Source organism: Dermacentor variabilis, chromosome 3 (assembly GCF_050947875.1).
Source record: "Dermacentor variabilis isolate Ectoservices chromosome 3, ASM5094787v1, whole genome shotgun sequence".
In the NCBI taxonomy this organism is placed as follows: Eukaryota; Metazoa; Arthropoda; class Arachnida; order Ixodida; family Ixodidae; genus Dermacentor; species Dermacentor variabilis.
Window position 1 is genome coordinate 145,827,408 of NC_134570.1, and position 66,298 is coordinate 145,893,705.

Here is a 66,298-nt window from a genome sequence, read left to right on the forward strand (position 1 = left end):
TATTCTAATGGAGATTATTTTGGTAAATATTTTATATAATACTGGGAGCAAGATTATGGTGCTATAATTTTTCAATTCTTTAACGCCTCCTTTTTTGTGGATTAGTATAATGTCTGCTAGAGGCTTGCAGACATTATACTAATCCACAAAAAAGGAGGCGTTAAAGAATTGAAAAATTATAGCACCATAATCTTGCTCCCAGTATTATATAAAATATTTACCAAAATAATCTCCATTAGAATAAGGACAACACTGGATTTTGTCAACCAAGGGAACAGGCTGGCTTCAGGAAGAAATACTTTACAATGGATCACATCCATGTCATCAATCAGGTTATCGCGAAATCTGCAGAGTACAATAAGCCTCTCTATGTGGCTTATATAGATTACGATAAGGCATTTGATTCAGTAGAGATACCAGCAATCGTAGAGCCTCTAACCAAGCCTCTAAGCCTACAGCTAGAATAGAACTGGCAGAACTTTCTAAGTTAATCAACAAGCGTAAGACAGCGGACATCAGGAACTATAATATGGATAGAATTGAACAGGCTCTCAGGAACGGAGGAAGCCTAAAAACAGTGAAGAAGAAACTAGGAATAGGCAAGAATCAGATGTGTGCGTTAAGAGACAAAGCCGGCAATATCGTTACTAATATGGATGAGATAGTTCAAGTGGCTGAGGAGTTCTATAGAGATTTATATAGTACCAGTGGCACCCACGACGATAGTGGAAGAGAGAATAGCCTAGAGGAATTCGAAATCCCACAGGTAACGCCTGAAGAAGTAAAGAAAGCCTTAGGAGCTATGCAAAGGGGGAAGGCAGCTGGGGAGGATCAGGTAACAGCAGATTTGTTGAAGGATGGTGGTCAGATTGTTCTAGAGAAACTGGCCACCCTGTATACGCAATGCCTCATAACCTCGAGCGTACCGGAATCTTGGAAGAACGCTAACATAATCCTAATCCATAAGAAAGGGGACGCCAAAGACTTGAAAAATTATAGACCGATCAGCTTACTGTCCGTTGCCTACAAAGTATTTACTAAGGTAATCGCAAATAGAATCAGGAACACCTTAGACTTCTGTCAACCAAAGGACCAGGCAGGATTCCGTAAAGGCTACTCAACAATAGACAATATTCACACTATCAATCAAGTGATAGAGAAATGCGCAGAATATAACCAACCGTTATATATAGCTTTCATTGATTACGAGAAAGCGTTTGATTCAGTCGAAACCTCAGCAGTCATGGAGGCATTACGGAATCAGGGTGTAGATGAGCCATATGTAAAGATACTGGAAGATATCTATAGCGGCTCCACAGCCACCGTAGTCCTCCACAAAGAAAGCAACAAAATCCCTATAAAGAAAGGCGTCAGACAGGGAGATACGATATCTCCAATGCTATTCACAGCATGTTTACAGGAGGTATTCAGAGGCCTGGAGTGGGAAGAATTGGGGATAAAAGTTGATGGAGAATACCTTAGCAACTTGCGATTCGCTGATGATATTGCCTTGCTTAGTAACTCAGGAGACCAATTGCAATGCATGCTCACTGACCTGGAGAGGCAAAGCAGAAGGGTGGGTCTGAAAATTAATCTGCAGAAAACTAAAGTAATGTTTAACAGGCTCGGAAGAGAACAGCAGTTTACGATAGGTAGCGAAGCACTGGAAGGGGTAAGGGACTACATCTACTTAGGGCAGGTAGTGACCACGGATCCGGATCATGAGACTGAAATAACCAGAAGAATAAGAATGGGCTGGGGTGCGTTTGGCAGGCATTCTCAAATCATGAACAGCAGGATGCCACTATCCCTCAAAAGGAAAGTGTATAACAGCTGTGTGTTACCAGTACTCACATATGGGGCAGAAACCTGGAGACTTACGAAAAGGGTTCTGCTGAAATTGAGGACGACGCAACGAGCTATGGAAAGAAGAATGATAGGTGTGACATTAAGGGATAAGAAAAGAGCAGATTGGGTGAGGCAACAAACGCGGGTAAACGACATCTTAGTTGAAATCAAGAAAAAGAAATGGGCATGGGCCGGACATGTAATGAGGAGGGAAGATAACCGATGGTCACTAAGGGTTACGGACTGGATTCCAAGGGAAGGGATGCGTAGCAGGGGGCGGCAGAAAGTTAGGTGGGCGGATGACATTAAGACGTTTGCAGGGACAACATGGCCACAATTAGTACATGACCGGGGTAGTTGGAGAAGTATGGGAGAGGCCTTTGCCCTGCAGTGGGCGTAACTAGGCTGATGATGATGATGATGATGATGATGATAAAGTCTGCATTCTTCCAGTTTTCTGGGACCCCTGCAGTCCATAGACACTTCGTATAAAGAGCCGCCAGTTTTCCAAACATTATGTCTCCTCCATCTTTGATTAAATCGACTGCTATTCCACCTTCTCCTCCCTCTCTTCATCGTTTCATGTCTTGCAGGGCCCTTCTGACCGCATCGCTAGTTATAGGAGAATTTCTGTATCCTGTTCATTACTGTTTCTAAGTGAGGTATCGTGACTCCTCTGGGTACTGCATACAGGCAGCTTAGAATTTTCCGCTGCTTTTACTATATCTTCGAGACTGCTGATGATATTATCCTTCTTATCTTTTAATGCATACATCATGGTTTGTCCTACGCCAGGTTTCTTTTTTACTGATTTCAGGCTGCATTCATTTTTTACGGCGTCTTAAGTATTTCTCATGTTATAGTTTCGAATATCAGTTATTTTCGCCTTGTTGATCACTTTTGACAGTTCCGCGAATTGCGTAACGCTGTGCGGCCGCCAGTCCCATATGACCGCGTAGAGCGCAGGACTCTGCGATTCTAGACGTACTGCTCTCACTGCGAAAGGTTAGAAAAACACCCACATAAGCACAGCAGAGAAGTGGCTACGTGAGGCGGTTCGACCGATAACTGTAGAAGCGTCATTCAAAACAATCGTTCTCTACCTTCGGCGGCGTTTTTTCTCTACTTCCTTTTTAAATAAAAAGATGTTGATCCATAAATATTCTCATAAACGGTTAACTTTTTTATTATTCGCTTTTGCTTGCAGTTTGGTTGCTGCCTTGGCTCTCTCCCTTAGTAGATCGCTTAATTTCTCAACTCCTTGCGATTTTTGTCTCCAGCGGCCAATTTTGCACGAAAAGTGCCATACAGTTAGGGAAAAACAGACGAGGTAACGGGCGACAGTCATCTTGCTTTTGGGTTTAAGGGTTATTGTAGTGTCCCATGATGGACGCTCTTTCACATTATTTTATTTCCCACCTTATCTCACCCATATCACGTGTATATGGTTCCGGGAAGAACAGCCGAGGTAACGGGCGACAGTCATCTTGCTTATGGGTTTAAGGGTTATTGTAGGGTCCCATGATGGACGCTCTTTCACATTATTTTATTTCCCACCTTATCTCACCCATATCACGTGTATATGGTTCCGGACATCTGCCAGCGTCGCGGCGAGCCGTAACTCAAGGAAATAATCAAGCAGAGGGATAAGTTAAACGCAATCGGCGTTTTCTCCGGCCGCAACTCGTTCCATGAGAGTACAAACCAGCTGAGTAACAGCGGCATCCCTCTCCTGGTCCCAGGATCAGCCTAAACAAAGAAGGTCGAACTAACAAAAGCAACAGCTATGCGCGTGACGGTTGAATAGATGGTGACAACTGAACGCATCTCGCGTTAATCGCGCCGGTGCGGAATCTATGAGAAAACTGTCCTTCACATTACAAGAGATGGCGATAACTACCGCCATCTAAAAGGAGTGAAAAGGGAAGCATAATGCTGGCCGATGAACAGCTGCGAAGTCTCAACATTGATCTGGCGGCGCTTTAGGAATGTGTGAGGAGTGATGGCGTGGGTGGGGAGGGGGGGGGGGGGTATGCCACTTCATTTCGGGTGGAGGGCGGGCCCCCCCGGACCCCCCCCCCCCTCGGTACGTGCCTGCCTACAAGACTCACTGCTGGCGCCGCGAAAACAGGCGCCGCCACTCTCTCGCTTTTTTTTTTTCGTGAATTGCCATCGGGTTGCGCCGGAGGAGTTTTCGGCGCACAGGCGACAGGGAGACGTGCGGACGCATGGGATAGACACTTACAGCTTCGTTGCAAAACATCGTGATCGAGCTGGTGCCTTATCTTCCGCGCCTTGCCCGAAGTAACACGTCGCGTTTAGTGTTAGTTGGAGACGAGCTGTGTTAGCTGTTATCTTAGCGTAGATAAAGAGCACAGATTGTTCTTTTTTTGCCACAAAACCTATCACACGAAAGCGAAGCGAAATACCGACGTGAGTGAAAACGTTTAGAGGTGGGTTTATTTCGTACCAGTCGCCGTGTCTTAATCTAATAAGCAGAAGATAAAAATGATGCTTGCTTTGGTAGCTACAAATGACAAGACGAAGGCCTTAAGTATATAAAGGTCATAGAAGTGTGGCGGTAGACCAAAGGTGTCGACTATCATCAGAAATGAAGAAAACCTGAGACAAACCGGCATCTTCAAGAAAGAGTGGCGGAAGACTCTATCCTTGAATTTTAGCCTACGCACAGATGTTCTAGCACTTATGGTCTTAAACCCTCATGCTAGCGTGTGGGACGTGGCCGCCAAGGTGCCAATTTCCATGCCATCCTTTTGGAGGATTCTAGACGACGGCCTTTTACACGTAGCACCTTAAGGAGCAGAAATGCTTGGAAGGTAGGAACCTGTTGAATCGTGTAAGTTTCTATAATTGGGTCCTCACAAAAGCAAATGAGTCATCGGACTTTTTGAGCTACATCATGTGCACAGATGAAGCCAATTTTCACAGAAACGCCAAAGTAAATTTGCATAATGCGCACTGTTGCAGTGACTACAATTCACACTGGATAAAGCGCAATTTGCACCAGTACCCGTGGTCGTTCCATGTGGACTGGGGAATTTACGCGGGTGCTATAATAACTGCCATCTTATTCTATTTTATTTAGAAAATACTCCAGGCCTTGTAGTGGACCTTGCAGGAGGGGCAGAAGTACAGGAAAAATCAACAAGGAAATGCAAGAGTACCGTGAGTAGCAAAACTGAAATAAGAATTATTTACATTGGAATGATTGCAGGAAAATAAAAAATAACAATTTCAGAACCACTGTAACAAAAAAAATGTAAAAGTAAAGATTTTTCAACGGTCGCATGCTCAGCTGTCAACGCATTCAGTGCTTTCAGTGTTAATACGAAGCGATATGGGCAAGTTATTCCATTCGGTTATTGTGCGAGGAAACAAGGAATATTTAAAGGTGTTGGTCCTGGCAAAATACGGAGTTAATGACTTGGCATGGCGGTGCCTTGTTAATCGTTCTGTTAGAGTTTGAATGTATCGTTGCGGATTAATAGATAGCTGATTATTGTTAAGCAGATAGAAGAACTAAATCATTTGAAATTTCCTTAGCAATTTCAGTGTTTGTATATTATTCATTTTCATTAAGCTTGAGGGAGAGTGAGTTGGACGGTGTTGAGAAAATATAAAGCGTACAGCTTTTCCCTGAATTCTTTCTAATGCATCGATGTTACGTTTCGCGTACGGGTCCCAAACAACTGCCGCATATTCTGGTGTAGGTCTTATACTAGAGTTGTAAGCCAACAGCTTGGTTTCCGGAGGTGCCATATTTAATTTATGCCTGAGCAGACCAAGATTTCTTAAAGATGAAGCACATGTAGTAGAGATATGTTTGTTCCAGAAAAGATCATGTACTATGATAACCCTCAGGTACCTATATTCCTGGACTTCGGATAAGGGTTGAGATGCAAGATAATAAGTAAACGATAAAGCGTGCTTTTTTTAGTCATTCTTGTGGAAACTGTTTCATTAATGTTGAGCACCATATTCCATTGCTGGCACCAGAAATGAATGCTCTGAAGAGTAGAATTTAAAAGAACTTGATCTTCGGGGCATTTAATTTAATTAAATGAAACACAATCATCAGCAAACAATCGTAATTGAACGGGGGAGCGATTACTTTTACCGTATCATTACTATATATTAAGAATACCAAGGGGCCAAGCACCCTGCCCTGAGGAATGCCAGAAGTAACTGGCACTTCATCTGAAGGGCATTCGCTTATGCTGACAAATTGTGTGCGCTTAGTTAAGTATGCAGATATCCAGCTAATTAGGTATGGCGGCAGCTATATGATTTCGAGCTTCTCAATTAGTTTATGGTGACAAACAAGATCAAATGCTGTTCTATAATCCAGGAATATAAAATCAATCTGACCACGTTTATCAAGAATGCTAGCAAAGATGTGGATGACCGAAGCCAACTAAGTGACGATGGAAAACCCCTTCCTGAAGCCATGCTGTACCGGTTTGAGGAGCCTGTTGTCACTTAAGAATTCTTTTATCTGGTTAGCTATAATGTGTTCTAAAAGTTTGAAGCAAGATGAAGGGAAATCGGTCGATAGTTCGTTATTAATGTCGCGTCGCCTTTCTTAAGCACCGGTACAACCTGAGCCGATCGCCAATCTTCGGGAAGGGTGGCGGAAGATAAATATATTCTAAAAATGACCTATAAAACGTGCAATCATTTCTGCATAGCGGCGCAAAAACGCATTAGGCATGTTATCCGGTCCAGGTGATGTTTTCGTTTTTAAATATAGCAGCATAGAAACCGCACCAGTCGTCGATATAACAGCAGGGTCAATATAAAAAGGGGTATGGCTGAAGAGTACATGGTTGCAGACACTTGAAAATACGCAGTGAAAAAATTGATTAAAATGTTCCGCAATGCATCGCTTCTCAGTAACAGTTACACCGTTGTGCACAATGCAATCAATGGGTCTCTTTGTGCTAGCTAGATGGTTCCAGAATTTTTCTGGTGCACTGCGCATAAAGCTAGGCAGGGTATATTGAAAATACTGTTGCTTAGCCTTGAATACAGCCTGATCCAAGGCTTCTTGAATGTTTTGGATTTCAGTGCAAAGGGCATGCCGTTGCTTTAGCCTTTTTAGTTTTCGTTTAGGTTGCAGTACCTTTCGTGTAATCCACTGATTTCGTTTTGATTTCTCTTTAACTTTGTTTGGAATAAAATTATCGAGACAGAAACGGCTCATTTCTTTTAACCTATTCGACAGCACCACGAGCTCATTCCCATCAAATTTGTTCAGCCTGTGATCTAAGTAGTCCAAAACACTTTCATCTCTGGCACAGGAAAAGTCCTTCACAATCACTGTTTTATCAATGGCAGTATCGCAATGTTCAATGCGACATGACGAGAAGACAAGTTCATGATCCGAAATACCTTTTTTCTACAGAGGTGACAAAATTTTCAGTAGAGCGACTAATAAACATAAGACCAAGCATTGTTTCACTATCTCCTTGTAACCACGTCAGCTGTGTCACAATTTGTTGCAAGTTATTAGTTAGCATAATATCAATGAAGTAATCGACATTTTGATCGTAACTTTAGGCAGCATAATCCCAGTTAACACCAGGCAGATTGAAGTCACCAACGAGAAGTATTTTATCCTGAGAATAAGCAGACATATGCTCATAAAGGTCTTTTAGGAAGTGGGTAGGTGACTCAGGTGCGCGATAAACAGCGAAAAATAAGAAAGATTGCCCCCAACAGCGAAGGTTTAGGCTGATACTTTCGTGATTTTCAATCTGCCGAAGTAGAAAAGCTGGTATGCTATGTTTGACTAGTAGAGCTACACCGGCACCTCTGGAAGGCCTGTCCCGTGGAAATCCTTGATAAGAAGGTGGAAAAACGCATGTGCTATCAATGTAATCACGCAGCCAAGTTTCAGTAATCACAACAACAGGAACCTAAAAGGGTAGCTAGCCTCAAGCTGGGCACTTTTGTTCACTACGCTGCGCGCGTTTATGTTTAAACCCCGCACATTCTTAGGAGTCGAACTAATTCATTCAGGGGTGCATGAGCTTTGACGAGTATTTTATTTTATCCTGGAGTTAGTGTTTTCGTCCCACATAAACAATTGTCCATCCCCTCGTAGCTTATCATTGGTAAGGTTAACTTTCTCGCCCTGTTCTTTTTCGCTTTTCGCACTCTCCCACAAAAGTTTCCGCTTTCTGCGCTTGTCTTGGATCTTGTATTCTTGGATCGCACACTGAATGGACAGCAATACGTGGACGAAATCCTTGAAGGTGGGGTTGATGCGTTTTTAAGCGAAAGTCCGCTGTCACATCTTCCAGTTATGTGGCATCAGCAACAAGGAGCACCAGCACACTGCAGCAGCCGAGCACCAATGTGGCTGAATGCAAATTTTCACGCGCTGTAGATTGAAAAATACTAAGGAAGAGGCTTGGGCGAATTGGTTATCGTTCACAACGGCGGTAACAGCACTTTTACTCGCCTCTGTCCTTCCTTTCCAATCTGCGTGCGCTACCCAAACACCACCGTTATGAAGATCGGAATGCACGGGCCTGTAAACCGGCCTCCTGGGTCGCTTGACCTCTATACCCTCCATTTCATCCCTTGGCGTTATGTGAAAGACCGTCCTTACATTATCGAGACGGACGTCATATTAGCTCAAGACAACCTTGATGGATGTCTGCTGTCGAATTATAGCGTCGTTCATCAAGAAAGTCACTGAATATGTGATAAAGCAGACTCTGTACTGCGTAACTGCAGAAGGTGACCGATTCGAAAATGTCCTCAAAGCAGCAGCTGGTGTTCAGCGGCGCTTACGATTTCATGGATAATAAGGGCACAGAAAAATCTGATGTTTCTGTTTGTTTTTGTGCAGGCGTCCTGATTGCTAATTCGGCTGATTTAGGAGTGGCTAGTTAGTTTCTTGAACGTATTGGATTTGCCTTCTCTCAACACGTGTGTCGCTTCCCTGTCTCTTTATTTCGCTTTTATCTTGTGCCATGAACCTGCTTTTACAGCCCGTATACGGTCTCACGAAAACTAAAACTGTCACCTTAATTTGGCTTTGGTCAGAAGCAAATTTCTGACGCGAAATATAGCTGCGCCGCACTATGTCGATGCGGTGCGAGCAAAGCTGGGATTTTCCCCGAAACATTGCTTTTCGCGTTTGGTGCGCGGTCAGAGCTGGCGCTTCGGCCGTGTTAGCTAGGAAATTTAGCCGTAAATGTGATCAATTGGCCTTGACAGACAGATAATAAGTGCGACGTAGAAAGGAAAAAAATGGCTGCAAAGCCGCGAAACCTGCTGTTGCTATTCCTTCTGTATCATTATCAAGGTGATGCGCTGTTCTTTCGCGTTTGCGATAGGCGGTGCAGTTGCTTTCAAATAGCTTATTTGAGGGCGCTGCTGTATGATGCGGGTGGGACGGCAGTCACGTGGTCTGGTGTGTTTGTCGGTCGGAAAAAAATGCACTGAATTAGCACGCCACTGAAAGCACAGTAGTTGGACGTCATTTGGGGGTGCCTGGGAGTGCCTACAGATGCCTCACTGACACTTTCCTAATTAGGACAGTACACATAATCAATTGGAATTGTCAAATTAAATTTCAGGAACTAAAGAATTACTGGCGGCTACTCCACTGTACTGGAAACTATGTGCACTAGGTTTTCCTCGAGTAACGCAACTGCGCTTTCTTAAAGTCTTGGTCCATGATAGTTCACGTACCCTGTTTAATTTTCTCACTAACGGAAATGAGGCCAAGCTGGATTCACTCGAAATCAGAATGAACAGCAGTCATGCGCAGGAGCGCTTATACTCACAGAAAAAGTAGGAACATTATTAGTGATAGCGAAGTATGCAAAAACTACAGTAAGGAAGATTGCAACATCGAGAGACGCCAGATTCTTGGTGGCGGCAGATGACTCCGGGTGTGATATTGGCGGCCTCCTACTCTCAGGTCTCGCAATTTCTCATATAACGCCATCACTTCAGTGAGCAATTCTTCGAGGTTACACATTTTGTTGTCTAGTACAACATATATATATATGTGTGTGTGTGTGTGTGTGTGTGTGTGTGTGTTTGTGTGTGTGGTTCGTTAAGCTGGTCGCCCGCCCCCCCATTCCACCGGAAAAGTGAAAAGTGTCTGACTGAGACTCGGCGCACCCTCGCAACGAGCGCCCGGTGGAGATAGCAGCGTCGCGGTGTGGCCCGGCAGCCCTTCCTGCGCCCGGACTCGTGGACCGCGTCATTTTGACCGCGTCTGCACGCCACTTTTTGGCACGAGCAATATACCGGCCTAAGGGTAACGTGATAATTCATCAGCTTGGCCGTCCAGCATCACGTGCAACAAGTGCTGCGATCGCGACAGAAATACCCACAAATATTTAGTTATTTCAACCGTATGCCGTTTTAAGATCGTTCTCGTAACAGCGGTTACGCAAAGAGAACTAACGGGTACGCAAAGCTCAAGCGACACGGTTAATCAGTGAGGGCTGGCATTGACACAAATTTAGTAGTCAACAAAGATCAATAAATGTTTCCCGTTACTAATACTTAACAATACGACGTCGTCCGAACGAGCGATAGTCTGTGTAGCGTAAATGTTTCGATCGTTACAGGAAGCTGAGACCTAAGCTTGGGTTTTAGTTCCCACGCTAAGTGCTCAGACAGAAGATTTTCTGATTCACGCTGGCAATTAGAAGCCGGTTCTATTCGTCGAATGAAAATCGAAACAGCCAAAATAGTTCACAACATGTACACACAGCCCGGCTCAGGATTGGCTCACTTTCATTTGATTCGGCCTCGTATATTTTGCAGAACTCCTGCTTTCTATATGTGCTCTCTGTTGCGACAATAATTTCTGTGCAATTACAATACACCACCGGTTACAGCTGCTCCTCCGCAATACATTCTCACAAAGGACAGTGTCATTGAGCTTTTCTGTGGTCATTGCATGTGTATAAAAATGTAAACAACTTTCTTGAATGACCGAGAAAGAGACAGCTGCAAATGAGAGAAAGACAGGGAGGCTAGCAAAGTTTTATTCAAATATGTATCCGTAACTTGTTCATTTCATGGCCTTCATATATTTCCTAGCAGCGGCATGTACTGCTTTGCAAGTTTCAAGCTGATGTAGTTCTAAAGTTCGTCTGATATTTGCTTTACTTGCTAAATATACAGAAAACATGTAAGTATTGATATCCATTGTTCCGGGCACAATTTTTTAGATGTACGGGTATATTTTTAAATGAAACAACACATATTTTACTTGTCTTGACAGTGCGTGGCGTTCAAGTATTCGTTTGCAGCATCTTTCGCAATAGCAACGCAAATATTAATAATGTTCATTGTATTTGATCACTCAACAATTTCTATAAGGAGGAGGCCGAGCTGCAAAGTGAGCCCCCGCGAACAAAATTTCTGGCTATGCCACTGCATGCCGCATACCCTTTTTTTTTCGTTGTCTAATGAAAATGTGTAATTTCGAACTGTATATTTATCACTGCTTGTTAAACTTGTTCAAGTGCGGCTTTAGGAAGGAATATTCAACTATAGGACAATTACCTTCACTTGTTCACAGTTTTGCAGATGTTCTCTATTAGTCCGGCCGAATCGACGTTATATATGATGGGATCACGCAAAAGCTTTTTAGCATGGCTCACATGATGTTCTTTTTTATATGTTTGTCAGCCTGATGTTCTAATTAAGCAAAATAAAGCCTTTTTACTAACAGGACTGGCTGTGTATCCATCGAACGTTACTCTTGTTATTAACTTTATTCCTCTTCTGACGTCCTCCAAGGTCGCATCGTTCGAACTTTACTATTGCTCCTTTACACTAATCATATCGTGAAGAAAGTTGCGCCTTAACTACAAATTACCTTGTTTACTTGATTGTGTTAATCGAGCTAGACAGGGCTAATTGGAGATCGTTCATAGGAGCATTCCTCCTGCAGTGGCCATAGAGAGATGATTGGGATTTGTTTAATTTGCAAAAGTGGAGCACTTTCAATATGCAAGTACTACTTAAATTAATCTTTCAGATTTATGACGGATGTTATAAAATGCGGCGTCAAACAAAATGCAGACAATATTATTCTTGCGAAAATACTAATGCGTAGACAAATTATCACAATAGTATAACATTTGCGCGTAACCCCTCATCATTGAGCGTCATCTATACAGTTTGTCATTACACTAACGAACACATTGAGCGAATTAACCATGTTTTCAAAGCGTACGCATCTTTCTTTTATACAGTCGCCGTGATGCGGAACAACTTAAAACTCGCACTAACTTCACGCAAATCATTGGACTACACGTTGGTTAGCATACCAAATTTAGATTGTAAATGTGAACGATGAACTTTTGCAAGATATATCACTTTTTTGCAACTTACAGGTTTGACAGGAGGGGGCCCAGATGTGGGGGTGCTTCGCTCTTCAGAAATTCTAACTTGCGTTCTTATCTACTCACGTTTATTTGTAGCCACAATAGTTCAGCCTTGGCAGACCAGCTATGTGCGGTCCGGCAAGCCAAAGATGCCGCCCGAGTCCAAGGACTTCGAGCCGCCATCTGAAGCCACCTCAACAAAAACTGCCGGGCCATTCTTTAATAAAGCTTCTTCTTTTTGTTGTTAAACACTCCGTTAAACCAGTATACTTATACTACCTGCCATTTACCGTCCACCTTAATCCAATCCCTCTTTCCTCCACAAGGTGCACTCTGTGTTCTTGAAATTGTTTTCCCGCTTTCCTCGTGCAAAATACGTTGTTTGTGGCGACAATAACCTGCCTTACATTAACTCGAACCATATAACTGCAGCGTCAGGGCAGTCTAAAGATTTTATTTATCTCATCCTAGTGTTAGATTTTACCCAGTGTGCTAACACACCAACCCGCGGTAATAAGACAGATGACCTTGCTTTTTTTCTTCAAGCCAGAGCTAGTTCATTAAATCTCTTGTGTCGAAGATTTTAGGGACCACAGGATTGTCTTATTCAATATATCACTTGACGTTCCCTTGCGCCAACTGTTCAAAAATTACATTTGCGACTAAAGAAACACAACTACCTAGGTCATCAATTCAGAACTTGAAAAATCTTGAAATTATTTTTCTGAGTGATTTATAACTATTCCAGTTGACCGAAACTGGTTGCTCTTCAGAGAAAGAATACTGACTTTAGTTTAGCCTAACCTACTCCTCGTTCGCATTGGAAGTGATTGAAATGAACCCTGGTATTCAAACATGGTTAGAAGAATATCAAAAAGGAAAAGCCGTCTTTACCGCCCAGCCACAACATCACCTTCAATAAATAGATGGATAAAATTCTTCGCATGTTTAAATAAATATACTAAACTCCGTAACATGTTCATAAAATATTTTAATTAGGGACACGCTAAAACTTGTGCGCGTTAACCACCAAAATTTTTGGAACCTTCTAAACCCAAGAAATCGCTCTTCTAATATGTATTTAACACATCCTAATGAGCCACATATTCCTCATGAACGCTCAGATGTAATATGTGAGCACTTCACATCAGGTTTTACTCACAAGCCAAATAGTGGAGCACCTGCGGTACCGAGATCGGGATTTATGCAGATGCCCCCTGCCACTCTTACTTCCACTGCTATATTTAATCTAATTCACACTTATAATATCAAGTGCTCCCGGGTTGCTACAATTCCAAAGGCTACTACTCCTATTTGTAGTCTCATCCGATAGGTAATATTTACACAGTCTATTTCTGAGGGTTTTATTTCATATGACTGCATCACTGCGACGCTTGTACCAGTGTTCGAGATTGGAAATCAATCCGGCCCATCTAACTGTCCTCCGGTTTCATTATCTAGTATTGCATTCAAGCTTTTTGAGCACATTATATATCCACACATAGCGCAACACCTCCATGATAAACCTTTTTCATGCAAAACAACATGGCTTTTGTTCTGTGTTATCCTGCGAAACACAGCTTTTTGAATTCACTAATGACCTTCATCTAAGATTCTTTCTTGCAGTCTCACGTCATATGCATCGATTTCTCGAAAGGATTTGATCGCATGGCTTATAAATGACTTATCAATGGACTCACACCCGCCGTGGATGCTTAGTAGGTTATGATGTTGGGCTACTAAGCACGATATCGCGGGATCGAATCCCGGCCACAGTGGCATGCATTTCGATGGGGTCGAATTGCGAAAACACCCGTGTACTTAGATTTAGGTGCACGTTAATGAAACGACGGTGGTCTATATTTCCAGAACCCCGCTACGGCGGGCCTGTGGTTCTCGCACGAACAACCCCATAATTTATTTTTTAACGGACTCGTGGCCCTCAGTCTCTACCGATTAATATTATGCTAAATAAAGTGCTTCTCAACAGACCGAGTGCAGTTTACTATCATAGGAGGTCAGCATTCGTTAACAAAAAAGAAACACCTGGTATCCCTAAAGGCTCTGTGCTTGGCCCACTACTTTTCCTAATAACCATCAAGGACATACCTAACAGAAGTTCATCTACTGTTTGCATATTCCCAGATGACTCCGTACTTACCGCCGCATCAATAACCAGCAAAATGACGTACATCTTCCGAATGACTTAAGCCTAATTGAAAACAGTGGCACAAAATGCGTGATGAAGCTTAAAAATTTCAAATGTAAATTTATGCATGTTTCTCAAAAACGCTTTAACTCCATTTATATATATGGGTTGGACACGACAATGGTATCAGAGTAAGGAAATACGGGTACCTTGGCGTCTCCACACAGGCTCCACAGACGCGTCGAGGTTGCTAGGATCCATCAGAAGGAATCTATCTCTGTCATCACCTTCTGTTCGATCACTGGCCTACGAAACATATGCGCATGAAGCTCGAATGTGCTGCGTATATTTGGAACCCCCATCAAATTTACCTCATTAGCACCGCTGAAGTAGTGCAAAACCGTGCAGCCTGATTTCATCATCATCATCATCAGTCTATTCCATGTCCACTCCAAAACGAAGGGCTCTCCCTAAGATCTCCAATTACCCCTGTCCTCCCCCAAGCAATCCTAACTAGCGCTCGCAAATTTCCTAATTTCATCGCTCCACCTTGTTTTCGGCCGTCCTGGACTGCAGTTCCCTACTCTTGGCACCCATTTTGTAACCCTAATCACCGACCGGTTATCTAACCTTCGTATTACATGAGCTGCGCAGCTACATTTTTGTCTCTTAATGTCAATAAGAATATCAGCTATACCAATTGTCTCTCTCATTCAAACCGCTGTCTTTCTCTCTTAACGTTATACCTGGCATTAGTCATTCCATCGCTCTTCGCGCGTTCCTTAACCTGTTCTCAAGCTTACTTGTCAGTCTCGAAGTTACTATCCCATATCTCAGGACCGGCAAAATGCACTGATTGTACACTTTCCATTTCAATGGTAATGGAAGGTGTACTTGATCCTCCCCAGCGGCCTTCCCTCCTTGCATAGCTCCCAAGGCTTTCTTTACTTCTTCCGGCGTTGTTTGTGGGATTTCAAGTTCCTCTAGACTATTCTTTGTTCCATTATTGTCGTGGGTGCCACTGGTACTCTATAAATCTCTATAGAAGTTCTCAGCCACTTCAACTATCACAGCCATATTATGAATGATATTGTCGGCTTTGTCTAATAACGCATGCATATGATTCTTGACAATTCCTACTTTCTTCTTCACTGCTTTTAGGCTTCCTCTGTTCCTGAGAGCATGTTCAATTGTATCTATATTATACTTCCATATGTCGGCAGTCTTACGCTTGTTGATTAATTTGAAAAGCTCTGCCAATTCTATTCTTGCTATAGGGTTAAAGGCTTTCATACACTGGCGTTTCTTGATAAGATCTTTCGTCTCCTGCGTTAGCCTACTATTACCCTGTCTAACGGAGTTCCCACCGACTTCTACTGCACACTCCTTAATGATGCCCATAAGATTATAGTTCATTGTTTCAACAGTAAGGTCCTCTTTCTGAGTTAAAGCCGAATACCGGTTCTGTAGCTTCATCCGGAATTCCTCTACTTTCCCTCTTACCGCTAACTCATTGATCGGCTTGTTATGTGCAAGTTTCATCCGTTCCATCCTCAAGTCTCGGCTAATTCGAGTTCTTACCGTCCTATGGTCACTGAAGCGCACCTTGCCGAGCACGTCCACATGTCGTATGATGCCAGGGTTAGCGCAGAGTATAAAGTCCATTTCATTTCTATTCTCGTCGTTTAGGCTCCTTCACGTCCACTTTCGGCTACCCCGCTTGCTGAAGAAGGTATTCATTATCCGCATCTTATTCAGTTCTGCAAAGTCTACTAATAACTCTCCCCTACTATTCCTAGTACTTATTCCATATTCCCCTACTGACTTGTCTCCAGCCTGCTTCTTGCCTAACTTTGCATTGAAGTCGCCCATCGGTATAGCGTATTTTGTTTTGACTTTACCCATCGCCGATTCCACGTCTTCATAGAAGCTTTCGACTTCCTGGTCATCATGACTGGATATAGTGGCGTAGACCTGTACACCTTCAATTTGTACCTCTTGTTGAGTTTCACAGCAAGACCGGCCACCCTCTCGTTAATGCTATAGAATTCCTGTATGTTACCAGCTTACCAGTTCGTATTAATCAGGAATCCGACTCCTAGTTCTCGTCTCTCCGCTAAGCACCGGTAGCACAGGACGTGCCCGCTGTTTAGCACAGTATATGCTTCCTTTGTCCTCCTAACTTCACTGAGCCCTATTATATCCCATTTACTGCCCTCTAATTCCTCCCATAGCACTGCTAGACTTGCCTCACTAGACAACGTTCTAGCGTTAAACTTTGCCAGGTTCAGATTCCAATGGCGGCCTCTTCGGACGTCAAACAACTAAAAATAGAAAAGTCCTGTATATTTACCGTTTCCTAAACTTTGTGAAGGCTTTAGTATCACTGAGAAAGCATACAATCCTGTAATAATTGATGTCTCTAAACCCTTGTGCGCTGTTTACGCATGCAGTCAGCGTGTCTATATGCTGGGTGGCTGGGCACAGAAACATCGAGGCTAATCTGCTCACCCACGAAATCGCCACATTCGCAACAACAAAAAATTTCAACTTTTCTATAGCTGTCTTTTCCATAGATTGGAAACTATTGATTTGGAAAAAAATAAGACATTACACGCAATGCTTGTAGGACACCCAAACCTCGAATAAATTTCGTCAAATTAGGACTAAGTTAAGCCCTTCACTATCAAGAATAAAATCACGAGAAGTCGATCTTCTTTTTTGTCGACTATGAATTTAACACACTGTATACACAACTTATTTCTGACTGGGGATGAACCTGCTACATACTTAAAAGGAAGAGGTCCGGACACCAACCAAAATCGCTTAAAATAAATTGCTACGTGCCCCCCCCCCCCCATGGGAACCTTGTTCACAATGAAACAAATGGAAGAGCTGGCGCCCCTTTTATCTGCGGCTCGAAACATGACTAAGGCATTTGGCATACATTGTTGATAGATTGCTTTCGTTGCGATTAAGAATGTGCGCCGTGGTTTGGATAATTGAACGCGAAGGATGATTTGGTTCCTTGGCAATCGCGCTAGATTTCTCCCAGTTAATCGTATGTGACGTGGTTGCGCAGTGTTCGGCCAAGGCATTCGGTGCGACGTGTTGTTTCTGGACGTCACTCTTGGGCTGTTTAAGTCTTGTTTTGAAATTGCTGCTTCCTCCGACGTAGACAACCGACCACACGAACGGTTCGTACACGGAATGGCATGCACCGCCCCTCGGAACATGTCCTTTCCCAAAGGGTATTTCACATGTACGAGCTCGTGTCTGAGCTTCCGGGAGGTCACGTGCGCAGCCGGCACGTCATATGACCGCAGGACGCGTGCAAGAGTCTCGCTTATGCCGGGAAACTGCGGAATCGAAGCCCGTTTTTCGTGGTGTACAGGCTGGGTGGGTGCTGCGCGAGCCAGTTGGCGCCCTACCGAGTCAATGAAATACTCAGGGTGTGCGCAAGCTGCCAATTTCCGCCGCAAACGTGCATTGTCCGTCATGTGGTCTTCCGCTGTTGTGCACACGTTTTTCTCCAGACGAAGAAGACGATGATGATGAAGCAACATTTGCTGGGCCTGAAACAAATTGGTGGTGTACGCAGGCACGAAACGGGAAAAAGAACCGACAACAGACCACTTTTGTGAAGCAGAGTGCACAGATGTGTAATCCAAGACACCCGTGGTGGAGCCGAAACGTAACTATCTATTTTAGATCATTTTGGTCGCTGTCCAGATCTCTTGCTTTTAGGTATTCATCGTCCCGACCAGACAGACTTCCGTCATACTCTCGACTTCAATCTTCTACATGTAGTAGATGTTATGAAAGCTGACCTTCACCCACGTTTGTGGGGAACGTCGGTAAACAGAAATCGAGAGGAAAAAGCAATTTCTTTTAGCATATCGACAGCCTATCCATTTACGTCCAGCAGTTTCTAGGCGCAAACCCAAAATTCTACAGCAAGCCTGTTTGATATTTTTAATGAGGTTCTTATACTACACATTATCAGTCCAAATGTCACGAGGTATGACCTTTTTCTAGAGGCTGCTGCTGTGTTAGGTACACCTAATACAGCACGTGTCTCCAGGTCCTTGTATTCAAGGGCCCTGACGAGGCACTAGTATATCGTTCATTTACACATTTTGTTTCATCATCCCTGCGTAACAAAATACTTATGGTCATAGTTGAGATCTCTCGTCATTGTCATTGTTTCAATCACTTGCATATTTTGCACAATTCACAGTACACTTATTTTAGAAAACAGAAAAGTGCCACAATTTTCAAGTTTTTCCTTCCCCAAAATAGTTCTCTAATGGGAATTATGACATTGTATTTCATGCATCCGTACTCCATTCTATATTTAAATAAAGTGTTCTGCCGTAATGTTTACAAAGCCTTATCTAACCGCACTGCGGTGGCAGACACGATGTGTCATCTCGCTGGCCTTATTAGGAAATTTCCGCGTCCTGGCCTTACTGCGGTACAGTATTTTCCTGAAATGATACAGCAAGGCCAACAGGAACAGGAGATATTCATAAACTCACTTCCTTTCTTTCTCTTCTGTTCCACATTCAACTGAATGTGTGTTTTGTAAAATGTTCCAGCAGGAGAGCACTTATTGCAGCTTCAGATGTATTTTTTAATATACGATGTGCACTTAGTGCATATAGCTTGCACCGAGTAACAAGAGCTTACCTGGGACCCCAAGTAATCCAAGCTCAGGGTATTCCATGTCGGGAGCCTCGCATTGTACTCAATGACTGGAACGAGTGAAAATGTAAATACCCGAAGGTGCAACTATCAATTGTGACGTAGCAAAATTCAATTTCATATATATGTGCGTGGCTAAGGTTTCCCTTGGCTGTGCAAGACGAACACGATACTCTTTTCACCTTTCGTTCATTGAGTACAATAAATGCAGCCAAATTCGTGTGAAGTCCCATTAACTCTTTGCCTTCATATATAGAAATATTAAAGGTGGTGCAAGGGTTGCCATTAATTGCAGAATTTCCTCTCCATTTTGACGTGAAATTAGCGCGAGCTAACAACGGATGGCGCATACCATATTTAGCTGTTGTATTCCACTGGTAAAACTCTAAGAAAATGAGCGAGCAGGAAAAAAAAACACCCAGGTGCTTTTACTATAATCATTTTTAAGCAAAGATTGCTTTGCCCACAAATACTTCGCATGAGGGGGGGGGGAGTGGGGATTCTTGAGCTTAGTGCACTCTGCAAGGCTGTGTGCTACAGTGCCTTCTGATCGTCTGCAAAATAGGCATGAAGTGTCACGCTCGGTCGGGACCATCTTATGCAAGAGCACGGGATGCGCTAGATCCCCCCCGCTTGCGTGCTTGGCACAATCGTTTGCTGCTTTCGGCTGAGTTGCGGATGCGGACGGGGAAGCCTACATCTGCCGCTTCTGTACATTTGGGTGATGTCTTTGTAATTTGTCACGGGGTGCGGTAGCTCTGGCTCGTCCTCGGCCCGGATTGACAGTTCTCGGGCATAGTGGTCGGCAAGTGTGCTGCCTTCCACTTGCGATTGAGCCGGGACCAACACGAGCTCAACGACCCGCCCCGGTTATTTCCGTTTGGTGAGGATCGCTAGTGCCGCAGGAGAGATGTTCCCCTTGCGGTCGCTTGCCTAGGTGGTATTGGAGTCTGTGACCATGGTCCTCCCTCCCGGTTGTGCGAGTGCGAGGGGCACGGCCACTTCTGCTTCGACTGTATTCGTCATCCGTATCGACCAGATTATCGATGGTGCTGACAACCGCCGTTGCCCTAGTGCCGTGCTTGCGAAGCGAGGCGTCACGCTGCGAGCTGACCGTCAAAGAAAGCCCACTAATTGATGGAAGGGGTCAACGTGAACGGCTTCCGTGAGCACAGCGCCGACTTCAGAACCGCAATTTGCTTCGGGGTTTCGTCGTATGCGGGGTCAATTGCGCAACATCCGAGGCGAATTGATGCAATTTGCTGGGACGTCATGTAAGGAGATCTGCGAGCACTTCGGCTTTTACGATCAGCCGAGACAACGTCATCAAATTTCATCTTCTAGTTACCTAGGGAAATTAATTGCTAAAATCAGACATCTTTCATGCAGTGTCCGCTCTGGCATATAGTGTGATCAGCCGTGCAATGTTCTCCGTATTGGAGTTTGCATCAGCATGGGCCCATGTTTGCTGTTGCCAGAGCATGAGTGCCCGGGATTTATTGAGCAGTTGTTTGGCATAGTGAAATGAGGCAACGCCCCCTCAGCTTATGCATAGGACACGTGTCAGAAGCGATACGATACGTAGTTCAATTCAATTCTGGAAAGTTACATGTCAAAACCACGGTTTAATTATGGGGCACAACGTAGTTGGGGACGCAGGAATATGTTTGGCTACCTAGGGATCTTGAGTGCGCACCCAATGCATGGGGCACAGGCATTTCTGCATTTCGACCCCTTTGAAATGCGGCCGCCGCAGCGCCGCACATCCTTCCCGCGACCTCGTGCTTAGCAGCACCACGGCGTACACACTAGCAGCCGCGGTGAGTTCAGACACGAAGTGTGCTCCCATATTTACGGAACGTTGATAGTATAAATATTGTCAGGACGGCGGAAACTGGAAGGACGCAAACATGGGTCGAAGGGAAGAGCAACAATAACGGTCTTCTTAATGCCGAGCGTTAGTCACTTTGTCGTCACTTGGTTACTAGGTTTTCTTCATATGCCGATATGTATTCATAACGCCATCGCCTTTGATCCACTACAGACACAGCAAAATTTAAAATAGAACAATGCGTTTACCTTCAACCTGTAGAACTCCCCTTCTCACAAAGAATGAAGTGAGAGAGATAAAGAGGATGACGGCGTGGGTCCGCTTAATAAACTTAGTACGACGCCCCGGTACAGTGCAGGGAGCCTACTATAATTTAGGCACTCAGGCGCCGCTGACATGCGACTTTCTGTGTGATGCCTGAGTCAGAACCCGCCACACCAAAACCGGGCCACAAAAGATGCAACTTCTTCAACTACGAAGTGACTATAATAAAACCAATTGCTCGGGCATGTCGCTAAAAAAAAGGAATTGCTGATCACTAAATAGAAATATTCGTCCCTAAACAACAAGAAAGTCGCTAAAGCTACCAACGAGACCGCTAATATTGCAACACTGCTCGGCGCGTATAGCAAAAAAGAGCGCATCTGTCAAATGAGTCAGTTTCGCTTGATGCTTAAAGCAGCTTTCTGAAATTAGAAAAAAAAATACAATATTTGCTTCATTTGTGCTTAGGCTCCCCCGATGTCGTTTGTTGATGCCTTTGCTGCATGTTATGACATAAAACACTAGAAAAAATGGCTAAATATATAGCTACTATAACACTTTCGAGGGAAGCAGCTCCAAGCTATTATCGCGCACAACTTCGTAGTCAACCACAGCAAGGGATGTTTAGGGAATCCCTGCTGAATTAATTGCCCTGAAATTACAGCCCTCATTGCAGTGAAAGATTACTGTGTTATTTCGCACATCTGCACCAAATATGAAAGGTGATTGCATGCACAGTCACTAGCATTCATTTTTGCTGCTTCGTGTTTTACTTCCTCTCTATTTGTCTGTTTTCACGCCTATTAAATTGCTTTTCTTTATTAGGCGTCTTTGTTATTTATTTCCTTTGATTCCGCTAAAACATTAGTACATTAAATTCAAGTCATGTCAAGCATTTTCACTTATAAGGGCGTTCCACTCTTACGATTGGCCAGCGGGGTAGTGACCTTCTAGCCTTTCTTACACCACTGCGATTAATCTCTTCTTGAAGCTAACAATGCGTCCCCCTCAGACAGACCTGTGGCGACCGCAAAGAAAGACACTTTTGGCGGATCGAGTATTAGTTGGTCCACTATCACCCACATGAATTAATGGGAGCAAAAAACTCCTGGAAAAGGGTAGTCTGTGGCGTTTCCTCACCGACTTCGGCAACCGCCACGCGTCGTTTGAGGGACGCTCCAGCTAACAGCTGGGTCATCTTAGGAACCAAGACCCGCCCGTCTGAGTCAAGCGTGACAATCCCTGTCTATGAAGCTCCAATGCATTCTGTGTGCTTAGTGAATAGAGGTGCGGCAGTGATTGTGTGTGAACCCTTGACAACAACGTGGGTCTTTCGAAGACTTAGCACGCTCCGATTGGACAAGGGGGGGTGGGGGTGCACGGGGGACGGCAGATCTCTCTGTCCTAGGGATCTAGGGATGACAGAAGGGACTTAGGGAAACTTTTTCAGCTGATCTGGATGCTTCAATTTAGTCATACTAGACTAAAGAGACGTAACGTTCTCCACTCTTCATGTAGATATTCTAAATAAGTCCAGTATTCCTCGTGCTCGATGAGAACATGTTCCACCCTTCAAACACGTCCTTGGCATGGATGAGTCGGACGACCCTTTTGACATGCCCAACCCTCACTCTTCCACCACTTTCCTCATTTCGCCGGCGTACATTCGGCTTTCTGCCGGCACCTATAGACGAATTTCGTCCACGACGAACGCCCTTCTAGCGCCATCCTGACTGGGGGCCTTTCGTCTTTCACGAATGCCACCAAACGCTCCCACTAATGGCTCATTTTTGATGCCGTCACATTCGAATTGAAGTCTCCCTACTTGCTGAGAGAACCCAGGGGTTTCTCTCTCCAACAAATTTATGATTTCCTCTAGCTGGTCCAATATTTCTAAGGTAGGCATGGCGATGTGTTGCAGTTCGTTCACCTACAGCAATCAAATTCATCAGGGGTTATTGCGAGGAAGACGAGCAAAGAATTGAAAACGTTGTCTGCAATTACGATCTTTATTGACGCGAAAGCATTATGTGCCCTTTTACCCCAAAGATTCGTGGGCTTGATTGAAAGATGGCAGCAATAATTCCCCACTCTGCAAAGAGTAATAAACACGTCAGGAAGGAAGGAAGGAAATCAACTTTATTCAGGTCCTGCAGGCCACGAGAGCTTCGGGCTCTCATGGAGTGGGCGTCTCCCACGACGGAACCGGGAGGTTGAGTTTCCTGGCGGCGTCGTGGACCTGCTGGACGGCCCAGAGTTGGGGAGCGAGTTCTTCGCTCCGGATTGCCTCTTCAAACTTGCGCTTGTCCTGTTCGTAGTTTACGTCAGAAAACGCTCTGATTGACGTCACATCTCTCAGGGTGGATCCTGTAAACAAAGTAAAAGAATGGCTTTGAATAGAAAGCTTGGTACATTGAGTTCTGGGTATGAATTGATCCCGGGCCTCCGGGGCGCGAGACGAGCACGTTCACTTGACAGAACGGCGGCTGTATGCTTCTGGTTGCCTAAACATGTTCCTAGTGTTTGCGTCATTGCAATCGTCAGGTTCATGAACTGTTTGTCATAAGAGTTTTACGTCAGACTTGGTTATATTAACTTTATGCAAGCAGCACAGAACACCCTTGTGAATTTCTCGTGGGCAAGCGAGCGCATTGAGATGCTTTGGTGCGGTTTAACTGGGCATTGCGGAGGCGCAGTTAGAACGCAGGCGAGAGGTTGCACGTATAGGAAAACCGCAGAAAGAACATTTCACCAAAGAGGCTATAATTAATTCGCATTCCCAAACGTAAACAGCCGGTAATGTATATACCGAATGCCTTAATTTAAAAGAACAGTCATATGTTGTTCCTTTTTCTGCAAACTACACGTGAATCAGAAAGCACACTCACGATTAGTTCCGGCTGTTTACATCTGAAGGCTTGTGATGAACACTTATCAATGTTTTGGACAGGCAGAAGGCCAACAGACAAATTAACGTCAACTTCAGTGCGTCTTAATGGAGGACTCCGCTGTAGCTTTGTCATCCTTTCGATTATTTACCTGGGCTTGCGTCATAACTCGGTTGACGTTTATTTTTTTGAGATACCGTAGTGAATAAACTCGCACAATAAGTTCAGCGATTGCATTCGTCTGTGCTCAGCTCAGCCCATTTCAAAAGGGAGAAGCCACCTTTACGGAATATTGCTTGGGCGTTGCACGGTGACTGACACAGACACAAACGCGAAGTGAATCGCTTTAAAATATCATCAAAATGTGTTTCGCAACCCCGCGAGTGGCAGCGCACTTGTATAACAAAGTACCGCATTTCGTACATTCTTTTCACTTCGTTTTACCTAAAGCGGTGGTGGTCAGCCCTGGTCAGTGTGCAGAATCCGTACTGAGACCTATACACTCGAAAGCAGCACACCGGAGCCGCTCTGCACTCCCACGGCGCGCACTCTACTGGTTTTCCACGCGTTCGAAAGGGCGCCTCGGCAATGCTTCGACGACGTCAAGGCTAAGCGGTCGCTTTATTTATTTAATGTGATTTTCGCTCAGGCGATAGAGTCGCCAAAAGTGATTGTCGCAGAATATGGTCGAAGTTTCAACCCTTTCATCTCGCAACAGGCAGCGATAACAAATCATGCGTTTTGTCTTTCGATGTTGTAGATAAGGGAGACTATGGAGCACTTTCATATTACCTGGAAGTAAATCGGTGCAATCCTATCATTGCTTTCATGTTACGTGGCAACACGCATTTCATGGTAGACGTCGTGTTCATTTCCTTCGCGCTATGCAACTGAAGGGTCTTTAATCTCAAGTGATAACCATCTAGGTCTATCAGGTGCTCGTTCGAGAACCAGACATTGAGTTACCGAGAGAAATACATCGGCCGCTCCATAATAAAAGCCGATCATTTCGCATTGCAGAGCTTGTACCAGTTTACCGGGCAACAGTATCCCTGCGACGTGCTGGCTCGTCAGTGTCTTCTCTAACTGCGGTAAGTGCCTCGCGCAATTTTATCTCCGTTTCGCTTTCCCTAATTGCATGCCTCTCGTTCTTAAATGAATTTTCTGAAACCTCTGCAGAACGTTTCGTAGCGAGATTACTCTACACAAGCCAAAACAGAAAAAGCTTCTCGTGCAAGTCAGCCACTTATGTACTGCAGTGGCCTTCAGATTTTACCATCGCATGAAACTACGGGCAGGCCACGCTACTCTCTTCAATGTATCCACGGCTTTCGAGTCTTCTCGGCCACTTTTTCCGTGACACACGGCGAATTGCCCGAGAATAAAAGGCCTCAGGCTTCTTTCCCAAGAGTGCGGCCGCGAAGGAAGTCGAGCATACGATCCTTCCCATTTTCTACCCTATTTTCGCCTTTAACCGGCGTAAAGTAGCCAACCAGACACATTTCTGCTTGATGTACCTGCCTTCCCTTTTTAATTTCTCTTCTCCTGACCCATTGATCCTGACCCATTGCACTCACAAGCTATGCACGTAATTCACCGTAAATTCATTACATAGAGATAACTTCGGGAAAGAAAATTGTGGCTGCCTGAATGTATAATGTAGAACCCATCAAATTTAATTTGGAGCACGTGCGTTTTTCAACGTGCACTTAATCTAAGTACACAGGTCTTTTCGCATTTAGTCCCGATCAAAATTCGGCCCCCATGGCCGCAATTTGATACCGCCACCTCGCGCTGATAAGGCCAATACCATAGCGACCTCGAAACCACGGGGGAATAAAACACAATGAGGTTGTCACAAGCAACACGAATTTCTGTTAACTCGTAAAGCTTCATTTGTGAAGAAACCTTATCCAGAGTAACTTCGCTCTTCAGGGGCATATTTATCGTCCACCCGAATGTAGCAGGAAGCTATAAAGGACACCCATCCAGTCTCCTCATAAAGAAAGTTTTGAACTTTCTTTATGAGAAAGTTCAAAACACTAAACTGGAACCAACACCGCTTCATGGCGGTCGCACTACCACCTATTAAAACAAGAGAAGAGCAGATCACCGCATGAAGACGAACTTTTGACAACTGCAACAACAGGGTCGGTGCACACACACACGTATATATATATATATATATATATATATATATATATATATATATATATATATATATATATATATATATATATATATGTGTGTGTGTGTGTGTGTGTGTGTGTGTGTTTGTATGTATGTATGTATTTATGTATGTATGTATGCATTCCGGAGGCATGGGTTCGGCGCTGCGCGTGAGGAAGTTTCCTTTTAGTGCACTTTCATTGCTCTTTTCATCATTATTTTGTAATTTTCAGTTTCCACCACAGCTAATTTCCGCCGATGCTTTTCCTCGCTTCGCTTCACGCTCACGTTTTGCTACAACAAAACAGAAGGCCGTAGGTGCCCCTTCTCGTCTCATTTTTCATAGCGAGTGTCTCGAATCTGGCAGCCTTGATGTCATTAGGTGACACGCGAAGGTTTTCTTATCCACGTGCCTGCTCTTCTAAGTTCAAGTGCTACGTGGCACCACCGGTGAAAAAGGAGGTCATCCGCACCACATGCCTCTGAGTAGCGCTGCCTAACACTCCCACGACTACATCCAGTAGACATAAACCCATATTAGTGGACGGATTGATAGCTGTCTCCGTAGCACAATTGGTGGTGAAAGACTCATGCAATGCCTTTGAGATCGGCTCCCACCGGTGTCAAGTCGCCCCTTTCGTCCACTTTCATTTCAATTTTCTCTTTTCTTTCCTGCGTTCCTACCACAGGCAACTTTCCCCGTGCTTTCCTTGGCTTCATTGTCTGTTGGCTCTATATGGTAGCGAATAACGAAAATTCTCTCGTTTCTCTTCTTCTCTAGTTTCCAATAATTTATCATTTCTTTAACTCAGTAAGTAGAAGTAAAATGTGCATGTTGTCCTTGGTGTCTTCGTTTGCGTGCTTCTTATGGTTTTCTTAATAAACACCGGGCCCCTTGGTTCCCTTTCTTCTCGTTCATTGCATTATGACGGTCCCGAATCTGGCAACATTGATTCCTTCAGGTATCACGTGGGGGTTTCTTCATCAGTTGCCGTCGACCAAATAGATCATGCACTCGTGACGCCTGCGGCTCTAAGGATGTTGCACATCCGCCGCCAAGGTATGTGAGTGGTGGGACTGGTAACACTTCAGGGTTAGTTCTAGTAGTAAAACATATTCCCCCCAGAAAGTGGATGGGAAAAAGGCGCCGTGTTAGTTCAATTAGTAAGTGCATCGCAAGCGTAATGCGAAGACGTGGGCTCGTATCCCACCTGCTGCCATTTGTTTCTTCATCCACTTTCATTTAAAGTACTTATTATTTGTTTAAATCATTCAGTAAAGTACAAGAAATTCCTCGATGTGGTCCACTGTGCCTTTGCGGGATTTTATGACATGCGTAATTATGTTTGGGCTCAGGAGTTCGCTTTCTTTTCCTTCGCACACACACACACACACACACGCATGCACGCCCCCCCCTCACCCACACATGCACACACACACGCACACGCACATATATATATCGAGGGAAAGAGGGAGAGAAAATTGCCGATGCTCATCTCTGAAGGCTGTGGACGTATGCCTGATAAGGTGGAATAAAACACCCCAGCGAAGTTCCGTAGTGCAAATTTTTGACAACTTTGAGATATTTAACACGTTATCCAAGTTACATGTCAAAAAATTACCTAAATAAGAGATCCAAGCGAACTCAGCTACAGCTGATATCTACGTAATGCACTGTTTTATGTAGAAATCACTAAGTAGTTGCACCGACCTCTTTGAACGCCTGTGTTTGGAACGCCTTTTCTCTTACCTCTTCCTGGTTTTCGGTCTCTCTCTCACTCTGCCATCTTCCCCAGCCCTATATCCCTCAACACAGTGGGGAGTAGCAAATCGGAAACTCGCCTCTGGTTTACCTCCCTGCCTTTCTTCTCTCGCTCTATCTGTCTATTGCTGATGTGGCACCCATTGACCCAAATAAACGTTAAAAACCTTCATTGAACAACAGAAGCACATCCCAGTGGCACATACAGAGGTTGGCGCGAAGAAGGTTCACTGAAGGTAGTTACATACCCAGAAGTTCCTGGGCCACACCCACAAGCCCAAGGGCCCAGTGAAACATGTCCCCTGACACATTCACCGTAGTCCCAGTTGCTCCTACCAACTGGCACATACCCAGCGACATTATTGGAACATAATCTTGCACTGGACTATCTTAAGGGTAACTCAACGAAAACGCCCACATAAATGTAAAGAAGTGGGTCAGCTCGCACAAGAATGCTGTGCATCAAAAGTGACCACGTGCGTTACCTGTGGATGAAAGCAGAAGAAACTGGGCGCGTGGATCGCTGAAAATTGCTGCCTGTCTCGCATGGCACTTTGGTGCCGCGGCACGTTTCTACAAAGTCGAGTGTCTTGCGATTAAATACGCCTTATTGCTGGATGAAACTTCCTCTCGCCCTGGGAGACCCGACACAGTAGCTGAGTAGTTTCTCCGAGCATCTCTCATAGCAATGTGGTGTGGTGACACCAGAGCACTTAATTTTCTAAATAGAGAGGCTTCCATATTGTACATCCCATACTTTCTGTTTCAATGGACCATTGTCAAAAACTAAGAAAGCTTCACGTATATGAAATGGCATAAGGAATGTGTTCGTAATGTTTCTTTTTTCTTCGCCTCCCCATTTATACCACCCGGTTAGTCCTCATAATTACGATTAAAGAACTATGCCATGCCGAAGTGTAAGTAAGAAGCGATATTCCACATCCGAATGCTGTTCAGGACGGAATAAGCTGAAACTAACCCGTAATTGTTTAATCAGATTGAATTGTCGGTGCAATGTTGAGGAAAGGAGTAATGTTCATTACTCAGAATTTATGTCTCTTAGTAATCTTGGTTTTCAGTAATACCTCACCCTAAACTGGCCGACAACATAGCCTTCGCCATTACCATACATAAAAGCAAGTAAATATAATCACCCTTTAAAAAAATTCGAATGTTACAGTGTAGTAACGTGTTAAAATTACATTTTCCGTGAGCGGGAAAATCAGGCCTTTCATTAGTTAACAAATTTAGACATGTAAGCTGGCAGTACTCCTATGGTGCATTGCACAAGCGATGTACATATTCAAGTTAACCATGCGGCGTGATGCCGCTGAAATATCCGAAGGCAAAATGAATTATTTATATTAAGTAACCGTAGCCTGGTCCAACAAAATTACCTCTTCACGAAAAATGCAGGTACAGCCAGCCGGACACTATGAAGCGTGCAATTGCCATTCTGTGCATGGTCGCTTCGGCAACGAGCGGTGTGCTGTCGGTGCCCCGGGCCCAAGCTTCGTACAGAAGCGTTCAAGAGCGTATACGGCAGCTAGCGGAGGAGTACAACGCTCTTAAAGGTAAGTTTCATATATCTCTTATCTGCGTGTCCCTGATACAACTGAAAATGTTAAAGCTAAACTTGTTTTACCTACACATCTGCCCCCCCCCCCATCCCTGCCACTACGGTTACCTGTGTGTCCGCCAATCAATTTAATGTCGAGTAAAACGCAGCGATACCGTAGAAAATATACTCAAAACTCAGTCGCTCGCCGAGTAATTGCAGTCAAAGTTGGGTCACTCCTGGAGGCTGCGTAATCCAAGCTTGGGCTTCGTTCAGCTATCCATACCAGTGCAGGGAGTGTCCTTTCATGGACGATTAAGGAAGCATGAACTGAACACACGAGCGCACGGACGCACACACCCACACAGACGCATACAAGTGTTTCTGTGTTTGATTAATATGCTTCCTTTTAGGTTTTTCCAGTTCGTGCTTCCCTATTCATCGTTTTGGAATACTAACCTTCCCCAAATTTCCAATTGGTCATTTAAAATGTTCAGTGTGGTCCTTAACGCGAGCTATTCCTTGTTACATTACAATTCTGATAATCGTGATAGGGCTATCACATTACACTCCCTCAAGTGCGGACATTGCGTCTTTGCCTGTTCACATGGGTTAAACGTGGGTGTCTCATCGAGTACACTTAGAATTGTAGGAAGAGTGGTGGTGGGTGGGTTCCCACGTAGGCCACGGCGCGATGAGGGAAATTCACGCAAGAGTTTTAGAGGCCACGAAATATTTGCAAAGCAAGGACAAAGGGCTCCTCGCGGGGTGGTGGGCATGTTTGACCGCGCGTTAGTCCATGATGTTGAAGAGTTAAGCCTGTACTGAACCTAACTTTATTACAACTATGTGCCACGCATCTCTGCTCGCAATGCTTCCTTCATCATGCGCAAAACCTCGCAATAGCCGGCGTTCTATCGCTTCATCCACGTCGCCTACTATGAGACCATGTCATGTTTAGTGGGCAGTTAGGCAAAGGTTTAAAAGAGTTACATAGCCATATGTACGTCATACGCGTAGGTGCAAAATACTACGCCCAAGACCAGGCGCTGTGTGTCCCTGAGCATAGCAATTATACTAGGCACTTCAACAAAACTTCGCTTAAAGTACATTACCGTAACTCTGCTTCTCTTTTTGCCACGGTGCGTTGATATAAAAGCATAACTATTCCATGAAAAAATGAATCGATTTTCACACTTACTATTGGGAGAGGTTTTACCCAGAAACAAAAGCAGCCCAAATTTTACAACGAAGCAGCATCGGCGCTTGTAAAATGTATGCGCACGTCTCCAATCGGATCGGCATTTCCACACGCGTCACCGCACATTGCACAGAAATCGCTGTTGCTCACAAATATACCAAATTGGAGCAACATCACTTTCGTCATGCATGCAATATAAGTCACGCCTGCCTCGCCATCGAATTGGCAACAACGCATAGTTCATGCTTCGTATCCAGCGAACCTTCTGTGTGCTATCGGGACACCTTGATAACGATGAGCACCTGCAAGACAGGGCAAGCAAGCGGTGAAACAATGCACTCGCCACACCAGTTGCGTCACTAGACGGGAGGGGGTCACGTACCGCCGGAGTGTTCACCCGTTGGCACCCGTTGAGCGGCGACGGTGCTGCGGTGGCCACTAGAGCCTTTGTTTTCTCCGCTGCTCGTAGCCGGCTGCGGTTGGCGTCTGCGCCGGGGCAGCTAAATGGGCGGGTGAGGAGAATAGCGTGAAGCAGATAAGTGCTGACGGAACAGCGTGGGGTGGCATTATCTTTCAGGCACTTGTATGCGTGGCGCGATACGTCATGACGCCAACTGCATCACGTGAGACGTGACGCACACGTTTGGCCTAGAGTTGCTATTATTTTTAGGTGATCACTTTAAGAACACCCTACTGGGCTATTTAGGAAAACAAAAGCAACCGGAGAAACAGAGATAAGATTCGCAACAAGGCGACGTTGACCGTAGAATGTGTTGTGTCTTACTCTTTTGCTCACTCTGTTACTGGCTAGTACACACGCTTGCTCAGCGCTGGGCTTCCGCATGCAGATATGGCTTCAAGGCCAGAAAGCTCGAAGGTTGTTTTGCCAAATCATATGTTGCTATGCTATGTTGCTAGGTTGCTATGCAAAATGCGTACTACATTTACTAAGTATGAATGGCGCAATATAAAACGGAGCAGTGGGTCTGTAGGTTAGGGGGAAGATAAGCCGTGCAGGCGCACCGGTTGCCGTGAATCCACGTAACGAAATTGCGCTACAGTTCATCCAAGCCGAAGATTCTGTCCGAATGAACAATGAATGTAAAGCCACGCAAGACACCATAATGCGTTCAAATCTATTGCTTAGTCATCACACCAAGAATTCTTTGTAGATTTCTCTTTCATTGTAAATGCAGTCAAAGTTTCTTCACGCTTTTACTGACCATAATGAAACGACTAGTAATACTTGAATCTGTAGAACAACCTTCCTTGAAGCTAAGCTTGCAGCAGTCGCAGACTTTAGGCAGCACAAAACAACGTAAATTTAACAGACTCCAGGCTAAGCAACGCTATAATTTTGGCACGATGTGCAAATAGCAGCAGATGCTGTAAGTGCCTACTAACGATAGCCAAGCTGCTATAAAACGTTAAAGACGAAACACGGTAAAACACGAAATTATAAAACCTACGGTGTTCCGTCGCGTGCGATGCGGCAGTCGAACACTGCAGGTCGTAAGGCCGAGATTTGCAATGTGCACTTTATTTTGTTATTTTTTTTCATTGAACAGCTTTGTTACTGCTCGCCGGACACCCTCTATACGTGTATATTACCCGGAATATTTGATTTTTTAATAAAGTAAATTTTGTTATATAATGCCTATGAGCATTGTGAACGTGCTGTTTTTGTAGGTGAGTTCCTAGGTAAAGTATGTTCACTGTGCAGAGGAACTTTGCCGGTTGCTATTACGCACAGATTAGGTTTGGAAATAGGATTTTAAAAAATCTTGAATTGCGGGCACTTTTCAGTGTCTAAAAGGATATCGCTGCGTTCATATGTGGGAGCCTTCAAACTTGCCATACAAGAAGCTCCCCAGGCTCTAAAGAAAAGTTATGTAAGAAATTTTTGTTAATTTTTCTTCTAGTATGCGTGCCTATATTTGAAACATATTTGTGTAAACACCACGATTGCTACGCACGTATATTTTTTTTAAAGAAATACTTCTGGTGTAAACAAGGATATTCATACTCGGTGAAATCACTTTAGTGTTTCCGATTACAGCGAAGCCGATACTGCATGCGTCAGCGCCGTGAAAATCCTGACAGGCCCGAATTCGCTTTCACAATTTCTTACGAAACTTATGGTACCGTTTTTTTAGAATAAGCATGAAGGCTCCCCACGTAAGAAGTCTTCTAATCTCTCCCAATTTGATTGCAGACCTCCGCGATGACTCTTATGTCTTTCAATATAATGTGGCGGGCCTCGTTGCCTCAGGATCCTTCTACCCACCTTCCCAAAATCCATTGTTCAACCACAATATAAAATTGTGTATCCCTCGCAAACACAGAAGTGTGAATAGATTGCTGCCTTGTAGCTTGCCCATGCGGCCACCTCGGCAGCGCTTCACTGAGCATGTCCACTTCAGTGTTGCGTGTGTCCGAGCAACGTTAGCCAAGCTGCTGAACGACAAAAATATATTTAAAAAAGAGACTGCAAAATACAATTATAAAACCAACTGTGTTGGGTCATCAAAGGTTTGACTACCGAACAACATAGGTCTTAACTAGTGCCTTATATCGTGCCTAAAAATGTTTGATGAACATATTGGCTAATATTAGCTGGGCCACTCCATATTTACAGTCGTTAGTCATATGAACGGGTACAGGAATTTTTTAATTGCGATAACTCGGAAAGCCTTGGTTCAAATCTATATAGATATGAATAAGTTTTCCTGTGGAACATTTTGTCACATTTAACCCTTTTATGAAGCTAAACACAGGATACTGCTTGAAGGGGTGCTTGCATAAGCAATTCGCGCAGAAGCGTCCGTTCTCTGTCGTGTACTGATGTACTCTCGAAAATGTCATATTGTCGCGGCAAGGCACAAAGGTTTTTCATTCGATCAGGCAGGTCTGGGAGGCACTTCGAAAATTAACTCACAACACCCAATTATCCTTGCAAATTTTTTTCGGTGGAAGTTTTGGAGCATATTGCTAACTGTTTCACTAGGTTCATGTTTGGTTTTATTCCAGGAGCGCTGATTTCGTCAATCATGAACTCCATTTAAGGCATTACTGTAGCATGCATTTATCCCAGTTAAACGTTAAGCCAGAGGCGCCAGCAGTGTTGGAAGAATAGGCAGCCTCTACGTATGCGTTTCCCACGTGGCTCATCAGATAATGATCTGATCCACACAAACCCGCATGCTGGGTAAGCTTTTAAGTGTGTATATCCGCGTCCTGTGAAACACTTCCGGCGCCAAAACCATCCCTAATTTGTAACCTTAAAAACACATCATCATCATCATCCTGCTTACGCCCACTGCAGGGCAAAGGCCTCTCCCATACTTCTCCAACTGCCCCGGTCATGTACTAATTGTGGCCATGTTGTCCCTGCAAACTTCTTAATCTCATCCGCCCACCTTACTTTCTGCCGCCCTCTGCTACGCTTCCCTTCTCTTCGAATCCATTCCGTAACTTTTAATGACCATCGGTTATCTTCCCTCCTGATTACGTGTCCTGCCCATGCCCATTTTTTTTCCTAATTTCAACTATGCTATCATTAACTTGCGTTTGTTCCCTCACCCAATCTGCCCTTTTCTTATCCCTTAACGTTGCACCTATCATTCTTCTTTCCATAGCTCGTTGCGTCGTCCTCAATTTAAGTAGAACCCTTTCCGTAAACCTCCAGGTTTCTGCTCCGTACGTTAGTTCTGGTAAGACACAGCTGTTATAAACTTTTCTCTTGAGGGATAATGGCAATCTGCTGTTCATAATCTGAGAATGCCTGCCAAACGCACCACAGCCCATTCTTTGTCTTCTGCTTATTGCCGTCTCATGATCCGGATCTGCAGTCACTACCTGTCCTAAGTAGGCGTATTCCCTTACCACTTCCAGTGTCCCACTACCTATCGTACCCTGTTGTTCTCTTCCGAGACTGTTAAACGATTCTTTAGTTTTCTGCTGATTAATTTTTAGACCCACGCTTCGGCTTTGCCCCTCCAGGTCAGTGAGCATGCATTGCAGTTGGTCTCCTGAGTTACTAAGCAAGGCAATATCATCAGCGAATCGCAAGTTAGTAAGGTATTCTCTTAACTCTTATCCCCAATTCTTCCCAATCCAGGTCTCTGAATACCGCCTGTAAAGACGCTGTGAATAGCATGGGAGAGATCGTACCTCCCTGCCTCACGCCTTTCTTTATTGGGATTTTGTTGCTTTCTTTGTGGAGGACTACGGTGGGTGTGGAGCCGCTATAGATATCTTTCAGTATTTTTACATACGGCTCGTCTACATCCTGATTACGCAATGCCTCCATGATTGCTAAGGTTTCGACTGAATCAAAACCCCTAAGGTCCTAATTGGCTTATGAACATGCAGTTTTTGTATCGGTATTTGTATCTGTATCTGTAACTGTAGGTTTCTGTATCCAGCGGGATTTCATGAAAGCCGCTATTTCCATCCAGTTTGTTGAAATGCGTCGCAAATGCCAGCTCGGTCTCAATCTCTTCGTGGAGGGGAAGTTTATAATGATCCCTCTTGATCGCTTGATTCATGTTCCTGGGTTCCCTGCAAATACACGACTTCCCGTTATACTTTCTCACAGTTACAAGTAGAATCACCCAATCAGATAGCTATCGAGCTTTCATGATAATGGCTGATGTTTTAGGCGGTCTATTTCTTGTTTAACTTGAGGTAGCCAAACGAGGGAAACACGTCTTGCCGGCTCTGCTGCTCGGCGGACACCGTCTTTCCAGGGTCACTCTGTACTCCCGTTGCAGCTTGTCAATACCTGAGAACACGCTCTAACACACTTTTCATAAGCAAAAAGAAAACAAACAGGCCGTGAAATAGTTAAAGTGTATTATAAAAGAAAATCAGGCGTTCAGTGTATCAGACGTCCTTCCCTGGCGGAGCATGAGACAAGAAAATGTCGTTTCTTTGCAGGCATCTGGACAGGTGGACCGATTGACTTGAGCGATTGTTTGCATGATAATGTATGCCTGATGCACAGTGCTTCAATATAGCCGCCCATATTATGTAAATGCTAGTTGAAAGTTCGGCATCCATCCTGTCCTTTGTGTACTTTTCTTCCTCCTCCACAACACAGTTTTAAAAACACTGTCATGTCTTTAAACTCCGGCAGTTAGCGATTACACAGATCGCTTTATCCTTACACGTCAAATCCTTGCTTAATACTCACCGAACCAAACTTTTTACTCCCTTCAAGCTGCAGTGTGGCCTGTTTCTTTTTTTCTCAGGACGAAGAAATCCACCGCACGGCTCTGGAACCCTACTTAAACATAAAAGCGAATGTTTCCTATGTACTTAATTTCGCTTCTTTCGTAACTGCGAAGAATAGCTTCTGTGGCCAGGGGACGCTGTCGGGCAGTCAATGCCTCCAAAGTGCATAGCGAAATAGTGAAAGTTCGCTTCAGCACCCGCATCCAACATAACTTTATGGCACCGCCAAATATGCGATTTATAACAAGTCAAACACGCCTTCGCTTATCGATGCTGAGGCTACCAGCCGCAAATATTTCCAGAAAGTCTAAATATTGTTAATGCTGCCTTGCACAACGCCGCTTCGCTGTGCTGCGTTTTCAGCCCTTGATTATTTCCGTCTGTTGCAAAGAGCAACATGGTTTAGCTTGTTGCATTCGGCACCAGTTTTAGCAAAAGTTGAGCATGGTCTAGAATTGTGACTTCCGACACACAGTAGCCGTATCTGCTGTGTACTTGGCATCTGTCTTGCTGCTTTTCGTTGACGTGCTTTACCGGATTAACACTATTTTTTCTCGCCCCACGTTCTACTTCGCGCAAGTCCAACCTATTCTTCTTTTGTTCCCTCTACGGTTGTCTCAACGCCTGAATTCTTCTAGGCTAAAAGTTTTTTCTCGAAGGTTCCTGCTTGTAGTTCCGCCAACTCCTTGATCCCCCTACACCCAGACATTTAGTCTGCCAAAATACAGCTCCTTTGTTTCAGCTGTAGGGCCACGAAGAACTTTTCCAATGGCTATCCATCCGCTTGCATTCTGTGGCATAACACGTACCTCGAATGTGTTTTGTTGGTTTTCGATGAACAATATACCTCAAAAGCTTCCACCAGTTTGTCGTAGTTCGCATAGTCTTTATCGCTAATTAATACGTAAAACGATAGCCTCTTGCATGGCGAGGTGAAGAAAGATGGCTGCTTTCGGAGCCTTACTGAGTTGCTTTTGTGGTTCCTTTGGCCCTGTTGCGATGAAGTAAAGCTACGTTTAATGCTTCAACTTTCGTCAGTTGTCAGGCGCGTTTTCACCAAAGCGTTGTCACTCTGCCGGCAGAATCCTTGTGATGGCTGTACCCGTGGTCGGCGACGCGGGCTGGCCATTTCTGGCACCAGGTATCTGACTGATTTCAGACGTGCATCAGTGTCTCGGCAGTCAGTGGCTTTTACTAGCAGGGGCATGATTTACATCGAAGCTGTATATGCCAAAGGCGAAACACTCGTGGTCCGATCAGAGAAAGCCTACTGCGGGGGCATGAGCAATTATTCAGGGGGGGGGGGGGGGGTATGGGCCATAACATTCGTCTTACTTGACGGACGGACAAAGTTCTCGTTGAGTTTCAACACAAGCTGAAACCCCGCCCATGCACTCCGTGCATATGGCAAACCGGCCAGGCTGAAATGTGCGGCCCCGGTTTTTACGTTCACGTCGACATTGTCGCTGCTCTACGTCGCGGACCCGATCTGCCTGATCCTCGGCCTGACTTTGCCGCTTGTGCTCCGCATTGCGGGCCCGGTCTTCTGCAGAGGCGTCGGCGCGACTTAGCGAGAACTCTCCCGCTCCTGCTCTCGGCGCTGTTGTTCGTAGGCCAGCTCCTCCTCGGGAGAACGAATGATGCGGGGCCTTACCATTACAAAGTAGGAGAGGGAGAAACGACGTGACTATCGGTGTAGCCAATGGCGCGCCACAGCTTCCGACGGAGGGGTTTCTGTGGTCAAACCCCCAGCGTGTCATGGTGAAGACAACACCGTGACGGCACAGTTAATGAAGTACGTTTAAAGGGAATCTGTATATGCCTAGGCGAAACACTCGTGGTCCGACCACAGAAACCTTCCGGCAGCAGCTGCGGCGCACCATTATCTGCGCCAATAGTGACGTCGTTTCTCTCTCGCAGCAGGGCACACGCGCAGCTGTGTCTCTCGGTCTTCGAAATAGGTTCCAAAATGTGTCCCTGTCTTTAAGTTATTGAAATGTGCGGACCCGGTGTCTCATTTAGTAACTACAGTGCACGGATCAGTCATAAACATTATGAATAATGCATTAGGAAACACAAATGTGTCACATATTTCAGAAAAGCCTTCATGAACTCGTTGGATTAACACAATGAACCACTCATTGCACCCCTCCATGAAGGCGAATTTGCAAAGCCCAATGTGTGGCATTTCAATTAAACACTCTGATAAACACAAGCCACACATTTGCGTAACCTCTTTGAGAGACACAGAGACGTAACCAATAATAGAGAAAGAGTTCAACAAACCGTCGGAATAAACCCAGCGATAGACGTCGGGGCAGCATTTTCCCGCTTCGATGGTTTGCCATTTCTAGGAGGTGCGGGGGAGATGTTTTTTTTTAGCAGGCCCGGCTTCTACTGTGATATCAGCATGCTACACGATACAATGTGCGCTACATCTTACGGGCGTTTGAAAAAACAATTGGTGTAGCATTGCGTATTGCGGGCGACTGTCATCAATCCGTAGGTGAGCATGAGTTGTGAAGGCATCAAGAAAACTTGATAAGAATCTGGGCCAGCGTTTACAAAGTAGTCCTTCTTCTAAACTGTTAATAAGATACCATACGTTCTTGAAGTCATACGTTTTAAAAAATCGCAGGTCGTCAGCGAATAAGAAGCGCCATTTAGGGATGGTAAGCTGTGGTAACTAGGTCCTTGACATTCATGAAAGGGCAATAACAGGAGCACGATGACGTTCGCCCTACATAAGCGAGGCTTTCAGCCCATACCGTGATGTGAAACTTAGCGAAACGAGTGATACGGCAACGGCATATTAGCGAACAAGCAGAGGCATACAAATATTACCATATACCTATAGACGCTATCTTGACGTTGTTTCCTTCTTTCAGGTTTCTTCCACCCTCGACACTGCGCAGACCTCCTTCACAACGGCCAAAGCGCAAGCGGTGTGTACACAGTGTTCCATGAGGCCGCTGGCACTTCAGGACAGAATGTATACTGCGACATGGACACTCACGGCGGAGGTTGGACAGTAAGGACTTTTTTATGGTCTGCCCAATACGCTGTGGCGCATTGTGCTGATCCATTTGCACAAGCGAGTTTCCACTTCGTGGAATTCATAATGCCGCTTTGGGGAATTACAACTGTGGGCTTCCATTGTTTATGAAATCGAACACAGTCCAGGTTATGTGTTGTTATCCTAGGAGTGCACGTCTTCAACAGCTTCAATTGAATCCACGTATGAGAAATTTTTTTTTGTCTCACAGGCGTTTTTGTGCAATACGTCCCAGTTAAATATTCAAATAAGCCGCTGTTCATATCAACACTATCTATATAATACCCGTACGTGCACCGGCTGCACCTGAATTAAATGTACCCCACTTTATAAACTACGCTACGGTTTAAGGTTCTATATAACCTGCGAGCCTAACACTTTCTTGCATGTACTTGTTCGAAATAATTTCCCCGAACTGGACTTAGTGGTGCTGCCTCAGGCATCACTATGGCATTTGCCATGGAAGGCCCCGCTAAGGTAATAATCGAAAACCTAAATTCATCGCACATAAAACGTCTCAAATGTATACATATTTGTGAGCTTGTTTTATGAAAAGATCATCAGAATAATGTTAATCTATTTATTGACAATTGTGCGTTCCGCTCTACCATACGTTCCCTTTCTAAAATGGTTACCGCGTCGGCATCACGTGTAACCGAGAGAAATAGTATAGCAAAATTTGTGAGGGAACTGGCGCGCCACGGCGGATGAAAAAAGCCGTGTAAGGGACGGTGTGGGAGAAGGATAGAAGAGAGGACAGTGCAACGGCACCATGAGGCGGAATGCGGGCGACGGTGTGACGAAAGGGTGAGGCGACCAGGCGACCCGGCATGCAGCCAGCGCAGAAGCAAACGCTGGCGTAGGCTTTGCAGCCATTGCGCATGCATTATTTCGCTTTCGCCGTCGCCGCCGCTAGGGAAGGCGCTCAGCGTGAGCCACGGGGTCCCGTGCTCACGCTTTGATCCTGAACAATGAGTGACGCGACCGATGCGAACGCCTCATCTGCCACTGCTGCTAAACGAGCTCAGCGTCACCGCAAGGAGCACCCTGCCGTTCAGAATCACGGGGCCAATTCATAAAGTTTTAAAGGGGAAAGCCTTTTTATGCTGATGATGAAGTTTCTGTCAGCAGAATCTGACCGCAGGAGTATCCGCCAAAACATCCTGCCATTGAAGACAGAATAACAAATTAAAAGTGATTGATAGCGACAGGTAGTGAATGATAACGCTATAAAGGAGATTGGTAGAGGTTAATAATGACTACTAATCACTAGAAAATGACCAATATATCTAATGGCTGCTTGTTATGACCACAATCGATTACAGAAAACTAAAAAGGCTTACTAGAGAGCAGTAATAACTAGTAATAACTGCGATATGACCATTAGCTCTAAGGAGAACTTGTAACGAGTACAAAGGTTTAGAAATTACTAAAAATGCTCAGTAATGACCAGTAATGACTGATAATGATTGAAATGATTTGTAATGACTACTGATGATTATGATATGACCAACATGTATAACGGCTGTTTGTAATGACCACAATTGATCACAAATGACTAAAAATGTTTAGTAGAGAACAGTAATAACTAAAAGAAAGAAGAAAGAGAAAGCAGGCAAAGATAATGAGGCGAATTATAAGATCAAGAAGAGTAGGCTTTTGCCGTTCACGTCTTAAAAGAAATATTGAGACCCTATAATTTTTCTTCCGGAAGTGCTGTTTTTCATTTGCTGGTCGCCGTCGCTAATAATATGTCTTACATCACCATTTTGTGGCACAAACGCTTTTAGCGTGAGAACATTTTTTGAATACGGGCCCTGATTCCCTGCCACAATACATAGCGAATTCGGAAATCTAATAGCTGCACTCAAAATTTGAATTAAGAAGTAATAATAAGAGTTTCGTTACAATCTGTGGTAAATTTTCTTTATTGTCCCTCCAACCATAAAAAATGTAGCTAGCTTGTCAGGAGTAAAACTGGGTAATACACTGGATGAACACTACTTTAACACAAGCTACAGAGAGAAGGATACGCGAGGAACGCAGAAATAAAACATTGAACTGCGTAAAAAAGACATAGTCGGTCGAAAAGTTCCCCTGAAAGCAGCTAGGAGCATGTTGGTCATCTGCAGCGGGCTCGTCGAGATTCCGAACTAGGGAAGCATCGGACTGCTTGTACCTCACCGCCGAAAAGGACGGTGAGTTCGTATGGCGTGTAGGACCACTTGTGGTGCATGTTGGCGTTGAGATCATCCCCTGCAGAGGGCATTCTTCAGCTGAGTCCAGATGCAAGCGGACGTCACCTCAATTTCCCAAACCAATCCTGCGATGCCCGCGGTTACGCCGAATCAGTCGGGCCACTCGCGACAATGAAGGTTCGCTCCCATACAGCTGCATAATCGAGGCCGTAGCTGCGACGGTGCTGGCGATCTTGCTAAAAAGGATACGTGAGAACGAACTTTGTTACCATGTCACTAGCCCCATGACAAAAAATTGCGCATCAGTTCTACGGAATAGCACAAGGAATTCTTGTACCATATTTATTGAGCCTACATAGAAAAAGTTCATGTGTACCGTACGGAACGTTGCATTGTAGTAACGGTGAGCCAGGTATTCACCAAAAGAGTTGTTCATAAATCTAACGCTTGAGTGATCCAACTTGTTTCCAAAAAAGCAGGCATACTCACAACACAACTATATCAATCGGGAGTGCAGTAGGCGATCGTCAAAATCTGATCCGCGGGTCCAGCGCGTCGGCTTTTTACCAATGAGTAAATGAGCTAAACTCGAACGTAATCGCGGCTCCTCGCGCCCCTTCTAGAATGTACACCGCTATTCGCACCGCGAATGCACGCTGATTACACAATGCACGTCCGACAACAGCAAGAATAGGTAGAATCGTCGACAGCATTCCAGACAGTGGCGACGTATGCGCGTAAACCTCGCGCTGAGCGAAAACAGCTGTTAGTACGCCCAGTAAAAACGGTCACCGAAAAATGAAAAAAAATTGGAGGCTTATCAAGGTTAAGCCCAGTGGATGCGAAGCATCCACTGGGCTTAACCTTAGCGTATCCTTAGCGTTTGGAGACATCTTGACCGCATACACGCCCGGCGCAAAGACGCTGGCGCGGTTGCGGGCACAGAGACTGACGCGACGGCGGGCGCGCGCCGCTTCATCCCTGGCGTGACGTCAAATATCACGTGATGCGGCGATGGTGGCGCCGCCGCCGCGTCGCGCGCGACGGCGCGAACCGAAGCGTGGAGACCTCCGCCGGGCGACGTCCGACGGCGCGATATGAGGCCCCATCTGCAGCCGGTGTGACGTCATCACGTGACGTCACATCATGTGATCTAACTTCAGGGTCAATGGTGGCCACCGCCGGGAGGCGATCGACGGCGCGATATGAGGCCCCATCTGCAGCCGGTGTGACGTCATCACGTGACGTCATGCCACGTGACCTACTTGAAGGTCACTTGAAGGCCAATGGTGGCCACCGCCGGGAGGCGACCGACAGCGCGATATGAGGCCCCATCTGCAGCCTGTGTGACGTCATCACGTGACGTCATGTCACGTGACCCCACTTCAGGGTCAATGGTGGCCACCGCCGGGCGTCGCGCGAAGGCCCGAAACCTACGTTATATGCTTCGCATAATAATATGTACGCGCGTGTCAACATAAACATCGCTTGCTGACAACAAGCTACTACCAATTTTCAAGTTTGAATAATTATCCTACGCTTCCGTCGCGCAGCTGGAAACGGAGCCGTACCAACCTGATTTGTTTATACAAGATCAGTCATGTAATCATCGCATTTTCTGATCTTTTATCTTTTCTTTCTTCAGCAGTTCCGCATATCAGCAGACACTCGCTTCACCATAATATGAAGTCCGTAAAGTCATTTTCTCCATCTTGACATTCTTATGGTGCGATTGCACTGGACCATGCAGCACAAGAGCGTGACTAAGAGGAAGAGGTTGGCCTGCGACGGGAACTGTGACCTTTATACCAGCCGACGCGTTTGCCACTAGCTTTTTCGTACTTAAATAGTTATACATACGTTTGTGCATCGGGCTTCCTTTTAGTCAGATTTCGTGGAGTTGTGGGGTAACGACTGAGAACGGAGCTTCGCAGTGGCCGCTGCTTCCTTTCGGCAATGGCTCCGTCGACTGCGTCGGCTGCATCGACTCTCGTACTCGCGCATCCGACTGATCCGGGAACCTTCTGCGGCAGCAATGGTGCTGACGTCGAGCAGTACCTGGAGATCTATGACCTGATCAGTAGCCACAACAAATGGGATGCACACTGATGCTCGCAAACATATTTTTTTTACCTGGCGGGAACAGTGCGGGTGTGGTTTCTGAATAACTAAGCAGAACTACGTCACTGGGAGACCTGCAAGCAGAAGCTGCGAGGTCTGCTCGCAAAACCGTTAGGCCGGAAGCTCAACGCCAAGAAAAAGCTGGCATCATTTTTTAAGACATCCCAGAGTTACCTCGCCTATACATAAGGCATGCTGGCACTGTGTGGTAATGCCTACGCTGAAATACCCGAGTATGACAAAGTCGGCCATGCATTAAAAGGTATCGCTGATGAAGCCTTCAATGCACTGATTTATAAAAACTCTTCTTCAGTTAATGACGTTGTCATGGAGTACAATCATTTCGAGCAGGAGAAAGGCCGTCGTATCTACCCATCATTTACACAACTTCCTCGACTTCTTAGTATTCTTGCTATATCGTGGCTTATCAAGCAGCTGTTTATCAAGTTCTTTGTTATTTTTATTTTTCATCAAATTTTTTAGCCAGTAGCTTTTGGTTCTAGAGGTCTTATTTTCTACTTGTTACGTCTTGGCGTTTGATGCGCTAGCATTCTTAACGTGATTTTGCACTTTCAGAGGCCTATGTATCTACGGGTCTGACTACGTTTGCATCTATGTTTGTAATTTGTATCTAACCGTTCCCCGGCTACCAAGTCACTGGTAGTCAGTTGTCGAATAGCTAACTTAACGAGCTGCTGTGATGAGGTAACAGGGTTTGAAACCAATCATTTGACCAACTTGGATCGCTGAGTAGGTGGCAATGTGTACAGATGTGCCGCTCTTTAAAGAACCTCTGTCACGACGAAATGGTTCACAGTAGACGCGGCACTGGGTGGTGTTGGGACTCGGAGTGCCTTTTAGGCCGGGAAACCTCCAGGCAGAGGCATGAGTACGTCGGGAGTGGGAACGAAAGAGAAAGGTGCGTTTACGTATCTACACTGACTGCAGATATTAAAGCCCACTCCATGTAGGAGCACAACAAATGTCTTACCTCACACAATTTAGCACACGTGAGGACACAGTCACTACACCGACTGTGTCTGCATTTATAACAGTCGTCTTCCATGGGTGACTACGCACGGACAAGGGAATCACATGACTGCGTCTCGGCCAATCATATTCGAGGAACCATTCGCGACATCCCGCTCATGGAGTTGCACCATTCCGGTGGACTTCGTCTAAAATGTTGCGCGATCTTCGCCGCCTACGAGGCAACCACGTGGCAATTACGGAACTCGATACTAGCGCAGTTCTCACGGAAGTCATCGACTTTGGCCTCTTTTATCAATTAGTGGGACCTCCATGATGGTGAGCTTGTCAGCGACAGACGACTGCCCTTCATGGTCGTTACTGCTTCCGAGGACGGTGGCGGTTGTCGCCTCGGTGTGAGCTCCTTTTCTGGCGCATCACAGTCAGCGTCGGACCCTGTTCCCGTCGAGTATGGGTGCTGATGATAGGCCTCCTTCGTGGGTAGTAACCAAAGAACGTGCATGGCGGATTCAGGGCGTAACACTCATCTGCGACCGTGAGATCAGACCTGACCAAGGCCAGCATCACAACATGTGGTCACAAAAAATGCCGTCCCTTGCAAATCTAACCTTAATGTCTGTACCGCGATGGTAAACAACGCATTGAATGGTCTAGCAATTCTGTGAGCATAGAATGGTCTAGCAGAGCTTCTGTGAGCAGCGAAAGCTTGTGCTCTACCACTTTTTATGCCAACGGTTACACTCAAATTCAGTTGGCATCTTTTGCGTCTAGGAAAAATCATTTTACGGAACAAATAAAGGTTCAGGTTTACGGGTGATAAAAATCACCTATGCTGTACAGGGTTTTCTTGGTCTGGGCGTGGGCAGGTTTTCCTTCGACAAACCTAGCCACAGATGCGCGTCGGCTCGGGCCACGGAACGCTGTGCACGTGCGTCGGCAGGTGACGTTGACGTGCTGCAACCCAGGGACACTTTATTCGTTCAAAGGTGCTGGAAAAAGAGATACGGACGCCCGAAATCCGCAAAGGATGGAACAGCGTGGAACAAATTTCTTCGACACGGCACTGTTTTTCTTGAATATTAAGTTAATATCTTGTATTAAGAAAGAGCAAGTTCCCATAATATCTTTATTTACCCTGCATCGCACAAATAATATTTCAATAGGGAACTACATGCAGAGGTGTTGCAAAACAGATGCGACTCGGCTCCATAGCGTTGGCTGCACTGCCACAGAAAGTTGTCGCCAGGTGTAAGAGCCCACACCATCTAGGAGCACTTTAAATGTCTGCGCTTACATATGTGAACACACGTCAGGCCCCACTCACTGCACCAAAGGTATCGGCTCTTAATACAGTTGTCTTCCTTAGCTGACTGCACGTAGACCCAGGAATCACATGCCTGCGTGTCGGCCAATCATAATCGTCCCGACATTCGGGCAACCCCGCCCACTGCATTGCACTGTTCCACCGGACTCCGCCTCAGATGTTGTTCGGTTGTCCCAGTTGAAGGCAAGGACATGGCAATTTGGGAAGCCGATTTCGACGCATTTCCGATAGAAGTCCTCGACATTGATCCCTTGCATCAATTGCTGGGCTCTCCATTACGGTCTGCTTGTGCGGGTCAAAAGGCTGGTCTTCGCGATCGTTACCGCTTCCATGGAGGTTGGCTGTTGTCGCCACGAAGTGAGCTTCTTTGTTTTCGCGTCGCAGTCGGTGCCAGGCCCCGTCGCCATCTGCTCGGCGCTGATGAAAGCGCTGTCTCGTGGAGATCACCAAGGAATGTGCACGGCGGATTTGCGGCGTAACAGTAGATATTGCCTTTGGGGAAGCTATTTGACGCACACTTGGCCTACTGGGTATGCACCACTTGGTCTCCAATGAACTTATTTGAAGTGAATTTGTATAATTAGTGAGAGGGAGAGATAAACATGGTGGCAAAGGCAGGGGCGTTAGCCGGAAGAGATTATAGCTTTCTACGCTGCACTTGGGGAAATGGTATTCGAAATGAAAGACGGAATACATTGCGGAGTGAAAAAGCAAGGGCACGAAAGAAAATGGAGGTTGGGAATGTCAGTGTTTGCGTAACTAGACATTGCCTACTGGATATATGCTTCTCTATAATGACAAAAGAAATCCGCTAAATTCCTCCATTGCTGAGCGCATAAATACCGCCATTACAAAGGTTCCTCAACAACAGCTAGCCGACGTATTAGCAGGCCGCGCCATAAATCCGCTGGGCATGTTGGCTTTCAAATGAACGCCTTCCATGCGAATGCTCTAGCGAGCTGCGCCAAGGATGCAATAGGGTTCGTTCCGCTCTTCAATTGATGCCTCGCCAGCTTCAGTCATTGAGTATGTGCTACTTATTGTGCGGCAATGAAAGGAACAATTCACAGCATTCACAGGCACCGGCGCATCAGGCTTTTCGTTTCAGATGCTACTCGCTGACTTCTCGGCAGTGTCACAACATGGCACTGCTTGTTCAGAAAGAAGTGCGAGCGAGGAGCTTGCTTGCCGCATGACGCCTTTCTCACCGCTAACACGCGTCGGCATTCCATGCATTTAGGAGACCATGCACAGGCTTTGCAGCAGCGGCGTCAAATGGCGCCGAGTGTTCTTACGGAAGCGCAAGAAAGTAGACACGCTGCAGTGCTCTCCTCATACATAACTCGTTTCATCGGTGGGAATAGAATGGGTCGCTATATTGATTCAATGCGAACGAATTACCGTCGATATTCATCGTGAGATGGGATGCGCCATAGTTTCATCTGTTTAAGCATTGTTTGTATATTTCACGAACTATCCGGGGGCTACCTATGTATTTATCTATGTATCCAAGTCTCTCACGCCTACCTGAGTCACTGGGTAATCCAAGGACTAAAGGTCGAAAGCACCGCACTGTTGTTCTGAGGTAACAGGGTTCAGAACCAACTATTAGACCAACATGGTTGTCAGTATGTGCTTGTGTGTAGATTCGTGCCGCTCTTCAGCGGACCTCTTTCGTACCGACATGGATCACTGCAGATTTATGGGCTGGGTGAAATTGAAATTGCCACTTGGTTCGTGCTGGACTTCAATTAACCATTTCAATCCAAACTTCAATCACTGGTTATGTGCTCAGTAGGTGTGTGCCGCTCTTCAAAGAACGTATTTCATGCCAACTTTGATAACTATGTATGTTCCAGCTGGCATGTGCAGGTCTAGAATGATGAAAAATATCCCTTAAATTTCCCCGATGCTTGAGCAGAATCGAAACCACGTCAAATAGTCCCGCAAGGGCAAAAACCCGACATATTCGCTAGTTCGGCCACAGATATGGGCCACTCATCGATGAACTCCTCGCCAATTTTGATCACTGAGTGTGCGGCAAGTGAGGCAACAATTCTCAGCGTTCTACGCGTGCTATGCTTTAAATCTCGGAGGACAAGGTGGCGACTATGTGGCGCAGCGTATCCTGGAATAAGAGTGATAGCGGAGCCTTGTTGCCGCATGGCGCGTTTGTTAGCGTTCGCACGCACCGGTGCGCCACGCATTTCGGATGGCATGCGCTGGCTTCGTCGCGGCGGCGATAAGTGGCGTGGGCTGTTCTTAGAGGAGTACCACAGAGGAGTCCCGCTGCAGTACAGGCCTCGTACATATTACTTGTTTCAACAGTAGTACTACGTTGTGCAACTATAATAATCCAACGCTAACGCATTACCGCCGATAGTCATAATGAGGTGTGTTTTACCGCAATTTCTTTCTGCACATGAGCACTCAGACATCAGTGTTGTTTCTGGGCACGTTTAGTGGTAGTTTCATCGATCGATGTACTGATTGAACGATTAATAATTGAGCTGGGCAGACGTATGCTTCTTGGCAAGACTTCGTCAGCACAAATAGGGTGATAATTCCGTTCCGGGTATTTGCATAGTCGCAAATGAACTTTCCATGTAAATGCAGAATAATTTGTCCACCGAGGTAGCGCCCTACCCAGCAGCAGGACCAGTAGCAACAGCCAGGCCAAACACGGGAGTGTAGCGAAATATATCGTCGCTTTATAAGCTGCCTTTAATTTACACGACCAGTGTCTTGTTATTATTAAAATATGGCTGATCTTTTTCTAAAGAAGGATTGTATTCTTACATTAATCAAGAGCCAAGCTAACCTTGCTTTTGTTCGTCGCAATCTGCGATTTTTGGTTCATTAACACAGTCAAGACCCACTACACTTATGTAGCAAATACTGTGTTCTTTATTCCAAAGACGACAATGGATCTGCTTAGAGATTTTACATCTCTAAATACTTGCGATGTTCTTCTACCAGCATCTCCCGGCTGCATGTAAATATACCATATAACAATGAGGTTTTTGTAGCCAACTTCTTTTCAGGTATGGCACCTTATTGCTCAAAAAAGATTTCGACCTTCTACGCCGAATTTGGCCCCATATCGCTATCGTAAAAGTGAAGGCAGTATGACAAGCTTTCGTATATTTATGCTTACATGATGGCATTTTCCTTTTTTTAGGTTATCCAGCACCGCGGCCAGTACGGCAACCCTGCATACTACTTCTACCGAAACTGGACCGAGTACGCCAATGGATTCGGAAATCCCGCTGAAGAATACTGGATCGGTACGACGCGGCCTGTAGAGTGCAAAAATACATATTGTGGCTCTGAAGGAGAGTTGCAAGGGTCACTGCTCGGCACTTGAGCATTGAGACCTTTTTAGACAATCGAACATGACGAGTCATTGTGCCTTTCCTAAGAAAGGTGTCAATTAGTGTCTCAATGAATAACGAGTGTAGCAATAACTTTCACCAATGGGCTATTTCACCAACTTCTGCATCCAGAAAAAACATGTGGAGAAGTACAATTGCAAGTTATCTATCTTGCGTATCCACCCTCTACAATCTGGTTGCCTACCTGTATTCAGGTGTATTCGTGCATTCGCCGGCCGATGGTGAATGCAACACAGTTTCGGCTTGTATTGTGTATCCAAGGAGAACTTCCTGATGTTCTGCAAGTATAAGAAATTAGACATTCAAATTTAAAGCTATTGGGCTATTTATTCATTTAAAGAATAGAACAGAAAAAGGATAACAGGAAAATCGCTGCATGGACTGCAGTTTGACTGAGCCCGGCCCATTGCGGTCGCGGTTTGAGGTCGCGGACTCGTGCTCAGTAATGCAAAGCCATTCACACGAACCATTGCTGCAAGTATTTGAACATTTAATTAGCAGGTGTTTCTGAAAAGGACTATGAGGGATCCTCGACATCATAGAGTGGAACTTGAAAAGATACCTCAAGCTCGTTGACGCTAAATAAGGATCCCAAAAGATGTCGTTTCGAGGAAAATCCCTTACCTCTGCTTTGGGGGCAATGATCTTTTAATCTTAACAGTTTTGTAGTAAACTTTTGCCAGTTCGCGACGTTATAACCTAAATTTGAAGCTATATTTTTGGTATGCACTTTTTTGCTTACAGGCAACAAGGCCCTCCACGTTCTCACGTCCGGTGATGAGAAGATGGACCTGCGTGTCGTATTGAGCAACAGCACAGAAGAAACTGTCTACCTTGACTACCAGAATTTCACAGTAGCGAGTGAAGCGCAAGGCTTTAGGCTTCATCTGGGAAGTTATACAGGAAATAGAGGTGAGAACTCAAAGTATGCGCACTCTCTTACCATGCTTTGCTGTCTGCAGGTGTTTATAGTCTACGTTCGTCAGATCGGATTGACACATTGGTACGATAGAAACTCAATAGCGTCCCACAAATAGTTCATCTGTATTTGGTATTTACTTCGCCAACACAGCATTAAAACGAAACATTTCACAAAAGCAGCGGCACACATGTCCCCCAAAAATGTATGAAGTGCTAATTAATATTATTATGTGCGTCATAACTACGTCGAGTACATGTTCGAATGCGCAGCCCTTTCAATGGGAACTTGACATATGACAGCGCCGTTTATATATTTCTCACTGGTTATCAATTTGACTATAAGTCTCACATCCATGTTGCTTCTGGCATGTATCCATCACAAGCTCCACCTTACCAGCGGTGTCATATCTTCTTCATCATAAAGGTTAACGCAGAAATACCTCTAGGAGTAGTCTAAGCACCAGCCGGGCGTCACAATGAATATTATGAAACATGATGCTACCAGCATAAACGACAGGGCTGCGACAACACAAACTGCTGTGGACGGCGGCGCGTGAAAGCTACCGCAGGTGGTGGCGCCGGTTGCGCTAATGACGCCCCGATCATTATCATCCGTTAACGCTACCTTAAACCAGTATCCCTCCACGTCGAACCATTAGGAACCGTAATGAACCGTACTCAGACGGCTATTCCGTATGACGCGCCGGCGCGGCCCCAATATGAAAGCAATGTGCTGTTTTAATAGAGGGCGTCGAGTGCTGATGGCTTCGTGCGGGCTGTGTTCTCGCCTCTTAGTAAGCGTTGAAGCAAGAGGCAACACGAAGGTCAAATTAATCGCTGCTGCGGGCCCTATATTGATTGGAATCGTCATACGGGACAGATGGACGAGCGGGTTTCCTCTTCCGTTAGGCATACAAATGCTCAAGTATTTAAAATCGAACAGTTTAAAGCATGCCAGGTCATTTGTTATTCCTGAGAGAGAACGTGCCTCATCATAGCAAAGCAGGGAATCCTGATGCTGTAGGTGCATATTCAATACTTTTGAATGTAGATACGAGAGTGAGACGAAGTGAGACACCATGGCCTTTCTTATTTTAAATGTATGTGCTTGGGCAAACACTAGTCTTGTTAGGGCTCATAAGTGACTAAAAGGCTTTTTTTTGCGTTCATTAGGGAGTCAGCAACAAACAAAAACACTTTTGGTATGGCAGCCGCCTGCCGACCTGCACTTTCATTTCAACTCAAGGGAGTTCAATTTGTGTGCACCCTTCATGCTCAACTGGCAGTCTTTTTCTGTATGACATTAAGTATCGAAGAAACGTCATGCAATACTTCCACGCTAAAGCAGCTATCTCTTCTGAATTAACAAGAAATGTGTATTCAAATAAACAATAGCTGTTCTGAAATACTGTGTGGGTATATGAGGAACTTAATGTAAGAATTCGCATCTTAACATCAAAAACGTCAAGTAGATATATTTGCCGTTCTTGTAGCGAAAGGGTAGTAAAACAAAACATTTGCGCCAAGACGATCCTGATATGCACTGAGGGTGCCAATAGGATTGGGTAATAAAATTTTACAATTTATCATTCTGTATGTCCTAAAAGTAACGTTGTTCTGTTAGAGCTGCACGCAGCGTTAAATAAAAATAGCCGCTACTCCTTTATTCCAAATAATAATTAGTGTTGATTTAGGCGAGTATTCTTCAGGTACTATGTTAAGCGGACCAAAAATAGGCTTCGTGTGCGCATGAAGGAAGCATCGATAATTGAACGGGTAGAATACAATTGCAAAATGATAAAATTTAGAAGAATAAACTTGGTAGTTCTCACGCAAACCCAATGGCAATAACTTGTTGCTGTTCAATGGCAACAAATTATGGAGTTGTCGAGCAGTATTTCACATTTCCTGACATATGAAAACTTTTGATAGGACAGCATTCCAGAATTACCCAGAAAGGTTCTATAAAACCACTTCAATAGGAAAATAGCAATATCGGCTCTGTTGCGAATTTCCTTCAGAACACTTTGCCCCAGGCACATTCTTAAGCTTCGCATATAGGAAGGGGAGGTTGATTTCAGCAGCTATATCTTTCTTTTTGGCATGACATTAACCTACTTCTGTTTTAAGTTTTCGCAGATAGCGAGTTATAACGGGACTCTGTTTCTCTAAGCAAGGAACGCAAGGAACTGGCAAAGAATGCTAATATACGCCTAATTTTCTGTTTTCAATACTGTTTTCTTCATATACTAGTGTAGGCTCACCGTAGTAGAAGAACAGAATCTGCTGCTATAGTGGTCCAAGAAGCTGAAAGCGCGCGTGACGCTATTCCAAGCAGTGAGCAGTAAGTGAGAGCAAATTTCAAGGCGCAAGAGTGGAGACGGCTGAGCGAATACGCTCATATATAGACGTGGGTACTGTAAATCAACTCCCGATGTGCCTGTAAAGTACGACGTTAGGTAGCACTATGGAAGGCCACAAGCTCTCAACTTATAATCGCTTCCATCTTTCAACATGAATTTTTAATTGATAATATTAAGGCTATGTTGACAATTGGTCTCAAGCGTGCGGAAGCGCCAAAAAAAAAATACGGCTCACTTTCTCGCCCAAACAGGCGTAAAGCTGACCATGATCCTGGCTGGTCTCGGACAGATTTTCGGCCACGGCGAAAAGTGGAAAGTTGTTCAACTTGCCTGGAAGCTCCACAGGTGTTTAAGCGTCCGATCGCAAATTGAAGAAGGCGCCCACAATGTCTCTGTCACAATGTAAACAGCCTTTCCCCAAGTGCCTTTCAAGGGCTCTTGGAACACCATTTACCGATGTCACTCCGCGCATTTCACATGAAAGAACCCAGTTTTAGAAATATCTTACAGTAACAAGAGCATTTCAATCCTTTCAGTAAAAGTCGAGTCGCCGGCATGGAAAGATCGCCTTTCTTGCCTTCCATGGTGCTACGACACCTATTCGACAGTTTGCAGTGCAGATGCTACGGTGGCCGCAACGTTCCACTTACTTAATGGCGCGCCGTTCAAACTTGATTTTATATGTCGGCGTAGACACCACTGCTTCAGGTTCCGCGGCCCACGACGCTTAGTGTGCGCTAGTTTTCTAAGAGCTTTTTTCACGCCAAATATTTAGCGTGCTGCGCCATGAACGCGCAGTTTATCTCCCGCTCTACAATCAACCTCTCCCCAACATAGGTCACTGAGCTTGTGCTACTGGGCTTAAGGGAAGCGACGGAAGAATTCTGATCAGTCTGAGCAATTCTGAGTAGATTGAAAATAGTTGTAACAAGAAAGCCGTCCTTAATTTTATCAGTGACCTTATCCAATGACACCCTGACGATCTCTATTGTAATTGTTCTGGCTGTGGTAGGCATAAGTGGGCCCTATTCAACAACGTACGGAAACGTCTTTAGGTCAGTATGTACGACTATACTGTCTGGACAGTAGGTCTCATCAACGGCGTTGATGCACTGTCTACCCCGAAGGTAGACAGGCAGCAGGCTCCACCATCGCTTTGCTAATTTTTCTTTCTTTCTAATAATAGCACATGGCACACCGTGTCTAGCAAGAAGCGCGAGAGAGGAGCACTGTTGCCGCATTACGTATTTCTCACCGTTCGCACCCGCCGACGTGCTATGCTTTTCGGTGGCTACAGGAAGGCTTCGCTGTGGCGGCGCTAGATGGCGCCTAATGTTGTACCAGGTATGTGCGTCAGCATGCAAGCTCTGTTGCATGTAGACTCCTTATGCTAAGGGAAGCGCGTAAGATGAGTCCCACTTTAGTAGACAGCTGTTACACAACTCGTTCTGACGATGCAATACGTTGCGGTGCCATGTTGATCAACTGCTAGACACGAGATGCACGAGTAGCCTTCTGCCTGTTTTTATCATTGTGCAGCGACACATTCGCATTGGCCCATAACTTGTTACCTCAGAACAATGGTAACTACCAAGTCCCGCGTCTGCACTGGCGCCTGTCAGTGTGAAAACGCTTCGTTGAAATGCATGCACTCCTTACCCCATACAGAATGACCTAAGTTTAGCCGATTGTTAGTTTCAAACCCTGTACCCTCAGCGCAGCAGCTTGAAGCGCTACCCAATCGACCACGGACAACCCAGTCACCTATGTAGACGGGAAACCGAATTGATAGATAGATAGATAGATAGATAGATAGATAGATAGATAGATAGATAGATAGATAGATAGATAGATAGATAGATAGATAGATAGATAGATAGATAGATAGATAGATAGATAGATAGATAGATAGATAGATAGATAGATAGATAGATAGATAGATAGATAGATAGATAGACAGACAGACAGACAGACAGACAGACAGACAGACAGACAGACAGACAGACAGACAGACAGACAGACAGACAGACAGACAGACAGATAGATTCATGTAAATGACAAGTAATTCTCACTCAATCTCACTGCGACACGTTTTGGCCTAGACGGACGTATTGCTCTCCTGAACGCATCCATTGTGATACGCGCAGTAAAGATTGGAGCTTAGGATCACTCCCTCCAGAGCGATCACTGCTTCCAGCAAGTCCTTCCTGGATCTCGCCGGCATCCACTAAATGTGTTGTGGCAGAGCCATAAAGAGGGTACGCAGGGCCTAATCCCATTCCTCCTGCTGTGTTTCGTCTTGGCGCTCTTGAGGTCTCTTCAGTGCAGGCACGCAACATCGCTTCTCCGAACATAAACGTGAGCGCATTAGGTGAACCACCGCCCCAGAGTGCGACGTCATGGCCGGGAAACTTTACTTGCTCCATGCTGAGCCATGTAGAAAATCGTAGTCTTGGAAGTTCATCGTTGGATGCTTGAGCCAGCGCGAGCGAAAACAAGGAAAGGTGGACAACACTTTTCGGGGCGTTGATGGTAATACAACTGAGAGCGTCCGATGACCTGTTTAGGCTACCATTGACGTAGCGTATGTACGTCGTGAATGCGGCAAAAAAATAAGATGCCGAAGCTCTTAGGAGTATGGATGGCGCTCCAGGAACGTAAAGCCAATATAAGTGGTATGTGATCGATCAGAATTATAAATTGTCCCCCTTCAAGGAAGTACATGAAATGCTTCAGTGCTGGGTAGGCCGGGAGGAGCTTCCGTTCAAATGTACTGCATGGCGCTCAGTGTCGCGTAACTTGCGAGAAAAGTACAAGGGGCCCGATGCACCATTATTCGACTGACGTAGAGCGGCCTCTCTTCCTGTACTTGAAGATGGCCTCCATCTTCTTGCAGGTGGCCCCTTTCGTGTGCAATGGAGTCCTCGGACCCAAACGAACCCGTCGTTTCGCGCGAAGCCGCCTTAACGCTCTAGGACAATTGCCCTAACTGGCTTTATCGGCGCCACCATAATTTGAACGAAGAATATTTTTATTGCGTACACACGTCTTACAGTTTTACTTTTCCGCATTTTCGATACTTCTGCTTACTGCGACAGTGCTTGTCTCGTCTTCATAGCTCTGAGCCTTCAAACAACGAGGTAATGTATCTAAGCACTCAACTGGCTCGGGCCTTGGGGAGCTCAAGTTTGTCTTCTCGGGGCGATCAGCGTTGGAGGGAACGCAAGAACGACGGAGTCCGTGTGCCGCCACACCCACTCAGAATGAAATCTTCACATACGGTTGGATACTCTCGTAGCATGCACAAAACTTGGTTAAATCTAGTTTACGCTGGCATCGTCGATGTACCAGTTGATGGCAATAGATAATTGGGAACCACCTACTCTTGCGTATTTCCGCTCTAGTGTAGGTGATACTCTCAGCTTACTATTGCTGCAAGTTAATGTTGGAAAAACGGTAGAAGTGGTCTAAAAAAGTAGGCTTCAGTCCCCGTTGTGAAGGTGAATGGCAAGCGAAGCTGTGCTCTCATTGATCCGATAGACAGCGATTGAGCAATACACTGTACAAAATTATTGACAGCAAGACAATTAAGCCTACTGTACCAAAACAATGTCGTTCTGTATAATGACTTTCCTGTTCCCTTCGCCGCTCATCGTATTCGCGCTGCTCTTCGGGAGTTCTAACTAAGCTGGAGTTTCCCTTAGCGCTATCCGAACACAAATAAACTCAGTTGCCTAGCGGGCTCTTCTTTTACATATGAAAAAGTAGGGACATCACGCCCTGCTTGGTATGCTACAGTTGCCGCTTCGCTACAACTGCAGCGTATGCAACCACAATCTCAACTGGGAAATGCATACGGCGAATGGATGTGCTTCACGTTGGCCTGGATATCATCTATCATGGTGTTTTTATATTTCTTTTGTCTGTTTCCTTGTTGAGACGAATACTGGGGTGTGTTTGTATGCGTAATTCCAATGGAGATAGGCACATTTTGCTTCGATTGGTGCCATTGCTTTCTGTCGTCTGTTCTTTCGGCCGAAATGAAGAAATCCTGCGATCCAGGTCATTTACCGCTTGGCTGTTAGGTCTCGTCACAGGCTGCGATTGATTTAGGAAAGCCTTCTGCCGCCCAAACAAGCTCGCCGCTTTCTAACCAATCGAAATGCGAGCCAGAAGCAGGCGCTATTTCTGACAGTCGCACGCAAAACAAACTACGTATTTGGAGGGGAGACGCACATGGCGCATAACTCTTTTTACGTCGCTGGTCCTTCGTGCTCGTAATATAGAGTCATGAAGCAAATACTATCACGTATTTCGACTCTATCGAAGGTGTTGCGGCCTCCCCCAAAAGAAACTTAAGCCATGGTGATTCCAACTGGTGTCTGTCTTGCCTGCGTCGTATCCATCAGGGCCGCGAGCTGTGTGCTCGCATGTGATTATGCTCGTGTGCGTACTGTGCGGTGTCGTCAATGAAGAAAATTCAACTGGCACAGCACGTGTAGTTGCACGTATTATGCCCCTAATGTTGGTGTACTGAGAGTCCTTCTCAGAGCATTGCACAGTGGTACTACTACAGTGGGAGGCTTGCATAGACTTATGCGCAGCATGAGTGATTTAACGTTGCTTGCTGTGTTAAGCAATGTTGCGTAGGGATACGGGCCACACATAAACGAGTAGTTTCGTTTTCTCCGCTAATCGCTGCATGTTTAGATTATTGCCTGGAAGTTGGCGGCTAGTCTATGCGTTTAGCTTGCTTACTTCGGGTCTGCAAATGTTCACGCTTGGAAAAAAAATAAAAGCAAGCTAAACGAATTGCCAATTTCAGATAATCAGTGACAAGATCTGCACAGCCCTTCATTATGTGTCATTAGATTTGCGCCTTCAATGAAGTCAGTGCTAAACATCACTGGATAAAAATAGCGAAAAAAAACTGTGCGCTAACGTTAATGCTGTTAAGGCTGGAGCAATACGAAGTGGTTTGAAATGCAGCGTAAGATATTAGACAAACGAGTTTAGTGAGCAGTGTGCTGCACGGAAACTTTGCCCGCTTTTACCTCTTCACTCACCTACACTTGGCCGGTGTCATGTTAGAGCAACATTGAGCAATCGACAGCTAGTCGATTAATATGCGACGATACGTTGTCAAACTGTCTTTAAAAGAAGTGAAACCACAACAGAGGCAGGTGAGCGCACCAATGTAATAAATGTTTGCTTCTGTGCCAGCATTATTATTTTATTGAATCGCGAATGGGTAAAATAAAAATGTTCAAACAGTAAGCTTACTACTACGCAAGTTTAACGAGCGAAACTTTAAGAGCGCAAGTGTTGATCGTACTATGTGAAATTCTTGAATTGAACGTTAGTCCACTAGCACAACTAAACGTTCTTGTCCAGTTCTCTAACGAAACTCCGTGCAGAAGGCTTTATTCTCGCTACTAAGGCTTGCGCAGTCTACGAGCCAGCATGATAGGTGTTCAGAACGTCAACCCCTATCGCAATATAAGGTACGCGGTTGATTTGTGCTCGCCTCTATCTCTACCCTTCTCCTTTTGGATTTTTCTCTTTCAATCCCTCTTCCCCACTCCCCCCTACAGTTTTGGTAGCCAAACGGAACAAGCTATGGTTATTTTTCCAGGCCTTTCTATGCGTCCTTTCTTTGTACATTGTAAGAGTAGAGCCAATCGCGAGAACACTGCGAACGAGAATTTGTATAACAATTCAGGCCGTTTGTACTCAAATGTGCCTCCAATTGAACATAATACTTTCAACAATTCTCTCTTCTAGGTTGGGACGCCATTCGACCGGTTTCAGGCCAGAAATTCTCAACCTTCGACCGTGACAATGACGGTTCCACTGCTAATTGCGCTGCCCGCTACCGTGGCGGATGGTGGTACGCTAATTGTCTAGGTGGCAACCTCAACGGGCTCAATTTGAACGGGCCCCATGCTAGTGAGGGTGACGGCATCGACTGGGGCTCAAGAGAAGCTCTGTGCCACTATTCTTATCCAAACGTTCGAATGATGATCCGACCAAGACGGTCACAATAGGTGGCCACCAATGTGTGGCCTGCTGGGCTTGAAGGACACCCGCGTCTTTAGAACCAGGGTCCACGGGTCGTGTTTCAACGCAGAAGAAGCTTCTTTTGTCTTCTTTTAACTTGCTCCAGCAGGTACAGCGAAAGAAGAAGCACGGAGTACTAGAATGGCGCAACGGATTCTTGCCTGCTTGTAGGGTTTGGCTTTGTGGTTGTTGAATAAACGAAGTCAATCATGCATTGTTGAGCTTATGAGTGCTTGAAGATGGCATGTGCGCAGGCCGAAGAGTTTGTTTTGAAATCAAAATTATGTTAGAAAGCAGCTGCTTAGTATTTCTTCATTCTAAATCCACAGCGATACACGGAAATCTACCGCGTAAAGAAACAATATCCAATAGTGCTGCCTCACTAATAAATTTCTCCGAACCCAAAGCAGTAACGGAAGAATCCATCTCACAATGTCTGTTCACGGTAATGCGATTATTATTCAAGCAGTGTAGTGACAAACCATATTGCTGAACAGAAGTTCATTTAAATTCTCAAGAGGCCATTTTGACACAACTTTCATTGCTTAGGCTATATGAGAAAATCACTGTCTCTAACATCAGCTTAATTTGGTATAACACTCGCTTGCCAAGGTTGAATGAGCATAATGAGCATAATGAGCATAATGGAATGACAAAGGAGGAATGATGTCAATGAAACGACAAAAGTGGTATGACGAGGGAGGCATGACGACAGAAGCATGAGGACATTGACATGACAATTCGGAAGTTATGACGATATTGTAGTGACGACAGCGTGACAATGATGTCTTCGGGACAATGTTACGGCGACGTATGCATAACAAAGTGTATAACGAGTGTACGACCAGTATATGTGTCATTTTGCGAAGCTGGAATTATGACAATGACGCCGCTAAGACGCCATGTCAAAGGATGCTACGGGCTTTCTGAGAACGGCGCAATGGCGGCAACGGTATGAAAATGGCGGCTTGGTCACCTTTAAATGAGGGCAGCGTGCTTAACCTAATGTAACCTAAGATAGATAGATAGATAGATAGATAGATAGATAGATAGATAGATAGATAGATAGATAGATAGATAGATAGATAGATAGATAGATAGATAGATAGATAGATAGATAGATAGATAGATAGATAGATAGATAGATAGATAGATAGATAGATTCAGGTAAATGAGCATTATGGCCCACTCAATTTCACTGCGGCACTTTTATGACGAGACGGGCGCATTGCTCTTTCAACCACGTCCACACTGATAGACGCAGTAAGAAGAATGGGAGCTTAGAATCACTGAGCGCAATGCAATTACCGCTGCTAGCATGTCCTGCCTGGAGCTCGCCGGAATACTCGAAAGCATTTATGGCAGAGCCATAAAGAGGGCCCTCAATACCTCCTCATATTCCTCCTGCCATGTTTCCTCATGGTACTGTTGAAGTCTCTCATGCAGATGAGCAACAACACTACTCCGTGTTTTCAGCACTCTACTTTCTGCAGTTGCTGTTTGATGGTGTAGAAGAACCAAGCGCAGTTAAGAGCAGAGGGCTTTTTTTACGTCTCTTGACTTGAGATACTCCTCCGCTTCAAACACCTCTTTCGCATTACTTAAGTCGTACCCACTACTCGCCCAACTCTAAATCCAGCGACGCGCCAGAAAAAGAAAAGTTTGTCATATGTGCCCCTCCCACTCTGTGAACAAGTGGCCGTGGTCACAAAGAGGGATAACCTAACGGCCATCCCACCACCTCGGGCTTCCTGATCCGCCACTATTTCACTTCGGCTGAGCCACCCCCTATAAGGTCTATCACCAGCCTACTCCTCCAGTCGAACCCACTGGGTCCTCCCGGCCGGTTGCTCTGATGTTGCTAGGACGACCCTCTAACTTTCTCCCTCCTGCCGTCTCTCTCATTTACTCCCATCGCCCGCACCCTGCTCGCGCGGAGCCATGCTCCCGCATGGGTTGCATAAGACAGTGCTAGCCTTGCCTCCTTTCCCCACAAGAACCACTTCTCTCTCCCTTGAAGAGGTGGTCAGACGGAGGTATTAACAATGGGAGCCGGTTTGATCCTTGTGATAGCAACTGTGTTTTCACGCCCATTGTTCAGGATTGTGAAATGGTGTTGAGAACGTTTGATAACGGATAAAGTAACGTCGTAGTGCAGCTGATGAGAACGACGAGGCGTGTAAACAGCGATAAAAGCGTAAGAGGATGTTGGCACGTTTGTGTTTGTGTACAGATTAAAAACACTAAACGCGACGTCCAAAATTTTTACGCACGCAAAATCAGTGACGGAGATCTGACTGACCTGTCGTAAATACAACTGCCGTGGGAACTGTCTTGTGACTGTTCATGCCTTTTTGCCTTATCTGTTACTTTCGAGCTGCCATTTTCACTTTTAGCTACGTCTTTCTTCTACCTCCATTAAATTGTTTTCTATTTTTTCCGTTCTCAACATGCATGAATTCTTAACAACATTTACATATGAAAATTCATGCTTCCAGACTATTCAAAACCGGCCTGTATTTCTTTTCCGTGGGGATTACTTCCTTGGTAGAGAATTCTCAGCTGTTGAAATGCGTAGCATCCCGATTTCCAAATAGTATATGGCATCCTACGATTGTGTCAATGCTGTGCACAAACTTGAATATTACCTTCCCTGACCTTTACTAGTTCAGCCTAATGGCACCCACCGCTGCAGGGTAGCGGCAGTGGCGCTGTAGTGGAAAATACAATATTGTTGCGTGATAGGACATGAGGCGTGACTATTTACAACGTCTTTACACTGAGGTACACAGCAGCAGCAACCGGTATAGTGGACAGCCTACACACCAGACATACCTGTCTTCATTGTCGTCTGCAGCCAGGCAGAATGTTTCTCTCGGATTGTGTTCGCGTCGTAATATGACCACCGCTGTTGGGAGCGCCGTCTTGGTGCACTTTAAACATTGATGTTAGGAGGGCGGTAAGCTTTCAGTCGGCTGACGTGAACTATTTCACTGCGACAGCCTAGCGCGGGCGATCTGACGCGTGTGATCGGCACGCGTTATGGTATCATGTGCATATATGCTAGGCGGCACTGTAACATTCGTTAGTAGGCTGTCCAGTGGTAACGCCGGTTCACGGCCAAAGCGCATATAAAAGGGTGAATAAGCGGCTGTCTCCTGTCGTGACGAACTGTGAGAGCACGTCCGTGAGGGTCCGATTTACGCGCAATGTGACGCCATTTGTTTCGGGATGAAAGGAAAATGGTAAACTTGTCCTGCGCTGAGGACGAGCCCAACAGATTCTCGATTACTCAGGGCAAAAATACGAACTCAGCAATGCAAACTCAGCAAAATCACCGACAAGCTCTAAACCTACGCGGAAAAATGTTTCGAGGCCTGGTAACGTCGGACAGACCTGGCGAGACCGTGCCAAAAGATGCGATGCCAGACGCGGTTTTGCTTGTGAGATACGCCATGGTGATCGGCATTTGGTTCGTCGTGAAACTCATGCAGGACTGTTGAACGCAGATGTTCGGGGACATCGAGAAGCAGCTTAAAGTCACCTGGCTGGACGTTACGATGGTAAATTCTGCTGCTCAAGAGAAGGAACATAAGCACGGAGGAGTCGTTAGGAGTACATTCGAGACGGTCAATGAGCGATCGCAAGAAAGCACCACGACGTTGTTCGTCATGAGTCTGGAGAAATTTAGACATAGACAGGATGCAGGGGCTAGGCTTGATGTATGATAAATCTGGTTGGTCAACAGGGTAGCTGGACAAGCCGTCCGCATTCAGCTATAGGCGGGTGCTGAGGAACAGTACTCGTGAAGACGCAGCGCCGAATGACCAAGTGAACACAAGTGAACAGAGCCAACAGTGAGGAAAGCCAACAGAGAGCGTGATGGTCAGTGAGAAAACGCCAAGGTCGACCTTACAAGATGGGACGGAATTCGGTAACCGCCCAGACATGAGCAAGGCATTCCCGTTCTGTAGTAGATTAGTTGCATTTAGATTTCAATAGGAGATGACTCGAGTGCCCAATACCACGATCAATGTTTCGTTGGTTTCGCGACGAAACTGCACCGATGCCGTGACCACTAGTGTCCATGGGGGAAGCTGGATCAAAATGTGCAAAAATAAGTGGAGTAGTTAGAACGGTGATGAGCTGAGAGAAGGCGCCAGCTTGTCGATGTCCCCAAGAAGACGGGACGTCTGGTTTGAGAAGGTCATGAGCGCACGTGCGAGTGCAGTAAAGCTTTTCACGTAGCGGCGAAACTAGGAGCACAGCCCCACGAAACTAAGAACATCATGAGCAGAGTGTGGAACGGGGACGTTCATGACAGCGCGTACTTTTGCAGGTCTGGCCGGACACCGGAAGCGTCAACAAAGTCGCTCAGCACAGTAACTCGATGAAAAACAAAATGGAAGTTCGAGAAATTTAGCTGGAGACCAGCTCGTCGAAATATTTTTGATGGTCGAAAGCTGGTCGAGGTGTGTTGCGAAAGCGGGTGTGATTATTACGTCGTCTGGGTCGACGTCCTAACACTTAACGCAGGGCGTCCTTCATCAAGGTAGCTGACACGTTGAAGAGACCGAAAGGCATGACCCTGAGCTAGCAAAGGCTGTCAAGGGTCACGAAAGCGGTCTTCTCCCGATCTATGTCATCTGCAGCAATGTGCCTGTAGCGTGAGCGAAAATCAGATCAAAAGAAGGTGGCATCGTGGAGGCTGTTGAAGGCGTAGTCAATACGTGGAAGAAGGTGCGCGTCCTTCTCGGTAATTTTGTTAAGGTGCCGGTAATAAATGCAGAAACGCCAGGAAGGTCTTTCTTCTTTACTGAGACGACGGAGGAGGCCTAAGGACAAGATAATGGTTCCATGATATCCTTCGCAAGTATTTCGGCCACTTAGAGAATCACTTCAGCTCTGAGCGCAAGCATGATAAGGCTGACGGTGAATCGGCAAAAAGTCGGCGTTGTCGACGCATGTGTCACAGTCTTCGTCTGGCCCAGGGGTCATTCACGGATGTCGGAAATGTCGCTGTGTGAGACAAAAACCGGGCAGAGAGCTTCGGTTTGGTCATGTGAAAAGTCTCATCTCAACATTTTTCGAGAAATGGTGTCGTCCGAACTAGCTGACAGCGTAACTTCAGCATCATTACCATCAGTTATGGCGACAACCTTCACATCATTGTCTGTTATAGCCGTGAGTTAGGCAGGCGTCATATTGTGGAGCAAGACCTGAGGGGTCCGACCAAAATTTAAAAGCGGGATGAACACACAACTAGCTTCTAATATGGCGATTGTATGTGGCACAGAAGCATTACACGTCAGACGTAAGTCAGTAATGGGGGTGATGATATAGTCGCCGTCAGCAGCGGGAATGCTTAACGACAAACACATGTTCGTGACGGATCGAGGCGGCAGGTGAACAAAGGTAGTGGGGATTAAGCGGCTGGAGGCTGTGCCACAGGCAGCTGATAGATGAGGAAGGTCAAAGCAGAGTGTATCTGAAGAACAATCAATTATTGCCGAGTATGCCGAAAGAAAGTCAACGCCAAATATAAGGACGTATGGGCTGTGAGCAAGGACAACAAAAATAACAACAGTTTGAGGACCTGCAATGCTGACACAGGCAGTGCACATTCCCATCACTTGAACAGCACCACCATCCGCAACACGTACAGTCTTGTCATCTACGGCGTCATAATCGCAGGCGGCAGCTTAAAGGGGCGCCCATAATAGGTAGTTGTGCGCCAGTATCGATGCGGGCGGTTACAGAAACATCTTTTACTTTTACTTCTAGGAGGCTATGGTGAGTAGGAAGCTTCAGTAGAGGATTGGCAGGGGATGATGGCATTGAAAGTTCCCCTCCATGAGGTACACTATCTAGTTTTTCGGCTGCGAGCGTCCAGAGAATGTCGGCGACGAAAAGCGGCGAGGTAGGGGTGAGCAGGATTGGTGGCGTTGTGATGACGGGTAGCGGCAGAAGCGGCGAACAGGAGGACTGGCGTCAGACGTAAGAAGCGCGTATAAGGGCGACGAATAGTAAGTAGTTGAAGGAGTAGCTGAACCTCTCGAAGGAGTAGGCCGCATGGAGGTCTGGAAGGTCTGGCGAGGCGTGTAGTTGGAATGGCCACGGCAATAACGAATATAGTGCTCGGTGTTATAAACGAAGAAGCAGGTCGGCTGATTGCCGGGCATTTTCCATTCTGTAGGATTCCGCAAAGGCCATGGAGAGGTGTAGAATGGTCGAGTGATGCGTGTGGAATGACGCCGATGATCATGACGAGTCAGTGAATACGCTGTTAGAAGGCCCAGATTGACAAACTCCTACCTGACTACAGCCTAGAGAGACACGGATGGCGAAGATGAGTGGTTGAGCACGGGAGGCTGAAAAAGATGCTGGACAGGCAATCTAAATCTCGCGACGAACAATGTACGTGACGTTCTCATAGGTAGGCGGCTTGCGAACAACCACACGAAGAAGCTGTGGCCGCATTGGGCAGCCGTGTGAATATCGGCCACTATTTCATAATGGTGCCGAGGTCATCAACGTTTCTATAAACGACCAGGCTAAAAGCATCGTTGCCATACTTTTCAGCACATGAGAAGCGTTCTAGGACTCAGGCGTGTGCTCGTCGACCAGGTGGCAAATAGAGACAATACCCTGAACGAAAACAACTTACGGCTCGCCAAATGTCTGTGCGTGACTCGCCAGTTTATTCTGCGCAGCAAATTGCCGACCAGTGCTGTCTTCGGAAAGCTTGTGGATCTCCTCTTTGAAAAAGTCCCCGCTTGTAACGTCAGCATCTTCTGTCTCCAACCACACCCGTGGTGGGTCATCGAGGTAAGAAAGCACGTTGGCGAGCATAAGCGGCTGGCCCAACCTGTAGCTGGCGCTGATTAGTTCATAAAGGTTGAGCCATTTGTCGACGTAAACCCCATCCTAGCCAAAAAACACGACAGGATCCCGTGTTGGAGGGAGAACTGTGTCGGTGGCAGCCACAGGAAAGGGAGGTGGCGAAGGCAATGTCCCGGCAGCAAGTGACATAGTGGGCGCGGTGATGAGGCAGGCGTTACAGAGCTCTTTGATGGTTACATGGAGCAACTAATACCTCCACCACTGAGATGTTACGTAAAACGACACGAGGCGTGGCTATCTACAGTATATTTACTCGGAGGTACACAGGAGGAGCCTAGATTGCGGACAGCCTGCCTACGAAATGCCCGTCTTCTTCGTCATCTGTTCAAGGCAGAATGCGCCACTCGTATTATGTTGGCATCGTAACAATATCATTGTTTATAGTTCTTATCTTTAACCAGTCTGTTTCATAGTAATAGGGACAACATTCATATTGTGCAAAAACCGAAACTTGGTAGTCCAGGGGTTATACGGGAATTCTGCGAAATTGGCTAGAGATTAGCAGCCTATATAATGAAGCACGCTCATAGACCGTAAAGCTAGAAGAGCGTTGAGTTGCCGATGTAAAGCACAGACGGAAGGCACAGATACAGCCAGGCAAGAAAGACTCGCAACTGAATTTATTTAAGCATAAATCATCCCGCAACGGTGTACTGCGCATACGCCTGAACCATTTCCCTTCTGAGCAACACGTACAAAGCAATTAATAAGTGGGTCTACCGTGAGAAAGATAATGTGCCGAAATGTAGACAGGAATCATATCCAGAAACATACAGATGCGTTACTTAAAAGGGACGTAGTTAAACCTAGTTTAAAACATGGCGCCTGGACCCAAATAAAAAGCTATCAAACTGTAAGAAGCATAGAGAAGGGGGTGAAGTAAAAGGTGGTACATCTAAAAATACCAAGTTGTCAAACGGTTAATTACTTCCCTGCGAGATGTACAGAGCTTACAATAA

The 66,298-nt window shown here is 45.5% G+C and overlaps 1 protein-coding gene across 1 annotated transcript; it reads left to right on the top strand.

Moving 5' to 3' along the window:
• Positions 1-24,796: 24,796 nt before the first annotated feature.
• LOC142576372 (techylectin-5A-like) lies at positions 24,797-58,648 on the top strand. The gene is made up of 6 exons (XM_075686474.1): positions 24,797-25,172; positions 29,429-29,586; positions 38,898-39,040; positions 48,879-48,984; positions 49,837-50,004; positions 58,161-58,648. The coding sequence occupies exons 2-6, from the start codon at positions 29,448-29,450 to the stop codon at positions 58,421-58,423; spliced, it is 819 nt and encodes a 272-aa protein (XP_075542589.1). The 5' UTR covers positions 24,797-25,172; positions 29,429-29,447; the 3' UTR covers positions 58,424-58,648.
• The last annotated feature ends 7,650 nt before the right edge of the window (positions 58,649-66,298 follow it).

What these genes read in the sequence shown, in the direction of transcription:
- LOC142576372 (XM_075686474.1), top strand. Translation starts at nt 29,448, where the DNA reads ATGAAGCGTGCAATTGCCATTCTGTGCATGGTCGCTTCGGCAACGAGC. An exon ending in GGAGTACAACGCTCTTAAAG is followed by an intron (nt 29,587 to 38,897) that starts GTAAGTTTCATA and finishes TCCTTCTTTCAG; the next exon opens with GTTTCTTCCACCCTCGACAC. An exon ending in AAGTTATACAGGAAATAGAG is followed by an intron (nt 50,005 to 58,160) that starts GTGAGAACTCAA and finishes TCTCTCTTCTAG; the next exon opens with GTTGGGACGCCATTCGACCG.